Raw genomic sequence first — 72089 nt, 5'->3', positions numbered from 1 at the left:
GAAATGAAGCCTTAATGCAGGCTTTCCCTAGCGTCATCCCGAAGCAGCTCCTGCTCAGGGAAGTAATAGATAATAACGAGGACAGTTATTATATAGTAGTCTCAAGCACGGAAAAGGAAGATGACAGAAGACATAGTTCTAGAAATGGAGATTTGCAATGCACTGACAATATGGACGGAGAAAACTAAATATAGTAAAAGCACCAGAACTTGAATTTAGAGTGTTTCAGATTTGTGGTACATTTTTTATAGAAGGCCACTCACTGTGAGAAGTATACAAAGAACAAAGTATTGATTTCCAAAGTTTGGCCTCTTAACGTACATTTCCTGCTCACAGGACAGGTGCTACTCAGCTATTTCATTTTTTCTTTAACAGAGTGTTAAATCTCTTCTGTTCCCGTGTACAGGGTACAGGGAGATGCATGTAGACAGTTGGAACATTGCTAGGCATGTAGTAAAAAATGGTGAAATCTAGACTGATAAGTGGTTTCTCTGAATCCATGAATTTTCCCTAACACTTTAGAAAACACGTGGCACTTACAGAAAGAGGGACTCTATCACACATATGATAAAGGGACAGTTAAAACACTTTTGGAGTGATAGTGCCATGATTGGTGGATATTAAAAAAAAACTTTTAAATAAAATGTAACAACGTTAATACAGAAAGGTTTAAGATTTGTTAGGGTACAGCATGATGAATGATCATAAAGATAGCAGGCTCGCTTATCTTGAACCCAAATTATGAAATTGAACATTACCCAGAATTCCTTTTAGTTATTTCACCTCCAAAGGTAACAACCATTATCCTGACTTCTAACACCATACACTAGCTTTGCCTGTTTTCGAGCTTCATATACATACGTTCATACAAAATATATTCTTTGTGTCTGGCTTTTCTTTTACTTCCCGTTATATTTGTGAAGTTCATCATTATTGTACACAGTAGCTGTCTGTCCTCATTGCTATGTCCAGATGGGCATTGGAGTTGTGCCAGTTTAGGGCTAGTATTTACCAAAGTTCTAACACGGACTTTATCATACATGTCTTTTAGTGAGAATACACACACATTTCTATTGGGTGTAGAAATACGGGGCTGGAATTACTGAGCAGGCATATGATCGTCAGTAGATTCTACCAGCTTTCCAAAGTCCTTTTCTCAATTTCATTTTAAATAACACTGTATTAAGATTCCACTTGTTTCATATCCTTGATAAAACTTATTGCTCATCTTTTATGTTAGCTTTTTCCAGTGAGTTTTGTATTAGTATCACATTATAGTTTTATTTTTTATCATTCTGATAACTGATAAAGATGAACATCTTTTCATATCCCTCATGGTATTTGAAAATCCTTTTTTTGTCATGAGTTTTCAAACTCATTTTTATCCATTGGATTGTCTTTTTAAAATTTTTTTTAATGTTTGTTTATTCTTGAGAAACAGAGCATGAGCAGGGGAAGGGCAAAGAGAGAGGGAGACACAGAATCTGAAGTAGGCTCCAAGCTCTGAGCTGTCAGCACAGAGCCCAGTGTGGGGCTCGAACTCACCAGCAGTGAGATCATGACCTGACCCAAAATCGGAGGCTTAACTAACTGAGCCACCCAGGCGTCCCTGGATTGTCTTTTTTTGATACTATATGTACTCGTATATTCTGGATATAGTAATTTGTTGGAAATAAGAATTGCAAATCATTTTTTTAAGCCCATAGCTTGCTTTTGGACTCCATTAACAGTGTCTTTTTAAGGAACATTTAATTAATACCAAAAGTTTTTAACTCTATCAAATTTTCTGTTTATAGTTAGTGCATTTTATAAAATCTTTGCTCCAAGTTTATAAAGACATTCTCTTATATCTTCTAAAAGCTTTATTGTTATACCTTTTTCATTTAGATCTGTGTAAAGTAAGGCGTCAAGATTAATTTTTAAAAAATATGAATGCATTTGCTTTTTTAAAATCTTATGCAAGATAATTTATAAAAAGGCCATCATTTTCTCACTGCATTACACTTAACCAACATCTCTCTTATACTCTGATGTCATGCCATTTCTCAACCATTGTTTTATGTTCCCAGTGCTCATGTTTTTTAACTCACTTCGAAATTATTGAGTGCCATCTATGTATCAATATAGTCACTATTCTAGGTGCTGCTGGGAATAAAATATTTAACAACCGATAGTATCTCTGCCCTGGTAGAGTTTGTTTTCATGAATAAAGACAGAAAAATTAAATTACAATGTTATATAGTACTAAGTGTTAATAGGTGCTATGCAGAAAAAAATAAGAGGGAGCTTTCATTTCTACAGTGGATTGGGCAGGGGGGACAATATTACAATTCTAGATGTTCTGGGACATTTTCCTAGGGAAGGTAAAATGAAAGCAAAGACCTGCATGAGGTGAGGGAATGAGGTATTAAAATTCTTAGGAACAAAGTGTTCCAGGCAGAGGGAGCAGAATGAGCAATGTCCTCTGAGGTGAATCCATGTATATATAGAGGGTTAACTGGTGACCCCAGAAAAGATATGTCCATGTCTTAATCCTTAGAACCTGTGAATAGGACTTTGTTTGGAAAAAGGTACTTTGTAGATGTGACTAGGTTAAGGATCTTGAACTGAGATAATCCTAAATTATCCATTGAGGCCTAAGTCTAGTGACAATGTCCTTATAAGAGGAAAGCCAGGGGCCTCTGGGTGGCTCAGTCGGCTGAGTGTCCGACCATGGCTCAGGTCATGATCTCAGGGTTCGTGGGTTCAAGCCCCACATCAGGCTTGCTGCTGTCAGCATGGAGCCTGTTCGGATCTTCTGTCCCCCTCCCTGACCCTCCCCGTCTTGCTCCCTCCCTCTCTCTCATAAAATAATAAAATAAAATAAATAAAATAAATAAATAAAATAAAATAAAATAAAATAAAATAAAAAATAAAATGCCAGGGAGTAATTTGATGCAGAGACAGAAGAGAAGGTCGTGTGAAAATGGAAGCACAGATTAGAGTTACACAGGCATAAACCAAGGAATACCTGGAGCCACCTGAAGCTGGAAGGGGCAAGAAAAGAGTCTCCCCAAAACCTTTGGAAGAGCACCACCCTGCAACTTCATACTTCGGGTCTCCAGACCTGTGAGGAAATACATTTTTGTGTTTTCAGCCATCAGGCTTGTGGTAATTTGTCACAGCAGCCATAATGAACACATATGGGAGATTTGTATAAGATCATAAAGGCTGTGTGCCTACATGGGTGATATTTACAAGGGTGGTGGTAGTGATGTGGCCAGAAAAAGGAGGAGACAGACAGGTCGAGGCTAGTGAGCTGTTATGCACTTTGGATTTTATTGCAAGTGAGTTGCAAAGTCCCTCGGTTTTCATTTTTTAAACATTTTTTAACACTATCGTTGATGTATATTTATGCAGAGAACTGCACATATATAATGTGTACAATTAGTTTGGACAGATGTACATCCATTTTTTAATCAGGTTATCTGTTGGTTTTTACTATTGAGTTGTAGGAGTTCCTTATATATTTTGGAAAATGATCCCCAAAAAATACATGGTTTGCAAATATTTTCTTTCATTCCATAGGTTTCCTTTTTAACCTGTTGATTGTTTCTTTTGCTGTGCAGAAGCTTTTAAACAATATTTTTAAAATTTTTTTAAAATTTAAATCCAAGTTAGTTAACATAGAGTGTAGTGATGGTTTCAGGAACAGAATTTAGTGATTCGTCACTTACTTATAACAGTGCTCATCCCAACAAGTGCCCTGTTTAATGCCCATCACCCATTTAGCCCAACACCCACCCAGCACCTCTCCAGCAACCCTCGTTTGTTCTCTGTATTTAAGAGTCTCTTATAGTTTGCCTCCCTCTCTGTTTTTATCTTGTTTTTCCTTTCTTTCCCCTATATATTTATTTGGATGTAATTCCACTTGACTATTTTTTTGCTTTTTGCCTGTACCTTTGTTTTTTCACTTATTTGTACCCTGTAAGTCCTGTAAGCTTGCTTCACTTTTTTTCATTTTGCTTGAGTTCACGGAGTCTCTTTTTTGCTTGACCAAGTCTATTGTGGAAGCACTCTATTGAATTTTTTAGTTATTGTACTCTTCTCCAGAATTTTTGTTTGATTCTTCATGAATTCTTTCTGTTGATTCTCTCATTTGCTTATGTATCCTTTCTCGATTTTGTTGAGTTGTCTACCTCTTATAATGTTCTCTTTTAGCTTAGTGAGTTTTTCTAGATGATTGTTTTGAATTCTTTGTCAGACAATTCATAGATGTCAATTTCATTAGGGTTGTGTGCTAAATATTTATTTCACTTTTGGGGTAGGATCATATTTCTTGGATTCTTCATGATCCTCATGGTTTAGCATGGTTGGCACATTTCAAGAAGTCACCACCTCTTCAAGTCTTAGTGAACTGGTTTTGGCAGGGAAAGACCTTCCCAACAATGCAGCTAGACATTCTGGGACCTCTCAAATGTTTTCTGTGGACGTGCACACTCTACCTCCTTCATGAGAGAGAAGTTTTAAGGTTCTATGCTTTTTCCCAGTCTTGCGGAGCCATGGAGCCTGTCTTCAACCTCCCGCCCTGTTTCTTTAGAGCAGTGCACAGAAATGTGGGACACTGGGAGCAAGTTCCATTTCTTTTCTTTCCTCTGAAAGGAGAAGATTCTATGTTTGTACCTTCTCTGTATTCTACAAAGCTGTGTTAGCTTCTGAGAGCCACCTGCCCCCTTTCCTTGGGAGAATGCATTAAAATGCCAGGACATTGAATACAGACTCCACGTCTCTCCTTCCTTCCTGAATATAGGTCTCAGGAGTGTGCAGTTGGTTTTCATTTTGGAATACCCTTGTATCATAATGCTTGAAGGAGCCTGGTCCACTTCTTTCAAGAATCAAACCTACTACACATTTTTTTCCTTCCTTCCTTTTCTCTTCTCTTCTCTTCTTTTCTTTTCTTTTCTTTCCGTGTATTATTTCAATGTATTCTTCATTGGCCATTTCCAATTCTACATATTATTATTTCAATGTATTCTTCATTGGCCATTTCCATCCCCTAGAGGCCTACAAAATCCTACTAAGGACTTGCCACACATTCATTCATGCTCCATTTTTCTTAGCTTACCTCTGAAACTTTTGTGCCTAGGTGGTTATATCTATGGCTCTAGACTTCTGGCTCTACCCTTCCTTGTCCTGGCTGAATGAAGTTTGAAACCCTTTCTAACAACACAGAGGTAGTAAAAGTATCCCACTTCAGCCTCAGAAGTTTTCTGAAACATCCCTTATAAATTTTTGGATTTTATATCATAAGTGAACTAAATTGCAGTAGCAGCTCTGAACTTTAGTGCTGTTTCACAGTCTATAATAAGATCAACTCATTCTAATTTGAAATATAACACTAGATCCATGGTTTCCTAACAGCAAGATGGCACCATCTGGCACACTATTAGTGTAAGACACTGAGGTTTTATGCGACATGCATATCATTGGGATATATACAAGTTTTTATCCAAAAGCTGACATTTTACTATGATTAGTTTGTCAACTTACTACAGCTCATTATAATAATAGAAAAATATTATGGCTTTGCAAAAAGGCAAATAATATAACAAGATGAGTGTCATTTTCTTGATGAGAATTAGTTACACCACATGCAGACCTCACTGACATTCCCAGGGGACCTGTGAAAAAAATCAAGAGCAATGAGGAGGCTATTGTCTGTAAAATTAATATCACAGTCATATTGTCTAGCTGGAAGATCAGGAAAATGATAAGTTTTCTGTTGTTTCAAAGTTTTAAGAATTCCCTTCAAAACCAGGGAATGAGTGTGCCATTCTTTCTAGTTCAAATTATAATAGATTCATCAATTCTTCCTAATTTTCTCATGTTTCCTGTGCTTAATTTCTTCAGAGTCTGAGATGTGGCTATTTGGTAGTTGTTTTGTCTCAGATATTAGATCTTCAGTGCTTGATTTTTTTTCCCCTTAGAGTCCTAAAATATGTATGACTTAATGAAGTTTCTAGTTTCATCTTGATATATTTCATTTCAAATAATGAAGCTTGGAAAATGCTAAAAATCAAGAAAAAATATGTTAAACATAGAAAAGCCTAAAAGGAAAGTATTTGGTAAGTGGTTTTAAAAAAGTATAGTATATTTTTTGAACTTTTTGGAAGAAAGATAGCATTATTTTTCTGTACATAAATTACCTGAAAAATAGGATTACTGAAATAACCCACAGCCTGTTTTTTCCAGAATGCTATGAAGATAGCCAGAGGTAAAAGCTGGTATTTCCATTCTTCTGTGGAAGCTTTTTTCCACAGAAGTCTATAGAGATAGTATGAGGAAAATATTGATAATTTTGTTAGAATAGCAGATAAACTCAATTTATAAATCTTTACTCCTTTTTCCCTATAGTCATATCTAGAAGTAAAAGAATTAGAATTAAATAAAATATTATTGCAAATTTTAATTTGTTCTGATTTATGAAAAATAGTACATATTATTAAGATTTGTGTATTTAAATGGGCTACTTAGCTATCAGGATGATACAATAGCAAAAAATATTAGATTCATTTTTGAGATTACATCATGTCTTGACCTCATGTTTTCTTATGCTCTTGTGAGTTTATTTATTGGTAATTTCCCCCCAAGGATTTGTTGTAGGACTCAAGTTTAGAGAACAAAATTCTATTAAAAAGAATTAAATGCATTTATGAACAGAGAAAAGCTATAATGTATCCCTGACTCTTTAGATATCAGTATATCTTTAATCTTCAGTTTGGCATTCTTTTTCTGCTACATAAGATGAACATTTTAGCCCCAACTTTTATCATGGGGAAACAAAAGTATTACACTTTAAAATTCCTGAGGTGACTTGTATTTTTTCTTCATTAAAATGGTTTCCATATAAGAAGGGGAATAATGAAAACAAAACAACAGAAAACTTAACCATTGACCCGTAACATCTCAAAATTGAGAAGAAAAAAAAAATGCAATGGTAATTAACGTTTATCTTTCTTTATAAATATGTACATATTATGAATATCACATTATAAAACACCACATTTAAAGTTATAAGAAAAGTCCTAGAAAAATGCTATTTAAAAATTTTCAATACTATCTATAGAATGAAAAATATTATGAGTATTTTTTAAATGTTTCTTTATTTTGAGAGACAGAGAGAGACAGAGAGAGAGAGAGAGGGAATGAGTGGGGGTGGGGCAGAGAGAGGGAGAGAGGGAGAGAGAGAGAGAGAGAGAGAATCCCAAGCAGGCTCCAGGGTCAACATGGAGTGCAACATGGGGGCTTGATCTCACAACTGTGAGATCATGACCTGAGCCAAAATCAAGTTGGATGCTTAAGCAACTGAGCCACCCAGGTGCCCCAATATCATGAGTATTTTTAATGTAACATGGATATGACCCAAAATTTTAGGGAAGAGGAAGAACCAAATCGTAATACAGTTCATCCTAGGAAAGAAAAGAGAACAGTTTTCGTTTGCTCTTTCTCTTAAAATACCATAGTTTTACTCAATAGATTTTGTTAACACTCTTTTCTGTCCCAGCTAGTGTGAGGTACATGCTCTTTTCCCAAGAAGTTCATAGCTCTGCAATACCTTTCCTTTGAATTAAACGTTAAAGTCCTTGAGGAAATTAGAATCCATGTGTCTCCTTTCATTGTCTCCAATTTAGCAAACGCATTTCTAGAGTTGAATAGAGTTAAATATTTCCCTGCTCAGTTTGCTGCCCATAAGATGACTTATTCCAACCTCTGGGAGATTCTTCTGATGATAATATCAAAGTGAATGCAAACTTTTTGGAGCAGGCATTTGGTCTTTATGTCAAATGCACTTTAAAGTGACTGACATGTAGTGGTCATTGAATATGTGCTCATTAAAGAGATAGATTGCTGGATCAGCCATTGGGCAGCTGCAGTTGTTACAAATGTTTGTGTTCAGGATCACATATTGGATTGACAGTTTTCATAATTAATGCCATCTAAGTCCCTTTCTTGAAAGTTCTATGTCTCTTATCCTTCATTTCTTTTCAAAGGATTTCCAATTGATATGCTTTCAATCCTGTTCATCAGTAGAATTTCTGTAGGTAATTTTCATCCCAAATTCCCATGACTCTGAATAGGTTCTACATATTTTTTTGACATTTTGAGTGTTCCTCAAATTGTTCTATACCCTCTATGGGATCTCATCAAGGGAACATTTGCTTGCAATACCCTTTTCGACTTCTTCTACAGGAAAGTCTTTCTGTCAGAATCTGTGAGAGGAAATATATCACCTAATAAGGTAACGTCAACTACCCTAATGTAATATATAATAGACCACTGTAACCAAAACAAAGCTTACATGTCTGCACCTAGTCCTTCAGGAGTAAACACAGTGAAGCAGATTCAGGGGTTTTAGTAGGTGATTGAGGAAATTAGTCAAAGATTATTTCAAGGGACAGCGGCTGAATTTATGCAAAAAGGATTACCCAAATAGGAAATAAATGGAAACGTCCCCAGCCCCATCATTCGTAGACTTAGATGAGTCTTGCTTCTCTTCCCATATCCCACTTTCAGTTTTGAAAGCCAGTTCTGCTACTGCTATAATCCCTCGTTTGGCAATAAGAACTTTCATTTAATGTTTGACAAAACATTAATGCTCTGCTACTGACAAGACTAACAGCAGCATTGATTATAGGTGAAATTTATTAGGCAAGTAGTATATGTTCTGGGCACTGCTCTAAATTCTGTTCTATGTACTTCATCAGTAAATACAAAAAATCTTGTTCATGAAGTATAAATTATCATACACCTATTTAATAGATATTTTAAAGATAAGGAAACTGGAACATATTAACTATAATCATTCCTACATTTACTTATTTAGTGAGCAAACTTATTTAATAATTACACAAATATAATTGGGTTCTGGGAAATATAGCTCTAAAACCCGTGGTATACCCAACATAACATTGTTAATTCTGAGTACCACAATCATTGAGACTTCCAAAATTTAGAAGTGGAAGTTGAACCAGATTGGTATTGCTGTATAATTCCTGTGATAGTCCATATATTCTTAGGATTCTCTACCTGTTTTATAATAACAGTGACAGTTTTCCAAATGTGCTATTTTTGATCCTTTTTTCCATCTGTATTTGCTTCCTGTCGTCTTCTCTGTCTTCACGAATGTTGGAGATGTTGTGGTCTTAACTTCACCTTCACTCTCATTAACATGATTAAATCACTGCTCGGTTCTTGGGTCTCTACATTATTCCTGGGCAGTGACACTCTCATTTCTTTCAGAGAGTATTAAAACTATTCTGTTCCTCAATAGTCCTTACCCTATCCGAATTCCCCTCCCAGCAGATAAACACATGCATTCCACAAATATTTCAAAAGTTCTCAGGTATGAATGCTCTTGACTTTTCCTCCCTCTAATAATTTTTTTCATCACTCATACTTTATTTCTAATCTCCTAGGAAGTGACAATCTTCTTTCTTAACCAAGAATGTTTCACCCTGTCCCCTTGAACCTATTCACTTCCTCAAGATCTTAATTTTTTCAATTTCCCTCTCGAGTCATTCAAAATCTCCCTCCCTGCTATCTTTTTCTTTTCTATCAATATGCATATTAAATTATACAGAAAAAACTCCCACTCCATCCCACATCACCAACAGACTCTGTTCTCTTCTTGCCTTCTTAACCAAACATCTTGAAGTTGTAGACTACTCTCTTTACACTTCATTGCCTCTTATAAACCTTTTAATACATGCAGAATTTGGCTTCAGACTTCACCACTTTATGAGAACGGCTTTTACTAAGATTGATATTTTCTAATTGCTAAAGACATTGGTTGCTTTTTAGCTTTTGTATGTTTGACATCTTTTCTGAATTTGCCAGTTGAGAAATCTGTGTTCTTTAAATTCTTTTTTAATTATTTTATTTATTTGGTCAACATAAAAATAAATTTGAAACAGCTCATTAAATTATATCACTAGCTTTTCTCCCTTGGTCTACTCTTAAGACATAATATTTCTTGGGGCTCCTGGTTAGCTCAGTTGGTTAAGCGTCTGAGTTTGGCTTAGGTCATGACCTCACGTTCATGTGTTTGAGTCCCACGTAGGGCTCTCTGCTGTCAGCACAGGGCCAGCTTCAGATCCTTTGCCTTCTCCTCTCTTGTTCTGCCCTCCCCTGCTCATTTGCTTTCTCTCTCTCAAAAATAAACATTAAAAACAAAGACATAATATTTCTTTGTTTCCATCCCGAATTCTCTTCTTGAACAGTGTCATTGGGTAAGTTTATTGGCATTCATGATATCATGTAAATACATGTGCTGATCATTCCCAAATATATTCTTTGTGATAAAAATTCATCTACCCAACCTACTTTAGATATACTAAGTATAAAGATAGACTTTATATATACTAACCTGGATATACCAATGACTTTCAATGCTTCTAATACCTTTATATATTTCTTAAGTATTATACTATTCTACTTTCCACATAAAACAAACAACAACAGCAAAAATCTCTACCCAGTACTGTTTTTTTAGGCATTAGGAAAGTATTACCTGAAAGTTATTTTACTTATTACACCTATACCAGCATCTGTCTCCCATGTTTCTATCTGATTGCAATACCTGCAATTCCACATGAAAAACCATGCCTTTTAAGTTGCTTTATCTTCCTCCTTCATGGTAGAGTTTTACTTATTCCCCTTAAGACTATGTTTAACTTTCATTTGTTTCATTAGTTTTCTGTTACTGCCATAATAATTTACCACAAAGTTAATGGCTTAAGTAATACAAATTTATCATCCAAAAATTTGGTAGGTCAGAAATCTGACACTGGTTTCAGTGAGCTACCAACAAGGTTTGGTGGCTGTATTTCTTTCTCGATACTCTAGAGAAGATTTGCTTTCTTGCTCATTTGAGTTGTTGGTAGAATTAATTTCCATGCAATTGTGGAAGTGAGCTCCATTTTCTTGTTGGCAGTCATCTGAGAGGGGCTTGTAGCTCCCAGAGACCTCTTTCTGGTCTATGCACACAACCCCTACATCTCTGATACAACAATGGGGCTTTGAATCCTTCTCATATTATCATCTTCTAACTCAGCCCAGAAAGGGTCTTTCTGTTGAAAGACGCATGGTTAGATTGGGTTACCCTTGACAATCAAGGAAAATCTCGCGATCTTAAGGTCCTACCCTTAATCACACTTGCAAGATCTCTTTTCCTATGTAAGGTAACATATTCACAAATGCCAGCAGTTAGAACAAGGACATCTTTGGGAAGCCATAATTCTGCCTGCCATCAGAATTATGATCCCCAAAACTTTGCAACTACCCCAAATATATTTTTCATTCAAAAGTCACCTAACGTCTCAACCCATTATATCAATTCAAGGTGCAAAATCTCATCTAAATCTTATCAGCTCAAAAGTTCCAAAGCTCATCTTCTATATCACATAAATTAGGAATAGGTAAGGCACTGTTTATAATCTTATTATAATTGGGACATAAGCTCCACCTCTGCACCTATGAAACTAGATAAATTATCTATTCTCAAATGAGAAGATAGGCATAGAATAACTTTTATAGACATCCTGGCTCTAAAAGGGAGAAAATGAAACAAATAAAGGAGTTCTGGTCCTAAGCAATTCCCAGATACATTCAAGCAAACTCCATTGGGTATTGAGGCCTGGGAATAACTATCTATGGCTGCTGACTCTGCTGGGTTCACAGAAGCACCCTCTGAGCCATCCTTCTTTTATCACGAGAGGTACCTTGTAGTTTTACCTAATTACTTGTCAGCCTGTCTCTTGTGTGCAGAATTCTGGGGTTCTGACATTCTTGTCTTTAAATACTATCTCAGTCAGACAGTGCTTCTGCTAATGTAACATTCTCAACAAGTTGTGGGGTTCCTGTGTATATCACATGTATTTATTCTGTTAGCCAAGAGGCTAGTCCACAGATCTTTGGCTTTTTCTAAGATTGCCAAGAGACCGTACCTTTCAGCTTTCTAGATACTCTCTTGTTTAATTGAGGAAATCTGAGTCACACCCTCAATCTGTACAAAGAATCTTTTGTGTTATTGAATACTCCATTCTTTTGATCTTTCTGAGGTACTACAAAAGATTATATAGACAAACTCTCAAATTTTTCTTTAAGGCATACTTTCTGGGTAGTGAATCTCTTAATTTTAGAGCCACCTTCATTCTGGATAGGCTAAAAATTTCCTAAATCATTAAGTCTTGTTTTTATTTGATAGTTATTGCTTCAGTATATCTTTATCCTTTCTCATTTTATTTAAGCGTTAAGAAGAAACCAGGCCACATCTTTAATACTTTGCTTGGAAATTTCCCCACCTCCAGCACTTATTATATGTCATTATTATTTTATTTGTACATCAACATCTACCATTATACTGTGAGCTCCCTGTGAATAGACAATGAGTCTTGGGAATTCTTGGCACATATCATTGCTTAATAAACACTTTTGGTAGGATATTACTTAAGAAAAACTTGTTAATTGAATGAATGCAAATAATTCATTTAATAACCCCTTCTCTACTTCCATTCTCCATTGGCCATAATAATAGGAAAATATTTCAGGGTGCCTGGGTGGCTCAGTGAAGCATCCAACTCTTGGTATCGTCTCAGCTCATGATCCCCAGGTCATGGGATTGAGCCCCGGGTCAAGGTCCACACTCAGTATGGAGCCTGCTTGGGATTCTCTCTCTCCTTCTCTCACTGCCCCTCCCCCTTCTCTTTCTCAAAATAAATAAATAAACATTTAAAAAAGTAATAGCCAAATATTTTGACTGAGAATAGTGTAAAGGGTAATCTCTTTAGCTTGAGAGGTTATTATAAATATGCCACATTTGAAATCACAATCCAAAGAGTCTATATAATTGTTTTATTCAACTAATGTGTGTGTGAAAACTAACACCTCTTTCCTTAAAAATGCAGTTTAATCACTACAGGAAACCTTTAGATCAATACAACTGTATTGTGTTGTCCCCACAATAATGCTGGACTTCTAAATATATTTATTCTTTTTTTTTCTTAACACAATTTTAAGAAGGATTTTAATACTCAAAAGAAAATAGGGAAAGTATACAGTTGAGTAGCCTTTGCCAATTGAATCCTTTTATTCACTATAAAATAAAATTTTATAATTCCCTGAGACCTTCTCATTCCTCAAATGATATGTTCTATATTACATGTAGAATCGGAGATCATCTTGGGCTTTTGAGGGTGTGTAAGATAGTTTAACACTTGCCTACCCAAGAACAAATAATGCAATCAGGTTTTTATTCACAGTTTGAAACTTTTCCTTCATATTGACTCATTTGATAAATACAGCTGTTAGAGATGGAGTTATGGAACACAGTTTTCATTTAAAATAAATTTTCTTTACCTCAAGTAGAACAGAGAATCTTATTAAAATAAACTACCATAGAGATTTTATTTTCAGGAACAAAATATCTTTGAAATACATTAACATTAATTTCATGTGCCATCTAGAATTATTTTATATTTATTAGTAAGAGTATATTCATTTATTTGAAAATGTTATATATATGATCACATAAAAGAATGGTATGTTAGATAGTTCACATTTAGATATTTTAGATATATAAAGTAAATATATTTTAAGTAAAAATCATTTTTAAATTATTTATGAAAGTATCAGAATATAGCTTCATTCACTTGGTTCAGTGTAAAATACATTGTGTATACTTCATATCACAATCTTTCTGCTAATGAACTAAGTTGATGTTTGTTGAATGTACAGCTGTGGGCATGAATAATGGTGATTATTGATTTAAACGGATGTAATATAATCTCAATCCAGCAGTATGAAATAAATAAATAAAATGAACAAAAAAAATTATGGAGGACAAAAGGATTTAACCTTTCCTTAGAAACAGTTAAATGTGGAGAATTAAAAAAGAATACATTAAAAAGGACGTCTTTCCTGCTACTGAATCCGTTTCTCAGTTCAGAGGGGGTGGCATTCCAGCCTACATCCTAGCTCTACTGCAATCTGTTCCTGACAGGACCATCCATCTGTTTAGCCTGAACAACCCTGCCGTTGCTTATGTGCTTATTCACAGATGTAAGTAGGAGGTTGACTACAGGTTTTCTGACTTATACTTGAAGCCAAGCTAATGTGACACATTTGCAAGCAAAGCTGCACATGTTCTGGTTTAATTGGGAAATCTCTCCTTTGACTTTCAGAATAGCACAGAAGCAGAGCCTGAGTCTAAGCAGACCTAGATTCTGAACAGATATGAAGCTGCTTGAAGAATCTTGGAGGTGTGGTAAGAAAACAAAGGCTGCCAGGAAGCAGAGATGGCTCTAGAAGGGGTGAGCAGTTGGCCTCCTTCATAAATTCTCTGTTCGGAATTGATGGGAGGTGGGGACCTTGGGAAGAGTCTGTTGGTTTAAGATGGAGGTCAAATGATCCAAAATGTCCTAAAGGTATAACGTAATTAGGTCCCACTTTGCTCCCATAGCTGTGAGAGACACTCTTCTAAAATCCCTGTGATACTCTAGCTACTTTCATCTGATATTTTTAGATCCTAGAACTATTTACACGGTTGGAATAGTATTTTTTGGTTGGAAAATTTAAATGTCTGAGGCATAAATCAGACAGTGGACTTCATTCACACTTCTCCTCTAGATCTTAATCAAGACACTCTATAAGCAGTGTTGGACATTGCATAATGTTTACAAGTGCAAAATGTACCGAACATGTGTCAAGCATTAAGAAACAAATCTGCAACTGTGGAGCAGTACTTCAGTATGATTTATAATAGTGCATTCTGCCTCTAAAAGGTTTTGACTACTGGTGGTAATTGCTTTACAAGTGAAAGCTAGCCTCCTTGGTTCTCAGAATACTTGAAATCCAAACATATCATACCTTCACATCTTTTCTCATGCTCCTTTCTGTGTACCTTTTATCTTCTTAGGGTGTTTAAATAGTTTCAATTCCAGCTCAGACATCATCTACTCCATGAAGCCTCTCTTGATCCTCTCAGTCAGTATTAATTGCCACCTCTACTCTCATAGCACTGTGTTTTTATCTGTCATATTGGGCATCATCACAAGGTGAATTGGGTCATTGCTCTAAACTTGTTCGCATGTTCTAGCAGACGCTGAGATCTTATTTCTGTTTGTGTGACTCTTTCTCACTAAAGGATCTTAAACATTCTCTTCATAAATACCGATTGGGTTGAATCTTAGGTATTCTTGAAATGCAAGTCCCAGGAAAGCTTTTGTATAATTGTATCTGGATAGTTCTGTTTTCAAAGCAAGTAGAGTTCTTATAATTTTTTTAAAGTTTATTTATTATTATTTTTTTTTAGTAATCTCTACAACCAACGTGGGGCTGCAACTCATGACCTCAGGATCTAGAGTAGCATGATCTTCCAACTGAGCCAGCCAGGCACCCCGAGCTCTTATAATTCTTATAATACTTAAATTTGCTTACCCCTTTATAGTTTAAAAATATTTCTGTAATTAACATGTATATGCTAAAGCAAGAGTCCAGTAAAACAAACAAACAAACAGCTATTAATGCTAGACTGGGTGACATGCAGTGTGACTTGGGGAGGACAAAAAGTAGAGATCTTCTAAGAAATGGAGGACTATTGTTTCTCAGGGAGAATATAAGTTATTCTCTTCCTGACATATATTTGGAAAATCTGAGTGAGAACTGTAAAATGGCAAATAGTAGAGAGTATTTCCTCATTTCCATCAACTTTACCAACTCTTGCTGCTACTTTTACATTAGGGGACAATCACACCTCAGACGTCACTGCATTTTTACAGTGGCGTGAAATAACGGAATAATAGAAATAGAGCATTTACTTCCAAAACCTCCTCTGGGAAGTAAGCTTCTAAGAGTTCATAAGATGTACTTCAGTATTTCCCAAGGGAAAGGGAGTTGAAGGGGGGGGGGGATTCCAGATGTCTCTAACACACACACACACACACACACACACACACACACACACACCTGTACTTCAGTTTGGCAGCTCTAAGTATGTTGATCTCCTTAGAATATATTTGAAGAAATGATTTCTTGACTAAAAAGTACAATGTATTTGTACTTTTTTATTTTTATTTAATTTTTTTAGAGAGTGTGTGAGTGGAGGAGGGTGACGGAGAGAGAGAGGGAGAGGGAGAGGGGGAGAGAGACAGAGAGAGAGAGAGAGAGAGAGAGAGAGAGAGAGAGAGAGAGAGAGAGAGAGAGAATCTTAAGCAGCCTCCATGCTCAGTGAGGAGCCCAACATGGGACTTGATCCCATGAACTGTGAGATCATAACCTGAGCGGAAATCAAGATTCAGACACTCAACTGAGCCACCCAGGTGCCCCAATATATTTATACTCTTAAAATATATTTGAAGAAATGGTTTCTTGACTAAAAAGTATAATTTCGAAAACCACTGACCTAGGAGTAATGTAAATAAAATTAAAAATTCTTAAGTAATCTTAAGTATTATTGCAGATTTCTAGAGAGCAAAGCACAGGCAAAGATTAAGATGCTGAAGCTTCACCAGAGAGAATGTTGAGGGAAAGAAAATTGAAGTTTGGAAAGACCCAGAACAATGGGAAGCTTGACTCACTTCACAAGGAGCAGCAAAGAGACACGCAGATCACTCAGTGGGTGATCATTTTTGTTTACAGAAACTCCTGTAAGATTCTTTGGATAGCAAAAGGAAGGAATTACCTGGTGCCTGTCTCCCCTCACACACTTTCCATTGTGTGTTTCATTCCATAGCACACTTACTCGCTGCACCTCCAAGTTGAATCATCGGGTGCCTTGGGTAGTCACTCTCAAAGGCAGTTCCAATGTCCATGGTGGACATTTCTTCCAAGCCTAGAAGTAAAGAGGTGACTCAGAAAAAGTGGAGCTTCAACCAAGAGAAATAAAGAAGTCAGTGGAAGGAATTTGAGGAAGGGCACAGATCTGTGTCCAATGCAAGTATAGTTCTAAGAAACTTTGAATTGTAGAAGGAAATAGTTTTACTTGAATAAATGTCAATCAGTATGAAACTTAGACTGGCATTATACAGATAGATGTTGTGGAAGAAATACAGGTAAATGGAAATTGTGAGCAAAGGCGTAGAGGCACCAAAATAGCACATTAAATGGGAATGGGAAAACTTTGGCTTGTCTGAACTAAAGACTGTGTTATTCTTGGTTATATCTTCATTTGATTGGACATTATCTAAGAAAAAGGAAAACTCTGTTCTGGAATTGCTAAAGTTCATATAAGGGTAGCACAAAACCAGTGCCTTAACCATATCTGCCTGTGGGCTTACCTAAATGTCTTATTAAGAGAGAATGGTCTCTGGGGCTCCTGGGTGGCTTGGTGGGCTAAGCGTCTGACTCTTGATTTCAGCTCAGGTCATGATCTTACTGTCTTGAGATCAAGCCCTGAGTTGGGCTCTATGCTTGGTGTGGAGCCTGCTTAATATTTTCTCTCTCTCTCTGGCCCTCCCCTCCCTGTGCTCTCTAAAAACAAAAGAGAGAATGGTTTTTGATACTGAAAGAAGATTCAGTGATGTACTAAGCACTGGGCCAAATACTAGGGATTCAGGTATAATAGCTCATAATTCTTATCATTAGTTTTGAAGCTTTGTATGATATAGGATAGTTCACACAGACTTATGCCTGTCAGTTTTTATATACCCAGTCTTACACAGTGTCTCCTAATGGTTTAAAGATGGGTTGGTCTGAATTCAGTTCCCAACTCTTCTACTTTGTATTACTTTCAACTATAGTGGCTTTTTTTTTAAACAGTAAAATAGTGATTGGAATACCTCAAGCACAGTGTAACAGAAAATTCACAAAGAATCTGTAGTAGTGTTCTATCAGTGTTTAATGGATGATATTATTATTTAATGTTACCTAATACCATTCTTTGCTTATTTTTATAATTATTTTATACTTAGGTTAAACATGTGCTATTCTGTATGTAGTTAATTCCTAGAGGAAGTTATACTCAACTAATAACTTTATATTGTCCTTATGAAATGAGAAGAAATAAAAAGTACATTACCATGTATCGTTAAGGAGAAAATTTCTGAACTGGATGGATCCAAGCAACATTTATAGTCACAGTCCTTGTGTCCCTGGAACCAGCTGCTCAGGTGCTAACATAGACAGACTGCAAACTAAACAAAGTCTTTTCACATCTTGCATGGTTAATATTTACATATAGTATTTATTGTAATTTTTACAAGGTTCTATGAAGTGGGTGGGCTAGTTATTGTTGCTTCCTTTTAAAGGAGGCTATGACTTGAATTATATTTAACAGCTATTTCTTGGCAAACTCTGATTTCAGAATCAGTGTTTGGAGCTCACAGTACAGTGAACTTTACCACAAGCCTCAAATACAATAATTGCTTTAAATGTAAAGTATAATTAGTCAGCATTTTGAAGTTACTGGGAAGTTGCTGCTCTAGACAGAGAAAATGAAGTCACACTCATTTTGTGTTGAAGAACCAGAATTCTGTACTCTTAGGTATTATATAATGGGCCTATTGTGACCTGCCATTTTGTGGACCAGATGATATAGAAAGGTAATCGAAAATTAAGTTTTTTTTTTCTGTAAATAAACTCTTCCATAATCCGGGGAGACATCTTATAAATTAGCTCTTCAAATTCAGTACATTAAATTCTGGTGTAATGGCCTGTCTGCTTGCTTGTTCCTAAATCTATCAAATTAAGCCCTAACTGTAGGCACAGATAGATCTGGTGAAGTCTATGGATTCAATATCATTTCTTATACAAAGTAACAAAGGAAAACCCAGCAAATTCAGCAGTACAACCGTTTAGCACAATTATATCTGTATTTGTCTCTGACCTTCCACTCTAGTTAAATTACTGTGTTCCTATTTTTACTAATTCATTTCCATCAACATTTGTAGTGAACCTATTCCCTGACAAATTTTCTGCTAGGTTATGATACCTACCTGCAAATTCCAAAACTTCTTGCTAGACCTCCGTGGGCATAGGACTTCTTCCCCCGAATTTTAATTCCTAAAACTTTCTTTCAGAATTTAGATATCTGAATCTACCAAGCTGCTGAATCAACCAGTCAGCTAGCATGGATGCCCTTGACACTGATTATTGAATTTCCTTGATTTTAGTGATCTATATGAAGTATTAAATTATCTTCCACCATAGTTATCTGCTATTATGCAATATTTTTGAATACTGTTGTATTCTCTTTTACACACTTTAGTCAACAATTTGTAAGAGCTGAATTGTCTCGGCAAATTAGTAGTATATGTAGCTGGTTTTGCAACTGTACCAAGGTGGTGTTCTATGTAGATAACCTGAAGGGAAGAACAGCCTGGAAACATAGAAGGCATGTTTATCAAATGTGTGCTTAATTCAAAGTTAAAAGAAATAGTAGTTTTTATTAAATAATAACAGTAAGTCAAAAAAAAATCTTGTGTTATAATGGTGGGTATTACTAATGCTTTTTAAAAAGGGAAATCTATAGCCTTAAGTAATTATATAACTTAGAATGAAAATCATAGTAATCTTTTCAGTAGAAATGTTGAAGCACGTAGCAATGTGGTGGGAGTCTAGTAGAAAACCCTTATTTATTGGAAAGGAGACCAGCCGGGGTGACATCTCAGGTGCCTTCCACCAGTCAGGTCCCTCCAATTCTACAATTCTTGGGAGCCTTATACCAGCCATTTGTGGAATAGTATTGCAGTTTATTAGCCCAGTGGGACTAGAATATGTGCTCCTCTTATCATCCCATCTGTTCTTTTTATTACAATTGGTTTTATTTAACTAAATAAAGTTGAGTTATCTCTATGGAAGTACAGTCAACTCACTGCTACCCAAGATGGAAAATGCCAGATACTGTTCCCAACACACCACGGGAACTCACTTTAAATAGAAGACAGAACACACACACACACCACACACGACACACACGACACACACACACACACACACACACACACACACACACCACAATAAAAAAGACTGTACTGGGGCGCCTGGGTGGCGCAGTCGGTTAAGCGTCCGACTTCAGCCAGGTCACGATCTCGCGGTCCGTGAGTTCGAGCCCCGCGTCGGGCTCTGGGCTGATGGCTCAGAGCCTGGAGCCTGTTTCCGATTCTGTGTCTCCCTCTCTCTCTGCCCCTCCCCCGTTCATGCTCTGTCTCTCTCTGTCCCAAAAATAAATAAAAACGTTGAAAAAAAATTTAAAAAAGACTGTACTATGATCTTAGATGTTTTTCCAAACCATCATATTCTTACTTAAATGCACTTTCTTGGTTATTTTATTTCTAGCAAGATAAATGCATTTTTAGACTTGGGAGGTCTTGAATGAGAAAATGTTTAAATAAGAGGGTGTGTTGTATCAGATATTGTAAACGTAATCCAAAAAGCAACAAATTAAGTAATAGGAGATGACGGAATTAGTGATACATAGCATGGCGAGAAAATGAAATAAATTACCCTTAAGGATCAAATGCCATCTGCTGTCATTCTCTTGGCAGTAGACCTATTGGATAATTATCTGTTCTCTTCCAGTTGGCCTGGGAAGAATTCCAACTGAGGGCCATTTCTCCAGTGGCCACATAGCTTTTCCAGTAATGCTTTATCTTCACAGCCACGTAGAGAAACTATATCCATGAGCAAGTGAGGGTATTAGTATAGAAATCACCTGGGAAACTCTGATGGAAGGAGTTTTCTCTCAATCCACTACAGTTATCTTCATTTTCACCACCTTATGAAGGCTGGATTCTCCTAGGAACTTTAACTAACTTCATCCAGAGGGTGGGAACATTGGAATCTAAATCTTCGTAACGTTCTGGAGGAGAGGCCTTCAGAAATACAAGAAAAAAGTCTCGTCAATATACACTTTGAGCAAAAACCTTATCATGTCATCAGCATTTTTCACCTCTACCATCTTTGGTCCATGGTGAAAACGCAAGGTAATCTAATCAAATGTTCTTTCATTTGTATTTACCATTTGCTACCAGTATTTCTTCCATCTGATTGGATCTTTTCCCCATTATACTCCAGAACTTTGCTATTTTGATGTTTATCTTTATTTTTGAAAGAGAGAAAGACAAAGCATGAGTGGGGGGAGGGGCAGAGAGTGAGGGAGACACAGAATCTGAAGCAGGCTCCAGGTTCTAGGTTCTGAGCTGTCAGCACAGAGCCTGATGCGGGGCTCAAACTCAGAAACCATGAGATCATGACCTGAGCCTAAGTTGAATGCTTAACTGACTGAGCCACCCAGGCTTGCCCACAACTTTCCTATTTCTATCAAACTCTTCTATATCTTCAGCATCTAAATGAATTATTTTTCCTTCATCTTTTTCCTCAAAGAAGACCCAGTTCTCTCTCATGAGTGACATTAACTCTGTTACCTTCTAGAGTGGAAATGGCTCAGTCTCCCACTCTAACATACCACGGGGCCAGGGAGAATTACTGGTATTTCTGGTGTCAAATCAATATTATCTTTGTTCTTCATTTAAAGAGCTCCCGATTATTGAGATTTATGAAATGCAGCTTTTGTGAATTCTAAAACTTCCTTTACCATCATGTCTAGTCTTCCTATTTTGTTCTCCATGTATTAGAGAGGGAAGTGAATTTCCACATATAAACTTCTTGTTGCCTATTCCTACTGTGGTCAGGGAAATAGTCTAACATCCATGTGGGAAACAGACCCAATTTCACATACCTGTAAAGACTTACTTAATCTTAAGTTTATGTCCTAGACTCCATTTCAATAGCCTACTTCATGGGAATACCTTGGAACTTAGAGGCACTGGGGACTCTTCCATTTTTGCCTCTCAATCTCTAAAATCTAAAATAGATGTGTTTCCCCAACTGACTTCTTAAATCATGCCTTCAGCTGCATACCGCTTCAGGAAATTATAGTAGCTTATAAACTGGTGACAGCACAAATTAATCATCTCTAACCTAGTTTAGCCATCACTATCCCTAACTCTGGGTAATCAAACATTGTCTGAGATTTTGGCTAGCTTTCTCTCTCACTCCCCAAAGTATTTCAAATCTCAAATCTCTCATTACTCAATTCAACTGTCCTGTTTCTTTGTCTCGCTTTGCATGTCCTGACATAAACCTGTATGAAAAATATATCTTCAGGAGTAAAAATGACCAAATCTTCTAAAATGATAAGCTTTAGAAACAGGACTCCACCAGAATTCAAAGAATGCTTACCTGAGGAAATGCTGGTTCCAATATTTTGGAAGGATATGGTAGACAGGGAAATGACAAGAAGTCATGCCTGACTGGAATATATTTTATATAGTATTATCTGGCAGGAGAAGAGGCTAGAAGGGTAGGTTGAAAGCAAATAGAGCAAATTTCAACTTAATGTATTCACTACATATGCCTTTCACAAAGATAAATATTACCTTTTTGAACTTCTAGTTATCCTTATGAGTAAGGTAAATTTATACAGTTCCAAAGAGTATTGGATTAACAGCATGGGTGTTTTAGTATCAGGGAACATTGGGGATGTCAGAATAAAAATTATCAGTTTACAGACAGAAGGAGAAAGGCAAAAAGGTAGGTAATTTAACAGTTGTATTATTTGAGGCCATTTCAGAGTAGTTATTCATTAAAAGGTCAGTTTGCAGATTTACTTTGTAAATGGAACAAATTAAGAAAATGATAGGCTGAGAGGAGATTACACACTGAATGTTAGCCTAGTGTTCCTGCCAGTGGGGCATTGAGACTTTGAATAGAAGGGGATTAGAAAGTGATTTTTCAGCTGTTAAATGGTAGCAAAGCAGGTAAACAAGGTTGTGTGGTTTGGAACAAAGCTTTATGAATAGCTTGTTTTTATGCTTAATTATTTCTCCTTTTGTAAATGCTCTGCTACTAAAGCCTGCCGTGCTATTTAGTAATTTCTTTTAATAAGGCTTCTTAAAGCATCTTTTAAATTATATTCCATTGGAAATGAAAACAATTGACTGCATAAAAGAATTAGGAAACACCATATTAGAACCACATGTTTAAGTACAATCATTGTGTTCCTTTACTGCTTTCAATGTTACTTCTGGTAAATAAAACTGACAGAAAAGCAAAAATTAACTATTATTTTAATATATATTAACTAACAAAATTATTTTATAATGGTAAGATTAAAAAATAGTTCAATCGGGGCACCTGGTTGGCTCAGTTGGTTGACTGTGCGACTTCAGCTCAGGTCATGATATCATGGTTGCCTCCTGAGTTCAAGCCCCACGTGTTGGGCTATGCTCACAGCTCAAAGCCCAGAGCCTGCTTCAGATTCTGTGACTCCCTCTCTCTCTGCCTCTCCTCCCTACACACACTCTCTCTCTCTCTCTCAAAAAAAAAATTAAAAAAATAGTTCAATCAATTGAGGAAGTACATAGTACTGTGCGATATAACATGTGTCAGGAAATAAGGGTAATAAAGATGCGTTGCTGTTTTAGAGTATCTTAGTAGCTGATAAAGTAGCTGAAAAAGAATCTTAGTAGCTGATTCAGTCATGTGAATACATTTTTGACTAAAATGGCACTAAGCTGGATTTGCAATAGCATGTCTTGTCTCCCTCTTTCTACCAATGATAAAAAGGTATAATGTTTAAGAAAGTTTGGAATAAATTAGTGCACTTATTTTTTGTGTAGATTAGTAGACACCCATTTGTCCAGGATTCATTGATCTTTCTCCTACTACATGCACTCCAATTTTCCTTGAGGATCCAGACCTCATTAACTGTTAGTCTGTGAGGTCTAGGTGACATTGGTTCCACGAATGATCATAGGATATAGGGATGGCTAATTATAGCATTTCATATTTTTAGCTATAGTGATTAGATCAAACATGGGTGGGAGATACAACCATGTGATTCAGCGCCAATGGGATTCAATGTATGGACTGACATAATAAGAGCAGCAAGATCCAGCCATGTGTAAAGTAGGAAAATATAAACCAAATATTCCTTTGCTTAGGTCAATCTGAACTGAGTTGCTGTCTTTTCTAAAAATAAGTGACTGAACCACTATAGATGACTTCATGGGAAAAGATCCCTGATATACTGTGGTGTTTTAAATCTTATTCTGTTAGAAGGGAACAGGCTCTTTCCTCTCACTTCTTCCTACCATGACACTATGCCTTGGTTCTGCTTCTAGAAAAGAATATTTAGGGTAATGGCGATTTGCTTTTTATAACATATCATTGATGAGGTTAAATAATACTTATAAGTAAATAGATACCTCATCCAAAGTGTTGATTCTAAAACTAATCATTTGATGCAATTAATCTGTGTTTATTCTAATGTTAGTCTTTAAAAATTTTTTTTTAATGTTTATTCATTTTTGAGAGAGGGATAGAGTGTAAGTGGGGCAGGGGCAGTGAGAGAAGGAAGCACAGAATCGGAAGCAGGTTCCAGGCTCTGAGCTGTTAGCACAGAGCCTGATGTGGGGCCCAAACCCACAAATTGTGAGATCATGACCTGAACTGAAGTCAGGTGCTTAACCAATTGAGCCACCCAGGTGCTCCTCGAATGTTAGTATCTATCCTCTTCTCCCATTTTGAACTTTATTTTTACTCAAGATATAATCAAAGCTTTCAAGAACAATTACATCAGATGCATGTCATATCATATTGAAAAATCCATCAAATCATTCATAAGGTTACATTAAAAGAGGTATAGAAAGGCTTATTTTATTCAGCACCAAACTGTGGGAAAAATAGTCTTTGGATGAGATACAATATGGGAGAAACTACAGAATCAAACCACAGGTAACTTTCTAAGTACAGGCAAAGAAATTAAAGGAACAAAAGAATAAAAAATAAAACTGCAATATCTGTAAAATATTTGAAACAAGAATCTAATACCTTGACCTAAGTAAAGTCATTAGCTGGTTTCACCCTAATGAGATTCCTGAAATTGATCTTAAATATCCAATTATTACATTGAGTAATGACAAGGAGAAACAGATATAAGGCCCACAGTGAAACTAACCCAAAATACTTAAGCAATCTCTTAATCTACCCTTAAACATCTTTGATAACCTAAAAGAAATGGAAATTGATCTTTTCTTCTAACTGGTCTTCAGACCATGCTTGAATGATTTTCTACTACATATAATGTGGTAAAAAGAAACCTTTTAAAAAAGACTACTCAGTCCACACTTCAACTTTCTTCAAACAGTTGAAGAAAGAACACATGCTACATTTCCATTAAAACATAGTTGATAGACCATAAGCTTCCTGCTAAGTCCTTAAATTAACAATTGTAATTTGGAATTAGACCCAGAGTCGTCTTCTCATAATGATGTACATATCCTTTTTCTTCAACTTTATCACCACCATCATCATGCTATCATTAGTGATAGAATTTAATTTTATAATACTCATTATTATTAATTTAAGTTCTATTAAATATGATTTTCTCCTTATTAAATTCAATTAAATGGTACTGTAAACTTGTTAGCATGATATCTATTTCTATATAGATTTAAAATAAATATTGGTTACTGTTGTTATTTTTCTTTTTGGGTCTTTTAAAAAATAGTATACTAAAGTAAATATATATGCTGTAGTAGAAAGTGGGTTTTTGACTCCCAGGAATATGAATCCTGGTTGTAACTTTGGGCAACTATTTGATGTCCTTCATCTTATTTTTCTAAACAGAAAAATGGGAACAATAAATATTAGTATTTACTTGTTTTAATGACATAATCTATGCAAAGAATTTAGTGAAGTATCTGATCTTAGCATCAATAATCATGAAATTAATAATATTCTTTAGGCTCTTTTGTTTTAATGAATGTAAGATCTTACAAATGTTTTGAAAGATTGACCTTGGACTAACCCTTTCTTCAAGGTTTTGTTTTGTTTTCTTAAAAACAAAAAAACAAAATCTGTGGGATCTGAAACCTTCAGTCTTTAATTTCTTACCTTTTCTTCAGGAATCTAACTTTAGCAACAGGGGAAGGTCTACTCTTGACATAGACACAGGAATATAAGGTAGACGTTATTGTCTCTTTTGTTTATGGAAAGCTCTTTTGTGAAGAGAGGCAAACAAATATTCTCCATAGTCTCAGAAGGCTGTACAAACTTAGATTGAGTTAAAGTACTAGATGAGCAATTTACTGGATAGCGAAAGGAAGTACTTGAGATAAAAAGATTTACTGTATATTAAATTAGACCCTTGAATACTCTGCTTGAAGTTAGGGTGACAAGCAAGTATACATATTCTATTTGAGTATGTCATTAATGGGAGATTTTTTAGTTTGCTCTAATACATGTGAGCTGTTGACAACTAAATGTACCACAGATGTTATTGTCATATGTTTCTTCAAAATGTTGGCGTGTGATATTATGCTTCCCTAATGCTTGCAATAACAGTTTTAGAGCATGAAACATAATTATTTGTTTACTTGCCTACCCAGTCCACACTGGATCAAAGTATTTTCAAGGACAAGGAATTATGGTTTGTCTTAATGCCCTTTTGCCCTTAGGCATTTTTAGTTTACATCAACTTTAGTAAGATATAATTTGTATACCATTAAATCCAAACATTTAAATTGTAAATTTAGTATATTCACAATGTTATGCAACTCTCGTCGCTAATTCCGGGATATTTTCATCATCCCCCAAAGAGACTGAATCCCCCTGAGCAGTAACTCCCTCCTCCCACCCCCAAATCTAGCAACAACTAATCTACTTTTGGTATCTACCAATTTGTCTATTCTGGTCATCTCATATATTGGAATAATATAATGCAGTACTCTCCCTTATCCACAACTTCATATTCTTCAGTTTCAATTACAACATTAAACCACAGTTAAGAAGTTCAATTACAACATTAATGTTCAATTACACAGTAATGTTCAATTACAACATTAAACCACAGAAGGTAGGCCGTAACCTGCTATGTCACAATGCCTATGTCATTCTCCTCACTTTATCCCATCATATAGGCATTTCATCATCTCACGTCATCACAAGAGGAATAGCAAATATAATTATATTTTAAGAGATAGACCATATTCATATAACTTTTATAGTATAATGTTATAATTCTATTTATTATTAGCTATTATTAATCTCCTGTGCCTAATTTGTAAATTAAACTTTATCCTAGGAATGTATGTGTAGGAAAAAGCATGGTATATATAGGGTTCAGTACTAACTTATTTCTGGCATCTACTGGGGGTCTTGGAATGTATGCCCTGTGGGTGAGAGGGGCTACTGTATGCGTTTTTTTGTGACTTACTTCACTTACCATGTTTTCAAGGTTTACCTTATTATAGCATATATTAGTATGTCACTCCTTTTTATTGCTAAATAATATTCCACTGTGTGGATATACCATATTTGGCTTGTCCATTCATCAGTTGCTGGACATTTGGGTTGTTTCAACTTTTTGGCTCTTATGAATAATGCTAGTATGAATATTCATGTACAAGTTTTTGTATGGATTTATGTTTTGATTTATCTTGGACATATGTCTAGGAGTAGAATTTCTAAGTTATATAATAACTCTGTTTAACATTTTGAGGAACTGCCAGACTGGTTTCCAAAGTGACTGCACCATTTTACAATCTCCCCAGCAGTGTATGAGAATTCCAATTTCTCTGCATCCTCACCAACATTTACGATTTTCTGTGTTTTTGATTATAGCCATCCTAGTGTGTATGAAGTGGGATCACTTTGTGCTTTTTATTTCCATTTTCTTGATGACAAATATTATTAATTACCTTTTCATGTGTTTCTTGGCCATTTATATATCTTCTTTGAAGATTTTATTTTATTCAGTAGGCTGCACGCCTAGTGTGGGGCTCAAAATCACAACCCTGAGATCAAGAGTCAAATACTCTACTGACTAAGTCAGCTAGACACTCCCTATATGTCTTCTTTGGGGAAATGTCTATTCATAGTCTTTGCTCATTTTTAAATTGGGTTATTTTTCTTCTTGTTGAGCTGTAACAGTTATTTACATGTTTTGGATACAACTCCTTTATCCGGTATTTTATTTGCAAATATTTTCTCCACATTTGTAGATGCTGCTAAGCATTTCACAATAAGCACGTAGCAGATACATAATTATTTTTTGCATTGAAATTCAATACATTCCTTGTTCAGGAAGGAATTCACAAACTGGAATAAACTCCATGACGCCTGTGGCAGAGATGTTTAGTTATGTCCCAAGAGCCATTCAGTTTTCTTCTCTGAAATTCAGAAATCTACAATTTTCAGTGAGCACATTGCCTCCTTTCCATAAGGAAACTTTCCAACTTCCCTTTCAGCAGATAACCATTAGGTAAGTTATTGTCATGATAATATAAATGAAAGTACTGTGTAGAACTTCTGAGGGATTCTGAAAATGATATTGTAGACCTTCTTCTATCTTGCTGCCTGGAATGCACTTGAGATAGCTGGAACTCTAGCAGCTCTCTTATCTAATCAAAGATACTATGCAAAGCCATACCCTAGGGTCTATGGGGAGAAATTAGAAGGAAGCCTGGCCCACATATCTTCTTAGAAATACCAAAGTAGTCTGGAGAACGTACTTATATACTTCTTCCACCTGAGAAAGAAAGGAACTGCAGTAATATTTAAGCCACTGTTTTAGGGATCTGTATTACTTTTATTACTGTAATACCTGAGTCAGTCTCTGAGAAAGTGTATCCAATACTTTTCTCTTTTATTTCTAATGAGCTTTTGATTAACTAAAAGGTTAAGTAACAAAAGGGCAGGCTTCACTGATTTTACTCAAACTACAAGACTTTTCATATACTTCTTCATTTAGTCTCTGGTGGGTAGTACGCTGTATTTAGTTTTGTATTGATTCTTCTGTGCCTGAAGTGAAACCTTGTCTATTAAAGAGTAAAAGAGGTGGTAGAGAAGGAGTAGAATAAGTGAGAGAATGAGAAAGCTTTCATCAGATGAATTAAGATAAGATGAAGCCCAATTTTCTTATCTTAAAAGGTCTCCCAAAATAAAAAAAAATGGTCTCTGACAGTAAGTTTTAGTTTAACAAGGTGCAAAAATCAATACCACATCTAAGTTTGAAAACTGGGGCAACATGAGGGATTGGAGTCTCTTCCTTGGTGTTAATGTAATCAAGTTTTTCTTCTGCTGCTGCACTTACTTTATACAAATGAAATTCACTTTTGTGTCTTTGCCATATGTTGTACTTTGGTTACTCTAAGAAGTAAGAATTTAATGTATCCATTTATTAATGATTTGAAATCCATTTGCAGAACTGTAAGATACATTGACTGCATGTCCATTACAAGTTAGAAATGGGGAATATGTATGAACACCATCCTGAACCATTTAGACCTAGGTTAATTGTTAGAATGAATTTAAAGATAAATTGTCTGCTTTTAATGGTGATGCTTTTTTGTAATTTAAAAACTATTTCTTGAGTGCCTATGTATACTTAGCACAAATAATTAATTATAGTTTCACAGGAAGTTGCCAGGAAATGTACAAGCAGGTCCCATGCCTACGTCACTACCCTTCCCCAGCGTTAACATCTTGCATAACTATAGTATAGGATCAGAACCAGGAAATTGACATTGGTATGATTCGCAGTCCTTATTACTATTTTACCAGTTACATATACTGGTTAGTGTGAACGTGTGTATGCCATGCACTGAATGGTCGTGTCCCCGCAAAATCAACACGTTGAAACTGAATCTGTAATGCAATGGAATTTAGAGGTGGGGGCCTTTGGGAAGTGATTAGGACATGAGGGCCCTTCCCTCATGAGTGGAATCGGTAGAGACTCCAGAGAGCTCTCTCACCCCTTCTGCTGTGCGAGACGACAGTGAAAAGATAGTGTCTATGAACCAGGAAGCAGGCTCTTACCAGACACTGAATCTGCTGGCACCTCTAGAACTGTGACAAATAAATCTGTGTTGTTTAAGCCACCCAACCTGTAGTATTTTGGTTATAGCAGCCCAAATGGACTAAAAAAGTGTGTATATTTCTTTGAAATTTTATCACCTGTGTGGCTTAGTATAACTACTGCCAGAATCAAGACCTAGACTGTGCCATCACCACAAGGCTTCTTTGCTCTACCTAGTAATAGCTACCCCAGCTTACCCCCCAGCCTAACCTCTGGCAACCACCAACTTGTGTTTCTGTTTCTACAATTTTGTCATTTCAAGAATGCTATATAAATGGAATCATATACTGTGTAGCCACTCAAGACTGGCTTTTCCCACTCAGCATAATCGCCTTGAGGTTCATTCAAGTTGTCTTACATATCAATAATCTGTTCTTGTCGGGTGCGGGTCTCGGCCTATTGGTAACCAGTGGTGTGGCTGAATTGGCCTTGTGGTTCTCATTATGATTCCAAGACAACCTCACCAATAACCATCAGGAAACATTGAAAGAGACAAGGTTTATTGCTCACCCACCCTTGAATGCACACTACTCATCTGGGGCCACACAGCAAGGTTGCAGATAGAGAAAGAAAGTAAAAACATAGGCCTGGGGCTGTACTTTTATTGGAGTTGGGATGGGAGGCCGGGAGTTTCACAGCATCACTCTTTATTGGCGTGTTTAAAACATATGAGTGGGAATTTAAAATGCAGGAAGAGAAAAATGAGCAGTCCAAATGGTCATTAACTAAATCAAGATCTCTAAAACTAAGGAGCCTTCATGATGGTGGGGATGGATGGGGGTGGGGGTGGAGGAATGATTCCTGGCTCATGTAGCTCTGTGGATGGCAATGTGTTTTTGAGATAGTCTTTGAAGAGGATGCCTCAGCAATCCAAGCAGAAGTCAGGCACTTAGATTAAAAAAAAAGAAAAATCAACTGTCAGGGCTTATGCTATAATTATTTTCCTTGGTGAGTACTATTCCATAGTTTTGGTGACTGCAGTTTGTATAACCATTTACCTACAGAAGAATATCCTAATTGTTTCTAGTTTTTGACTCTTTCGTATCTGAACATTCATGTACAAGTTTCTGCGTGAACATAGATTTCATATTTTTGGGATAAATGTCTAAGAGTGCTATTGCTGAGTCTTATGTTAAGATCCTTTTTTATGTTTTAAAAGAAATTGACGAACTGATTTTCAGAGGGGCTGCTGTATTTTGCATTCTTGCCAGCAACGTATGAGTGATCCGCTTTCTCTGCTAGCATTTGGAGTTACCAAAAGCTTTTTACTTAGACATTCTGATAAGTATGCATTGGTGTCTCATTGTGTTTTTATTTTACATTTTCCTGATGGCTAATTATTATAGAACACTTCCCCTCCCCAATTTATTGAGGTATTACTGACATAGAACACGTAAGTTTGAGGTATTAGGCATGATGATTCATATATATTGGGAAATGATTACCGCAGTAAGGTTACTGAATACCTCCATCCCCTCATGTCATTACCTGTTTTTTTTTTTTGAGGGATAACATGTAAGATTTACTCTTTTAACAACTTTCAAGTATATCATACATCATTGTTAATGATAGTCACCATGCTGTACATTAGATCCCCAGAATTTATTCACCTGATAACTGGAAGTTTGTACCCTTTGACCAAATATTTGCCCATTTCCCTGTCAACTACCATTTTACTATCTCTAAAGGCTATGAATATAGCCTTTTTAAGATTCCACATATAAGTGAAAATATACAGTACTTGTCATTCTCTGTCCGACTTACTTTACTTAGCAGAATGCCCTCAGGGTCCATCCATGTTATTACAAACAGCGGAATTTCTTTCCTTTTTATGGAGGAATAATATTCCATTATACACACACACATATACATATATATGTGTCTATATATTCTATTACTAATATATGTGTGTGTGCATCACATTTTCTTTATCCATTCATTCATCAAAGGATACTTGGATTGTGTGTATATTTCTATAACTTGGCTATTGTAAATAATGTTGCAATGAACATGGGAGTGCAGATATCTCATTGAGATCCTGATTTCAATTATTTTGGATGCTTACCAAAGGGATTTCTGGATCATATAGTAGTTCTATTTTTAATTTTGTGAAAAAACCCCATACTGTTTTTATGTGGTGGCTGAATCAATTTATATTTCCACAAAAACAGTATACAAAGTTTCCAATTTCTTCACAATCTCTTTCAGACCTATCTTTTGTTTTTTGATAAGAGCAATCGTGTCAATGTGAGGGGATATAATTTTGATTTTAATTTTCCTGTTAACTAGTAATGTATTAATTTCATATACCTAAGGGCCATTTGAATGTTTTGGGGGAAAAGGCATGTTCAAGTCCTTTGCTCAATTTTTAAATGGGTTACTCGTTTATGTTTTGTTTTGCTGTTGCAAGAGTTCTTTACATATTTTGGAAATTAACCTTTTATCAGGTATATTGTCTCCCATTTCTTATGCTGCCTTTTCATTCTGTTGATTGTTCCTTTGATGTGCAGATGTTTTTTAGTTGAATATAGTCTCTACTTGTCTACTTGCCTGTGTTGCCTGTGCTTTTGGTGTCATATCCAAGACGGATGTTAAGATTTTCCTTATATTTTCTTAAAGGAGTTTTATAGTTTCAGGCCTTAGGTTTAAGTCTTTAACTTATTTTGAGTTGATTTTTGTGTGTGGTTGTAAAGGAGAAGTCCAATTTTATTTCATTTACTTATTTTTTTGTGCATGAGTATTCAGTTTCCCCAGCACATTTTCTTGAAGAGATGATGCTCCCTCTTTTGTATATTGTTGGCATCCTTGTTAATAATCAGTAGGCCATATATGCTTGGGTTTAATTATAGGCTTTCCATTCTCTTCCATTGATCTGTAGGTCTGTTTATATGCTCTTACCATACAATTGTAAATACTGTAGCTTCGTGAAATAGTTTGAAATTAGGAAATATGATCTTCCCAGCTTTGTTCTTTCTCAGATTGCTTTGGTTACTCTGGGTCTTTTGTGGTTCCCTATGAATTTTAGGATGTTTTTTCTATTTCTGTAAAAAAAAAATCATGATTTTGGTGGGGATTACATTGAATTGCAGATAACTGGGTAGCATGGGTATTTCAACAATATTAAGACTTCCAATCTTATGAGCACAGGGTTTCTTTCCATTGATTTATGTGTCTTTTAATTTCTTTCATCATTGTTTTATTGTTTTCAGGGAACAAGTCTTTGAAGACCTTTGTTTATTCTTAAGAATTTTATTCTTTTTGGTGCTACTGTAAATGAGACTATTTTCTTAATTTCTTTTTGAAATGGTTTTTGTTAATGTAAATAAACAATTGATTTTCTATGTTGATTTTATATCCTGCAAGCTTACCGAATTTGACATTCAGTTGTCATAGCAGGCAGAGTGGGTATCTTTGTCTTGTTTCTAATCTTTCAGGTTTTTACCACTCGATCCAATGTTAGCTGTGAGGTTGATATTTCTCGAGGCAAAGCTAATATTCTGTAGTTCGTCATATACTTCGTTTATTCAATAAATACATACTGAATGGCCACAACATGCCAGATACCATTAAGACCTCGTGAACATATTGGCATAAACTTTAAGATAATAGAAATACTTTCCAAAATATAATTTGAATCCTATCCTTAAATAAATTGAAGTGAAATATATCAATAGGTAGTAAGTTATGTCATTGGTTTGATCACTAAGTTATATGCATTTAGGGAAAATTTAAAGTTTCATATTTAATTACTTAGGTTATATTTCTATATCTCCATGTAGTCTCTCTCACTTTTTCAAGTATTTAGAGATTTTCTTTGTTTTCAGAGACTCAGCATTTTGTACTGAGTCATGATGTTTCTTCTAAAGGATTGATGACTCCTATATGCAGAGCAAGATGTATAATAACAAAAAACAAGCTACTAAATTTAGGAATACCCTTATGTGGCTGTAAAATCATCAGGGGAACTCAGAGGTAATATGACCACCTATACAAATCTTCACAATATTTGCAAATGATTTCTGGAAATCTGATATGTATCCTACTGCTCTTATTGAAAAAATACTACTTTATGGAAGGATAGCATAATGTCAAAAGTGATCATTCTGAACCCAAATACTCTCTTCTGATATTTTCCATCTTTCCTACTCAGAAAATAAAACTAAAACAACATGAATTTTAAGTTTTCTACATTTTGCTGACAGATCAATTTTTCTACACAGAAGTCAGTCATTGTTTCAAAAAATGTAACAAGATAGGGGCGCCTGGGTGGCTCAGTTGGTTAAGTGTTCGACTTTGGCTCAGGTCATGATCTCATGGTTCCTGGGTTCAAGCCCCGCATTAGGTTCCGTGCTGTCAGTGCAGAGCCTGCCTCAGATCCTCTCTCTCTCTCTCTCTGCCTCTCTCTCTCTCTCTGCCTCTCTCTCTCTCTCTCTCTCTGCCTCTCTCTCTCTCTGTCTCTCTCTTTCTCTGCCCCTCCCCATCTCATGCTCATGCATGCTCTTTCTCTTTCAAAAATAAACATAAAAAATACTTAAAAAATATGTAACAAGATAATGTCTTTACACTAAATATCTTCCCTTCTTCAACTTTACCAATAAACACTTCCTAAAGTAGGTTCCATCAAACCTTGGTGTGTTTCTTGCAATAAGCAAATGCCTTTGGCATATTCTTCCTATTCAGCCTATTAGTATATTAGAATCTCTGGGAAGGCTTTTAGCCAAGAAACTTACTTTACTAAAGTTGCTCCAACTAAATGGATCACTTAACTTTTCCTAAGAACAATTTTCTTCCCAGATTATGTTTTCATGCAGTGTATTATTTTTATAATACCTCAATCAATATGGCGAATGTTTAGATATATGTTCATTTTTCATAGAAAGTGTCATAATACCGGAATATAGATAGCTCTAATTTGCTGAGAAAACATGTGCCAGGGATGTTGCCAAGTACTTTTTAAAAATAATATCAATAAACTCATACCCACTTTATATCCTAAATACTCTTAAGATTCCATTCAAAAGCTGTTAGAACTGTGGCTCAGAAAGTTAGACTAGTTGACTAAGGTTGTACAGCCCATAGATGTAAACTCAAACCAAGGCAATCTGACTCTAGAGCAAGTACAATTAAGAGGATGTTGAAAAGGGAAGATTTTAGTTAATGACTGAAAAATATTTAATGTTGTAAGACTTAAAAAAACTTAAAAGGTTTCCCCAATATTGAAGTACTTTTTGTTTCTAAACAAAATCTGCCCAATGAGAATTGTCAAATTCATTTTCTGAATATAAAACATATTCCAGAATGAAACAAAAAATGGAAATTTTTCATAGAAAGTAGGAAAAAAATGTTTGAGAGAAAAATCAAACCTGCAATGAGAAAGGTAACATACATAACCTGCTGGGGAACTAAAGGAAAAGTTTAGAATTAAGGGGCAGGTATAATCATCCATGTATAGAATGTAAGGAGATGGCAAAAAAATTAGGAAGAATCCTTGTTAAAAAAATGAGCTATGTTCCTATATACCAGAAATTAACAAGTGAAATTTAAAATTAAAATTCTAATGCCATTTGCATTTACATTAGTACCCCCCAAAATGAAATACTTTCGTATAAATCAAACAAAATATGTGCAAGATCTATATGAGGAAAACCACATCAGTCAGATGCATGAAATCAAAGAACTAAATAAATGGAGAGATATTTCATGTTCGTGGGTAGAAATAATATTGCCAAGATGTCAAGTGTTTCCTAACTCGATCTACAGATTCAATGCAATCCCAGTTAAAACCCAGCAAGTTATTCTGTGAATATAGATAAACTGATTCTAAAGTTTATATGGACAGGCAAAGGATCCAGAATAGCTAAGAAATATTGAAGGAGGACAAAGTTAGAAAACTAAAACTACCTGACTTTAAGACTTCCTATAGGGGCGCCTGGGTGGCGCAGTCGGTTAAGCGTCCGACTTCAGCCAGGTCACGATCTCGCGGTCCATGAGTTCGAGCCCCGCATCAGGCTCTGGGCTGATGGCTCAGAGCCTGGAGCCTGTTTCCGATTCTGTGTCTCCCTCTCTCTCTGCCCCTCCCCTGTTCGTTCTCTGTCTCTCTCTGTCCCAAAAATAAATAAACGTTGAAAAAAAATTAAAAAAAAAAAGACTTCCTATAAACCTACAGTAATCATGACAGTGTGGTATTGGAGAAAGAACAAATAGATCATTGGAATAGAGTAGACAGCCCAGAAAAGACCCCAGAAAAGACCCACAGAAATATAGTCAACTGATCTTTGACAAAGGAATAAAGGAAATACAGGCGTAAAGATAGTGTTCATCCAATGGTGCTGGAACAACAGGACATCCACATACAATAAAATCTAGACACAAACTTTATACACTTTACAAAAATTAACTCAAAATGGATCACAGACCTAAATGTCAAATGCAAAATTATCAAACTCCTAGAAGATAACAAGAGTCAGCCTAGATGACCTTGGGTATGGCAGTGACTTTTTAGATACAACATCAAAGACAATGCATGAAAAAAAATATTGGTAAGTTGGACTTTATTAAAATTAAAAAAAAATTCTCTTTTTGTGAAAGACAATGTTAAAAGAAGAACACAAGCCACAGACTGGGAAAAAATATTTGTGAAAGACAATGTTCCAAAATACACAAAGAACTTTTAAAACTCAGCAAGAACTTTTAAAACTTTTAAAACCCTTGTCCTGGGTGGCTCAGTTGGTTGAGCATCAGACATTGGCTCAGGTCATGATCTTACAGTTCATGAGTTAGAGGCTAGTATTGGGCTCACTGTCATCAATGTGGATCTTGCTTCGGATCTTCTGTCCCCTTCTCTCTCTGCCCCTCCCCCACTGGTGCTCTCTCAAAAATAAATAAACATTAAAAAACAAAAAACTCAGCAAGACCAATAACCTGATAAAAGATAGACCGAATATCTTAACAGACACCTCACTGGAAAAGATATACAGATGGCAAATAAGCATATGAAAAGATATTTTACGTCATAGTTCATCAGAAAAATGAAAATTAAAGCAACAGAGAGATCCCACTATAGACCTATTAGAATAACCAGAACCTGGAACAGTGATGACACTAAATGTTAATAAGGGGAACAACAGGAACTCTCATTCATCGCTAATGGAAATACAGTATTGTACAGACACTTTGGCAGAAGTTTGGTGATTTCTTACAAAACTAAACATAATCTTGCCATAAAATCCAGCAATTGTTCTCCTTGGTATTTAGTCAAAGGAGTTGAAAATATTTTCCCCACATAAAAAACCTACCTACATTCAACATCTATAGTACCTTTATTCCTAATTGCCAAAACTTGGGAGCAATCCAGGTGTCCTTCAATAAGTGAATGAATAAATTGTGGAATATCCAAACAATGGAATATTATTCACTAAAAATAAATGAACTGTCAAGCCATGAAAAGACATGGAGGAGCCTTAAATATTTATTACTAAGTGAAAGAAAACAATCTCAAAGTGTCAAATACTATATAATTCCAACTATGTGACATTTTGGAAAAGGCAAAAAATTTTAAAGAGATTAGTGGTTGCCAGGGGTTAGAGAGAACGAGAGTGATGAATAGTGGAGTACAGAGGATTTTAGGGCAGTGAAAATATTCCGTATGATACCTAAATAGTAGATGCCTATCATTATATTTGTCCACATTGACACCACGTATGACACCAGTAGTGAATCATCACATAAACTATGAACTTTGGGCATTTATGTTATGCTTATGTATGCTCATCAATTGTAGCAAATATACTACTCTGGTAGGGATATTAATGAGAGAGGCAGTGCGTGTGAGGGAGCAGAGAGTATATGGGAAATCTCTGTCCCTTCAATTTTGCTATGAACCTAAGACTTCTTTAAAAAGTCTTTATATATATATATATATATGTACATATATATGTGTATATATATGTGTATATATGTATATACACATATACACACACACACATATATATACACATATACACACACATATATATACACATATATACACATATGTATACACACACATATATACACACATATACATAAATACACATATATACACACACATATATATACACATATATGTGTATATATATACATACATACATATGTATATATATTTAAATAATATATTTAATAATATATACTTAAATGGATGATATAAAACTGGAATACTTATAGAAAATGAAAAATAAGATTCAAATATAGTGTCTTCTAAAAGACAGTAAGAGAGGTCTCGGTGGAAAAACTTATGATCTCTGCACTGCCACTTGTATAACTCCTGTGGACCTTATTCCACCTAGAACTGTCTAATGTGGTTTGAACCACAAGCTTTTAGTACCTGAAAAAACAATGTTGAGGGTATAGGCTTTTATAATATACAGTTAATGTATTTAAAGAATATAATTAAATAATGCGTATAATTAAATATAATTAAATAATTATAAGAGAAAATTCTACTTATAAATAAAGTAACGAGAACATATAACGTCTAGAAAAGCAAGTTGTGCTTGCTGTCTGGCAAAAACATATACTAGTTTGGCATCTCAAAAAAGAATATAATAGAAATTATAGGTAGTGAAATATTGAAGAAAGATCCAAATGTTATTGTGGAGTTAAAATAAGAGATAATAATAATAACCATGGGAAAGATGAATATTGATAGAAGCATTGTTATATGCACTTAAGGTGGATGGTTCAAGAAATATTTGTCAAAAGCCTGAACAAAATCCAAGGTGAGATGATACAAGTGGACTATGGTCTGTTTAAATGCAGAGGATACATGAAGAATATTAGCTAATTTTGCCGATGCTCCCTTGTAGAAAATTAATGACATTTCAAACACAAAATATGTGAAGGCTTAAGAAAAATAATGGACCACAAAATTTCTCGGTCTAGGAGTTAAAGCACCAATTGTTGAATACAATGATTAAGGAGAAAGATTATTTTTTATTCTATGCAGCTGGATGATTATATGATGATGCACTTATGACCTGCAGCAGAAAATCAAAGCAAATCAATATGAAGTATTCTATCTTATGCGACTTCTCATATTTGGCCCAGGATCCTTTAATTTTTTCATTTACATTAAGTATTTACTCAAAGGCTCAGTTTTAATAAAGGGTTTGAGCTGGTTGGAACCATAAAGTTTTGCTGAATTCCTCTGACTTGGTATTTTAAAGAATCTATGTGGGAATAAATATTTGTAACTTATTCTGGGGGCTCACCTAGTGTTGGGCAGGGAACAGGATTGTAGCAATAGGGCTATGTTCATGTTACAACAAAATGTCATGAAAAGTCAGTAAGAGCAGGAGTGCCTGAGTGGCTCAGTTGGTTAAGCGTCTGACTTCGGCTCAGGTCATGATCTCACAGTTGGTGGATTCAAGCCCCTTGTCCTCTGTGCTGACAGCCTGGAGCCCGCTTCGGGTTCTGTGTCTCTCTCACCTGCTTGTGCATGCTCTCCGTCTCCCTCTCCTTCTCCCTCTCCCTCCCTCCCTCCCTCTCTCTCTCTTTCTCAAAAATAAATAAACACTAAAAAAAAAAAAAAAAAAGTTAAGACCAGATCTACTCTGATAGGTGACACAGCTTCCTGAGTCCCCTCCACCAGTCCTTTTAGACCTGGTCCTGTGTGTTTGCCATCATATTAGACTTATTTGAAATCACACCTGTTCCCTCAACTTGTTCAAAGGCCTCAAAGAAAGTAATCATTCTTTCTTTATCTCTATATACCCAAAGCCTATACAATGGCATTGGAAAAGTATTTGAGTTAAGCTGATTTAACTGGATGATTCTGAGGGACTTTGGAGTGTACATGTTCTGGGTAGAGGCTTTTCTCAGAAGATGACAACAGTTAAGCCAGGTCAGGCAATGAGATAGAAGATTCTATTCTGTTTCAGAAATGCTGTCATCCAGAGAGAGTCTTGTATGATTTGGGGCAAGAAATTGCTCTGCTGGAGTTGTTGTTCATCTGAGAACTTGTCTTCTTAAAGCTCTGGGCTTATTGTATAAGCTCATATCTTTTTCCTAAATACTTTAGTTTTATGAAAGTGACTTTCCATCTTTATCTTGGCAAAAGTGTGTCAGCAGTGAGGGAATTTTCACCCAGATGAGATTTCCATTGTTGTTTTGAAAGGGAAGACCACATCTTCTGCAATGCTGTTTGTTTGTTCGTTTAAAGGCAACTTTAAGGTTGTGGGAATTGACCAGAGGGGTCCTCTGGAAACTCTTGAGTTTCTGGAGAAAGAGATGAGTTTGACCCCAGCCTAGGACTTGATAATAAAATGAATCCTTTTGTTATTTTCATCACGTTAATTAGTCTGTGGAAAACTACATGTACTTTGTAAGCATGCAGTGCTGTTTACTACAATGGCATGAATTAAAGTTCACTTCCTGGATTTTTTTTCATTTTCTTAAAAAATTTTTTTTAATGCTTATTTATTTTTGAGAGAGAGAACGTGAGCAGGGGAGGAGAAGAGAGAAAGGGGGACACAGAACCGGAAGCAGGCTCCAGGCTCTGAACTGTCAGCCCAGAGCCCGACGCAGGGCTCTGACTCCTCAACCTTGAGATCATGACCTGAGCAGAAGAAGTTGGATGCTTAAACGACTGAGCCACCCAGCTGTCCCTTTCATTTTTATTTTTTTAGAGAGAGCACGAGCAGGAGGACATCTAAGCAGGCTCCATGCTCGCTGCAGAGCCTGAGACGGGGCTTGCTCCCATGACCTTGGGGTCATGGCCTGGACCAAAATCAAGTCAGATGTTCAATTGACTGAACTACCTGGGCACCCCACTTCCTGTATTTTTATTAGAAGTCACATTTTTCTGTAAATGCCTGCATCAAAAGACACATTTTAAAGTTTCTAAGTGGGCAGTTAGAGAATAAATATGTTATAAATGAGGTAAAATAGATATCCAATTGTTTTATTTGCTTCTTTGGAGAATAATATTGCTACTTGCTCACCCAGAGTTCTGAAACACCTAACATTTACACAGTGCAATCAAATTTCTCTTTAAAAATTTTTCATGAAACAGATAAACCACCTTGAATTGCTCGGAAGTAATTTTTGTTATCAAATCTTAATAAAGTCTAAGCATATTTTGTAAAAGTAAATATAAACCTATTTACAAATGCACTCTTTTAATAAACCCTTCATGTACAGGTTAAGCAAAAAAGTCTCTCTCAGATTTTCATAAGACTTACAAGTTTGTTTTAACAGATTTTCCACCATGTCATCTCGCTCTCAACTGATGCCAGACCTGCAACAGTCTACATATTCCACTTCACTGTGTTGTCTTTTCAACTCTAATGAGCAAGAATGATTTCTACAAGATCTTTCCTCTCTGTAAATTTCCTACAAACCACCACATTTTAATAGGACTAAGGGTAGGTACAAATCACACATATGCCAAAATTGTACACTATATATTGTTTTGAGTTCGTATTTATTTTATATATTTTTAGACTCCATATATAAGTGATATACAGTGTTTTGTCATCCTCTATCTCATTTATTTTACTTAGCATAATAATGCCTTTGTTCTTTTTTTTTTAAGTTATTTATTTTGAGAGAGAGGGAGAGAGAGAGCGTGTCCATGAGGGAGGGGGGGTGGCAGACAGAGAGAGAGGAAGAGAGAGAATCTCAAATAGATTCCGTTCATGGACAGCATGCACAGCCCAAAGCGGGGCTTAAACTCACAAAACCCTGAGATCATGACCTGAGCTGAAATCCAGCATGGATTGATTAGCCTCCTGAGCCATCCAGGAGCCCCAAGATTTTGTTCTTTTAATGGCTGAATAATATTCCATTGTATTATATTAATCTTTATCAATTCTTCCATTGACGAATACCTGAGTTGTTTCTATATCTTGGCTATTGTAAATAATGGTGCAATCTGTTTTCAAGTTAGTATTTTCATTTTCTTGGGATAAATACCCAGAAGTGAAATTGCTGGATCATATGGTAATTCTGTTTTAAATTGTTTCACAGTGGTCATACCTATTTACATTCTCACCAACAGTGTAGAAGGCTTCTCTTTTTTCTACATCCTTGTCAACTCTTGTTATTTCTAGTCTTTTTGATAATAGCCATTCTAACAGGTGCTTATAGTATAAAAAAATTGTATATTATAATTTGTTGTCAAAAGGTGAGGTAAGATACCAACATTGGATCAACTAACAAAACATGTGTGTTCTTTATAATATAAATTTGGGTAGATGAGAATTTCCTGTATTTTACAAGATACATTCCATTATAAAGCAATGATGGCCTGCTCAACACATCTATTTTGTGAATTTGCTTAAATTTGCTTTTTTTTCCTAAGCATTTCGGTTTCTTATAATGAAAAGAGCTCAGGCTTGGTCCTGAAATCTGCTAAGACTCTTTAATAAATCAGTTAGTTTCTTTGTAATCCACTTTTTATTTCTATACATCAGGGCTATGGGTGAGATGGATTCCAAATAACAGTTGAAATTCTTCTGTCATTCTGAGGTTATTACATATGGGATGCCACTTTCAACAGAATGGAAAGCATTTCTACGACACAGTCTCAGCCTGAAACAGTGGACGGATTGTCACTAGGTAATTCAGGAGGAAACAAGTTGTGCATCTGAATTTGTCACTGAAGGAAAAGAGGCTGTGGTGTTCATCCACCAACTCTGTTGCTTGTTGGTTGAGAATTTCCCTGGGCAGGTGGAAGTTAATTATTCCTACAATTCTATGTAGCACATGTATATGGGCTAAATGGTCTAGGCATTTGGAAAAAGACTTGAGGCAGGAAGACAGGAAGTCCTGGTAGTGCATGCTTGAGGAGGAATACAGGAAATAAGAGGGGGGCTGAAGAGATGCGATAAAGACATAAAAATGCCATTTACATCGCCTGATTAACCAGTCAATATCTTAGAATCTAGTGTGTGGGCCACCTGCACTCTATGCTGACAAGAGAAAGAATTGCTGTTATCTAGATGGCCCAAGTAGCTAGAAAATTTTAAAATCTCTTTATTACTTCAAGTCCACATGACCCCTCATGGAGATTAACTTTATCTGTAGACTCCCCTGTATGTATAGAGGGCTAGTCAGTTCTCATCACCCCACTGCTGCCATTAGCCTAACTGAATTGACTATCATGAGGAATGCAGTTATCAGCAACATAAATTCACTGTCCTTTGATGGCTTCAAGTCCATTGATCCTCTCCTCCATTCCACTTCAGCAAACCTCTCATGGACACACTAATAATCAATTGAAACTTCACCACTATAAACTCTAACATATGACTCTTTGCCCCATACTCTCTTGTTTATGGCTCACTTCCCAGTACCTCTAGTTATTTAATTCACTTAGAAATACGTTTTTGTGACTTCAGTATTTTCTCTCAAATTCTCATACCCCTTCCTAATACTCATTTTCCTCTCCATATAATTTGTATCATCAGTGATAGGTTATATAAATGAGCATGTTTAATTCTCTGACTCTATAATCATTCATTCATTGTTTGTTCATTCATTCCTTCAACATTCCAAGTCACAGTGCTAGGTACTGGGATATGAAGATGAATGAGAAATTATCCTTAAAGTGCTCGTAGTCTAGGAGAAACAACAGAAAGTGGGCTTCATGAACAATTAGTCAAAAAACAGTGTGGCAAATGAAATACAGAGAAATGAACAGTATGAATTGGAGCACTATGGGGCACTTAGCCTGGTGAGATCAAGGAAGAATTCCTAGAAGCTGTGTCCAGTGAGCTGGGTTGGAAATAGTAAATCAGAATTATCCAGCTAAGGAAAAGGGTGAGGGTACTCTGGTTGAAGAACAGAGCATCAATAAAAACAAAAGTAATATCAGAACATGTTGAGTGCAGAGAATTATAAGTAGGTCAATATTTCTGGTACATCAGGAGATGAGAAGAGGCTAGTAAGAGATAAGGAAATCATGATTTTATGGAATATTTTAATGTCCTGTTACAGGTCTAGGGCTTCAGCTTTTAGGTGATTTTTCTATAATCTCTCTTTTTCTATTTCCTAATGATTTCACTAAAACTTCTCTGTAAAATGTTTTCAAGTGTTGAACTGCCACCTCCAATGGAAATTTTTACTTAAAACATATCACACGAGGTACCTGGGCCTGCTTGGGATTCTCTCCCTGTTTCTCGGCCCCGTCCCCAACTGTGCTGTCTCTCTCAATAATTAAAAAAAAATAAAAATAAAAAGTATCCCCGTTGCTACTCCCTTTTCTTAATTTTTTCTCTTTTAGCTTTGTGCTCATAAAATCCTATCAGAGGGGGTAAGGTGAGGTAAACAGTCTGAGAGAATAGACCAAATTGATCTACTCGAACCTCACACGTGGAGGGGGTTGGCAGAGGAAACTGCCTCATCAAGATGGACAAGATCAGAGCTCAGAGAGCTCCCTGAGGAGAGAGAAGGGAGTTCATGAGTGAAACGGTAATTTGTGAGCATTTGCTTAGAACTTCCCTGGACACAGGTGTTTGATTCAGAAAACTAGAAGTGATCTTGGACTCTACTCTCTGCCTCCCTTACCTCAAGGTATCATTTCCCAAAACCCACCTTGTATTCTTCACCACTTCCATCCCAATGACCTCACTGAGTATCACAGAGCCTATGGAACAAAGCTTCTCACACAGTTGTTATCTGAAAAAAATAAGTGAATACATTGATGAGCGTTATAGAATTTTGGAATTACTGTCTTGAGGATAATATGGACAAATTTATATGAGACACAAAGTTGGTATCACATTTTGATATAGAGGCCATCATATATAGTGACTGTGGCCAAGGTGGCTGACACACTTTCCCCTTTATTAAAAATAAAATGGTTGATAATAAAAAGTTCATTAAGTATTAAACTCCACATTAACAAAGTAATAATCCAGACCCCTATGCTCCTTTAAGGACAATGTATAGTTGTTGTTTTTTCATTATGTTTCATCAGTAACTTTCACTGTTCATTGTAATGGTTGGCATTAAAACAAGGGTGAAGTAGAAAATTATAAATAATTTATGATGTAGATTTATAGCATGGTGCAAACGATGTGCAACAAACAGTTAGAGGGATAGTTAATCAGGTTACTACAGTCTGAGAACAGTTGTATTAGTTAGTTTAATTATTTATGTGAGCACAGCATAGAAAATGCTATTTAATTAATTCACATTTCTGTTTCCCTGCATTTCAAAATGCCCTACACAAATGAGGTTCAGTGACCTGCATGTCCTTAGGAAATCTTAGTTCATGTAGATGTTCTCTATTAAGGTTACATTTCCTATTATGGAAACTTATGTATTTTAAAGGTCACCTTTACTTAAAGCATGAGTTGAAAAGGGTGCATGAAATCAACCAAAGGGAAGTGTTATATATTTAGAAAAATATTAACATAAGAAAGTAATAGTAATTTTAAAAGACATACACAGGTGGAAGAAATCCATTGTAGTAAGAAAGCAATCTTGCTTACTATCGCACTGACATAAATTTAAAATATTTTAAAATGATTGTATGAGTTGCTGACAAGCATTTTGGATATAAACAACAAAAAAATATGTCAAAGAACTTTAAATTACATTCGAAGTAACAGGAAAATGGATTTAGAGCTTTTGTGCTTTTGCAGCATCAACTGGGGCTAATAATTTTAATATAAAATGAAGCTTCTTCATGGTATAGAAAAGCAAATATTTCCAAAATACAAATGTGCAGTTAAGTTATTGTATTTGTGTTTGGCAGATCACCAATCTTGCAAACCTCATAAAAATCAAAAACATTCTCAGTATGTTGTTTTCTATTAGCACCACTATTTGTGATCACCCAAATGATGTGAGCGAGCTTCACTAGAGGCCAGCAGGCTATATTAAAATCAATTAGGAAGCCAGGTAATAAAAAAAACAATAGAAAGTGTCAGCGCTCAAGGGTTTTCAGGGTTGTGTTTAGATGGCTTCCTATGTTCCCTAATAAAGAGTTAGGAACTTTGTTGCATTTACTTATTATATGCCATGCCCTTTGTTTGGCATTTTATTAGGGAAACCTAACATAATACTCATAACAACTTTATGGAGTAGGTACTATTATTATTACTGTTTCACAGATAAGAGAAATGAAGTTTAGTTTGAACTCAGGTCAGGCTGATCACACAGTTATGTTCTTAGCCATATCACTACACTAGTTAATAGCCCCATATCAGCTATCAAGTCTGACAAATAAATTATTGTCTGTAACACTACAAGCTTGACTTTTATTCAGACAAATAATCAAAACTTCTAGCTGTTAGGTGTTCCTTTTTAAAAAAAAATTTTTTTAACGTTTATTCATTTTTGAGAGACAGAGACAGAACATGAGCGGGGAAGGGACAGAGAGAGAGGGAGACACAGAATCCGAATCTGAAGCAGGCTTCAGGCTCTGAGCTGTCAGCACAGAGCCTGACATGGGGCTCAAACTCACGAACTGCAAGATCATGACCTGAGCTGAAGTCCGACACTCAACCGACTGAGCCACCCAGGTGCCCCTAGGTGTTCCTTACGTTAATCTGATATCTAAGCCATGGAAGTTTTGAAGCTTAGTATCTTTAGTGAGCTCATAAACATGAGTGACATATTAAAGCCTTGGGATGTTAGAGTTTACATGTGTCATTTTATGCCAGCCCATAAGGAAGGTACTATTATTATCCTAGTATTGAAGACAATTAAAATAGGGGCGCCTGGGTGGCTCAGTTGGTTAAGTGTCCATTTTCGGCTCAGGTCATGATCTTGCTAAATTCGAGTCCTGCGTGGGGCTTTGTGCTGACTGCTCAGAGCCTGGAGCCCGTTTCAGATTCTGTGTCATCCTCTCTCTGTGCCCCTCCCCTGCTCACACTGTCTCTCTCAAAAGTAAATAAGCATAAAAAAAAATACAACTGAGAGGTCAAATGATTTACCTAAGGTCACAAAGCAACAAAATTCAGGGCCAGCATTCATAAGCACTTTGTTATCATGGTGTCTATCTTAAACCACAGTTTTCTAGGATTTGGAAAATTTAGTAATGAAGCAAACTATATACAACACTAAATATAAGCTTAAATAAGCACTAAGCAATATTTTGACAATAATGCTTTTAATTTTCATATAGGTATAATTTTTCCAGTTGCCAGAGAACTTTGAGTACTCTAGGTAAATGGGACATAGATATCACACTGCTGGTTGTTCATATTTCTACATAGCTACCTATTTCTTTCTAAGGAGGTTTATAGCCTTTGGGGCCCAATAAAAACTTGTACCATAGACTCTTTGGCTGAAATTTAATTTCTTTGGATTTGCCCAGGACAAAAGTGTAGCTCTTTCTCCTATGTGTATTATAGTATATACATGCTCATTAGTATGTCCCTTTGAGAAGCTCCTGGGTGGCTCAGTCGGTTAAACATCTGACCTTGGCTCAGATCACGATCACACGGTTTGTGGGTTCAAGCCCTGTGCCAGGCTCTGTGCTGACAGTTTAGAGCCTGGAGCTTGCTTAGAATTCTGTGTTTCTCTCTCTCTCTGCCCCTACCCTGCTTGTGCTCGCTCTCTCTCAAAAATAAACAAACATTAAAAAAATAAAAAATAAATAAATAAATAAAAAATAAAAAAAATTAAAAAAAGTATGTCCCTTTGAGGGGTACCTTGGTGGTTCAGTTGGTTGGGCTACCAACTCTTGGATTTGGCTCAGGTCGTGATCTCACAATTTATGAGATCAAGCCCCAAGTTGGGTTCTGCGCTGACTGTGGGGAGCCTGCAGGAGATTCTCCCTCTCCTTCTCTGTGTCTCCCCCACTTGCTTGCTCAAGCGCTCTCTCTCTCTCTCTCTCTCTCTCTCTCTGTCTGTCTCTGTCTCTGTCTCAAAATAAATAAACTTAAAAAAATGCCCCTTTGAAAATTTGGGATAATGCCTTGGGATTATTTTGTGATTTAAGAGTTGCCCATCCTAATAAATATAACGATTTTGTTATTGTTTGTTTAAGGGACAAAATGAGGTAGTAATCCTTTAAAATGCACCAATTAACTTTTCTATAGTCCTTGCTGCCTCAAAAGAACTTTTTTTTTTTTGAATGAATAGAATTGGTTTTCAGTTTAGTCCATTAACTCTAGCCCTTGAAAACAAATCAGTCAATCTGGTAGTAGAGTATGCTATCTTTTCTCTCTTTGTGAATTCCTAAAGTGATTTTTTTTTTCTCTCCTAACAGTTTTATGTTACTGGCTTCTTTTGATGAAAAAAAAAATCAGTCATATGACACAAGGGAAAGGGAGGGTGGTATGCATTATTTTTCTATGTCTTATAATCTGTGGTCTGTAGGCCATATAATCCTAGAATACTTAATTGCAAGTAACAAGAACAATAATAAAAGATGATCCTCTGATTTTCAATTAAAATTGTTCTAGAGAATTCTGGAAAATCTGTAAGGTATTATATGTGCTTTCTGATGTAATTATTTTTCCAGTTTTATTTTATTAAGATAGTGACATCCCGGGGCGCCTGGGTGGCTGAGTCGGTTAAGTGTCTGACTTCAGCTCCATTCATGATCTTGGGGTTTGTGAGTTTGAGCCCTGCATCGGGCTCTGTGCTGATAGTTCAGAGCCTGGAGCCTAATTCAGATTCTGTGTCTCCCCTTCTCTGCCCCTCCCATGCTCATGCTCTGTCTCTCTCTGTCTCTCAGTAATAAATAAAAAAAAGTTAAAAAAATTAAAAAACAAAGTTAGTGACATCCAGCACTGTAGAAGTTAAAGTGTACAGCATAATGACTTGACCTACATATATTGTGCAATGATTACAATAAGTTTATTTAACATCCATCTTCTCAAATAGATAAAAAAAATTTTTTTTCTTGTGATGAGAACACCTTGGATTTGCTCTGATACCTATCTATCTATACATTACAGCAATGTTAACTATAGTCATCATATTGTACATTATTCCATTCCTCCCTTCCCCAACCCTCCACCTGTAGTAACTGTAAATCTTATATTCTATGAATCCTTTTTTAAGATTCCACATATAAATGAGATTATACAGAGTCTTCTCTGACTTATTTAACTTAGCATAATGTTCCCAAAGTTGATCCATGTTGTTTCAAGTGGTAGGACTTCATCTTTTATGGCTGAATGATGTCCCATTGGTTGGGTGGGCCGATGGCTGTTTTTGGCCATTGTGGGGCTATGAATTAATTTCTTTGTCCAGGTAGACCATGAGAACCAGCTCCAAGGCCAACAAGGCTTTGACTCAAGCCAATCCACACCCCTATTTTCTTAGCTAAAGAGGGCCACCGGCCTTGCTACGCAATCAGCTCTGTCATACTCTCTGCTCAAAAGTGTTGGGCTACACAGCTCCCAGGCATTCTGAACTTTTTTGTTTGTTTGTTTGTTTGTTTGTTTGTTTTGGTGGGACCAGGAGTCATACTCACCAGCAAGCCAGTTTATTACTCAGCTTTCCTGTATGAATGGGGGCAGGTCAGTTTGTAGGGCCAGCAAAGCTCTTTGTTTGAGGACCCAAGTCAGGCATACCTGTACCCTACTGAGTTTCTTGGTCAGACTGCACCACTGTCTTCATTCTGCTGGTGAACAAAAGTGCTGGTTGGGACTGCTACTTAGGTGCTGCAGGTAGGAACTCAGTCTGCCAGGATTGGAGTGCTGGTCATTTCAAGCCCCTCCTCCACTGCGCCATCAAAATCAGATTCTTAGTCCTTGAGCCCTATAGACTCCCCTACCATCCCCGTGGGGAGAGACTGGAGTGAAGGCTCCCCAAAATCAACCCACAACATTGGGGGGAGACGGACATCCACCCTGGGTTCTCTTTTCCCGCTGGAGGAACCATAAACCTATGGAGACCTCTTGGTGTGGTGCTGTGCTGGCCTGAGCGAGGGGCAACATGGTGAGCATGTAGCCCCTCCACTTTTGTAACGCTGTCTGTCTCCATCTCTGTGGTGCATGGGCTACTTCATCATCTCTTTCATGTTCTAGGATCCTTTCAGTGTTGTCTTGTCCATGAATAGTCGTCAGTTGTTCTCTTTGTGAGAGAGACTAAAATCAGGAATAACCTCCCTTGCAATCTTGGTGATGTCACTCTCCTCTCTGGATGTAATTCTAATGAATATCTCTTAGTTTTTATTTCCCATTGGGGTTTAAGAAGCATACCCAAATGGAATTGTGTTGAACTATAGTCACTAAGCTTAAAGGCCAAGAGAAACAGCTTTTATTAGCACATATTCCTCTTCCCTTTGTATCTTTGGAAGATCTGAAAGCTTAAGCTTTTAAAAAATTTTTGCATTTTATCATTAGTATATCTGATCCTCATCCAATGATTTTCTCATCCTGCATCCCATTTTGTCATTGAATGCTAATTTTTTAAAGTTTTTTTTTTAATGTTCATTTTTGAGAGAGAGAGTAAGTGAGAGAGAGAGAGAGAGAGAGAATGAATGAGCATGGGAGGAGCAGAGAGAGGGAGACACAGAATCTGAAGGAGGCTCCAAGGCTCTGAGCTGTCAACACAGAACCTACTGTGGGGCTCAAACTCACGAACCGTGAGATCATGACCTGCACCGAAGTTGGATGCTCAACCGACTGAGCCACCCAGGCGCCCCCAATGGAATATTTACACATGATTTTCAACACTGAGATTTTACTATTTGATATATAATAACTGTATAATTTTTCAGTTTTCCTTATTTGTGCATGTTGTTCCTAAGATACATACCTTATATACATACCAAAAGCTTTTCCAAGGGTAGGTGTTTTGTGTCATGAGATCGTAAAGGTCTGCAAGAAAATGATACTACCAACTAAGACTATATAAGCATCCAACATTTCTGTGCTGGAGGTAACTTTTGCACTTGTCTGCTTATTTTTCTGGTCTCTAATAATCTACTTATAAAATGTGGTTTGTTGTAGAGATTAGAAAGAGGAAGTTGAATGTTTAAAGCATAGGGCAAATGGAAATATATCGTCCCCATAAAATGTTATCAAAATTTACCCTTTTGCATTGGATTTAAGACATTTTGTCTGTTCCTCCTTATTTGGTCCGTAAATTTTCCTCATGATCTGCGAGCCATAGCAGTCTCTGTATTCGCCTCATGAGCTCAGGATTCTAGGGAGTTTAGGTCTCCAAAGTACATGAGGTGATAGGAATAAGTGTGCTGAGTGGAAATAATCCTAGTAATGGCACCATTTTTTTCTTCCACTTCTGTGGCTCTCTTTAGTGACGTCTTCTCCCCACCAGTGCACACATGCACATATGGCTTTTGATACCATACTTTCTGAAAATGCTACTGGTACTCTTCAAAACTAATACATCTTCTAGTGGAATTTGAGGGGGCCCCTATTATGTTATTAATGGCCAGAAACAGTGACCAGGAAACAAATGCTCACCTATGTCAGTGAGAAGTTTTGCCAAGGCATCGTGCGAAAACTCTTAGGTTTACACCAAGAAAGAGTGTTGTTGACTTATGCCATTACTAGAATCATGAAAAACTCGCTTTTTTTAGATGACGAAATTGAAGCTTAGAAAATTTAAATAGTTTGCTACTGATTACATGTCTATTAGTGTCAAAAGCAGGTCTTTGTAGTTCTACTTGGGACTAAACCTCGGATCCCAAATGCCATCTATGTAGTCTGTTACCTTCTGTATTTTTAAGAATCCTCTCTCGCTTGCTGTTGCCTCACTTTCCTAATCTTCCTCCCCCACACACCTCAATTGCAATTGAGTTGCAGACGGAACTAGATCAATAGCTCCTAGAAACTATAACCTCCACCTACCCATGTTAACAAGTTCTTTTCCTCTCATCCACAACTGCAGGCAGTGATGAATGTGTAGTTCAACTGACTCTTTTTGTATCCTGGGCTTAAATTCATTCATAATAGAACTGTCAGTCAATAAGACAGTATTTGGTGGTCACATTCTAAGTGAAAATTTCTTTCATGACTGCCTGTCAGTATGTCCCCAAAGATAAAGTTTTAAACTCCTGAATGCTTGGTATATGCCTTTAATTGCATAATTAGCAACCTAACTCATGGATTTCCTTAGTTATATCTTCCCCTGAAATAGCCTGATAAATATTTTTTATAACAAGAATGCTGATTCAAAATAGCCAGGCTGTATAGGAAATCACTTTCAAGAATTAGGACAGATGCTCCATTAAAACACAGTTTCTCAGCATGTAAGTTAGCCTTGCTGGGCACAGAGAAGAGGTTTTTAAGACTAAGCCCAATAAAATAGCATTTCTGAGTAACATTTACAATTTTAGGAATAAATGAAATTGTACTGTAGAGGATGTTAACTTCCCACATTCTCAAGTGTAATAGGAAGACAGATAGCTCTCTCCAAAGTTACATGAAAGAATTATGTCAGATTTGCTTTGCCCACTAGTACATTGCACATTTTATATTTCAATTAAAAAATTTAATTAAGAAATTTCAACTGTTGTAAGCATACTTTACAACTAACATATTCTTATGACCTCTAAATAAAGCAAGTCTTTAGTACAAAGTAATGAACTTGAATATTAACAAGATTCTGATCAAAGATATGGAAATATATTTAAATTAAAATTATGTTGACATAATGTTAATGTAAAATGGTAACTCTCATCTAGTTTGAGGCTGTTTTAATCAGTATATTAAAATGCATTTTAACATTTCACTACTCTAAATCCATGTAAATATGAGAAATTCTGAACTTTAATTTGATACTCTTAAAAATTTTAATACATGGAATGTTAAAAATAAATTGTGATTTTTTTTTGTCATTTGTAGTACCTGGATCAAGGAGTCCCTGGATGTAATATATGTGTTTTAATGTTACATATGAATGCATTTTTAGAAATTTCATCTATAATACAGCATCCTGACCTATCTCTGACCAAGATATGTCATATCTTTCCGGTGGGCTGAACTTTCTACCTGGTACTTTATTCCATCTCCTGTCTCCTTCGTTCATTCCATCATCAATCATTAATAACCACCACTTAAAGAACTAACAGTCTGGTTCAGGAAGTGGACAATTTGATAAATAAAATTCCAGTTATCTTCCAGTTATCTACCTTGCCCTTCCCATGACTTCCTTCTCTGAACTGACCACCACTTGCACAAGTGGTGGGCCTGACCCCTGAAGACAGGCTTTGTTAGATGAACTACCCATTACTATATAATCCTGTGGACAAGCTCCTCCCAATGTTCCAAAAGATATGCTTCATCATTTTATTGGTATGACAACATAAATAGCATCTTGATTTTATTTTCAGGTTATTAGTTTGTGGTAATTTTTATTGCAAAAACAAAAATTCAAATTATATCCTGGTATTAACATATTCATCAGCTGTGTGAAGTTTACTGATACTCTATTTCAGAAACAAAATTTGCTGTTTGAATAATTTTTTAAACCACATGTTTCCCTCCTCTGACTTGGCGCTTACCTTAAATACTATTCCTCTTGAAGGCATCTGAATGGTTCAGTCAGTTGAGCATCAAGTCATGATCTCACAGTGAGTTTGAACCCCACATTCAGATCTTCTGTCCCCCTCTCTGTCTGCACCTTCCCTGCTTGTGCTCTCTCTCAAAAAAATACTATTCTTCTTATTTACCAGTTTAACCCAAAATATTAGAGAAGGCCAGTTTTTTGACATAGAGATTTCTTTTTTAATAGAAGTTATACTCTTTTTCAGATAGTATTTCTTCCTAAAACACTGTTAAAAGTATTATAAAAAAAAGTATAACTCCAAATTGCTGTGGCATGTATTCCCAAAGCATGCTATTAGAATTCAGACAGAAGTGAGTTTAGGTTTCAGACATAACATTTAACTACTAGTCGATTCTGAACCCTAGATTCCTCACCAGTAAACATGATACGCTTTCCTTACTACTTTGCTGTGAGGAATGAACCAGGTTACATGTAAAACTGTACCTACCCAGTGCCCAACCTATGTGAAAATTTCAGTAAATGAAAATGTCTTTTCTTTTTGCCTTCACAAGTGAGAGAAGAAAAGACATTTTAATTTACTGACATTTTCTTTTCTTCTTTCACCTGGGAGTTTACTTCTAATCTGTAAATTTCTGGCACCTTATTGTCTGTGTCCTCTTGGATGCATTAGCTGACCTCTTTGCCCTCTGTTTTCTTACCTACTAAGTGCGAAGTTGAATCAGTTATATTCTCAGTATCTTTATTCCATAAAAACTCCTATTAAAACAGGGATATAAAGAATATTGACATTAGAGAAAAAGTGTAACTAATATCCTAGAATAAAAAAGTTCTGGATTTGAATATAAAAATCTGTCACAACTATGAAACTTTGGATCAGTGGTTAATTTTACGAAGCATCATGTCTTCTCCTTAATGAAACAGGGGTAATAGTATTGTCTATCTTATAAGTTTCACTTAAATATTAAATGGTATATTGTCAGGAATTAAGGGCTTTTCAATTAATACTAATTATAGTATTACACTAATACTTTAATCAGTATCGTTAACCATTACCATATCACCATTACTGTTTATTACAGTATCTCCATTTTAGAAAAGAGGCTTGAGAAATAATTAAGTTTATTGTAAGTTTAGTAAAATGATTATATGATATGTGTATTCATATTCTTAGGAACTGTGAGCCATTAAGGAAACGCATGTTCCCTCCTTATATTTAATCTAGGGAAGTATTTATCTAAAAAAATTTTAACATCTGTGTTAAAAACATTTAACATTTTGTGGTATTCAAAAAGAAGTTATTGAAAATCAAAAATTTCCATCCACTGGGGCGACAGCAGGGGGGAAAAGCAAACAAACAAACAACTGTTCACATAGAGCTTATAGTCTAGCATTAGGATTGGGTGATGTAATCTGTGTCAGTTAGATTTTGCCACGTAAAAAAACACTCCACAGCTAGTATTTTAAGGCAATAAACAAGTATTATTTCTCATTGATTCTGTGGGTTGGCTAGGAAACTCTTCTTAGATCACCTACCACTGGCCCAGCTCGTGGTAGGTCATCTAAGATGGACTCACACGTCTAGAATTTGGATGTACGTGGCCAATAAGGATGATTTGACCAAGGGTCTTTTGTTATACGACATACTTGTCTTAGGCTCCTACTACTAGTGGGTGCAGGGTTCCCATAAAAAGCGAGAGAGAGTGAGTCCCTTGTGTAAGAAAAACCGTTAAGACTGCTTGCATCATGTTTGCAGTTGTCCTATTGGCTAAAGCAAAGAATCAAGGCAAACCCAGAGCCACTGTGGGGGTAGACTACCAATCTACTACATTATCTGTTAAAATGAGATTCAAAACATGGGGTTCTTAGGAGGACTAGGAAAATGGACTAAGAGAGACAATATGAGCACAGGGGACACCTAAAGGCCCTCAGCCCAGTGATCTGAGGTTGTATGAGAAAAACAGCTACCTTCTAAGGGAATTTAGCCATACAGAATCATCTGGGAAGAGTCAGGTTTTAGTTTGAGCAACAAGGAAAAGAAAAATTTCTAACCTGGTGAATAAGGAAAAGTTGAGGGAATAGGGAATTTTGATAAGAACTGACCATGATTTCCTGAGGGCTTTGGGACCTGAGAATGAGATCAAATTAAGAGATTAAAAGCCAAGTGATAAGGAGTAACCTGAGAGTTTGGGATTTATTCTGGAGATCGATATAAGAGGAATAAATGTGTAAAATAAGTTTTCACATACAGGAACCTTGCTGAGGAGATATCAAAATGGGATATTGTGTTTGCCGTAACCGGGTAAAATTATTAAAGGAATAGACAAATAGAGTGATTTCAAGTTTGCCAGGCTCTTAGTGGATCTAAACAAAGACTGGTTTTTTTTAAAGCTTATTTATTTATTTTGGGAAATAGAACATGAACCCAGAAGGCACCAACAGCATGGAGCCTGATGAGGGGCTCAATCTCACGAACTGTGATATCATGACCTGGGCCGAAACTAAGAGTTGGGACAACTAACTGACTGAGCCACTTAGGTGACCTTAGCTGAAGACTTTTCATGACCAATAACAAATGTTGAAACTACTGTGTGTAGCCCTTTAACACTGTTTTCAATCCAGAATGCTATTTTTTACTCCTTAATAAGCACAGCCACCAGAGACTCCCTGCCATTCTAGAACTTCAAAGGCTACATTTTCCCCCCTTAGTGAACTATTGAGAGTATTTCTTCTTCTAGCACGTGTTCACCTGACTGATAAGTAAGAATGGCTTTGTCTTTTTATTTATTTTTTTGAGACTCTTGTTTATTTTTGATAAGAGCGTTATAAGATGGTCACACAGCAAGTGCAAGTGGTGACTTGGTGAGTGTTCCAGTTGGGGGTGGGGAAGTTATTATGGGAGTGAGGGTGGGGAGGGCATCTTTTCGGAACATGCAGATTTCCACTGAGGATGTGTAACAGTCGGAAGGGAAAGTTTAAAGCATTCAGACCTCCGGGCCTCATGCTTAACATCCAGAACACAAACTTTTTAATAAAAGATACATTTTATAGTGCTTGCTTTGACAGCAGATATACTAACATTGGAACAATATTTAATTGGAACACTTGAAGATTGTCATGGCCCCTGTGTCAGGGTGACATGCAAATCCATGAAGATATTGCTTATAAAATATATGCTACTAAGGGCTATCAAAGTACTCTACAGAGGTAGTTATTTTAAGTATAGACCAAGTACAAATCCGCCCAATTTATTGATATCTACATTTAGATATATATTTCTAAACATTCTTATTTTATCATCCTAGTAATATATAGATTAATCATCTATGTATATCTAAAATAATGAATTTCTTTATTTGCAGGAGCTATTTATTTTTCCATATAAATAGATGATTTCCAATTTAACAGTTTTAATGTTATTTATAAGTAACTCTATAGAAGTGCCCCTGATTTTAGCAGACTAAAATTTTGGGAATAAGTTCATGTCTACCCTATCCATAAACTTCATGATTTTAAAAGTCTTTATCTTACTGCTCAGCCTTTATCTTTCCAGTTAAAGGAATACTCATTTGTAGTCTGTCATTATCCAGAAGTTTCCCCATACCCTTGATCAACAGTAGAAAGGTTAAGCTTCACTTTCTAAATCAGGACCTGAAGGAACTTGATAAGAGACAGCCAAAGTCAGGGATCATTAATCACTATCATGCAAGAAAAATTGAGAAAAGTATCAAGAAATACAGCATTGTAATTTGGGACTTTTCTTCCTTTTTTTCATTGAAAATTTCAGCCACATAGTTTAAGAGAATAAAATTTAAAATTTTTGAGTTACTAAGTAAGGCTTATAATAGTCTTTCAAAATAGCACAGATTTGGTATAACATTTTTTTAGTAAACTTGAGGTTAAATTAATTCTCTTCGTGCATAATAGACTCACACAAAGACTTGAAAACCTGGAATTTTCTTACATTCTTGTCTCTCCATATCCCTTTATATTTCTTCTTATCTCTATCTCCCTACTGCCAAAAAGGATGTCCTTAACTATCAAACTATATCTAATATCTGTGTGATATTTCCATACCTGTTGAGGATCTGAAAGAAAGACTCTTACAAATTTACTTTCATAATATTTTGCTTGAAGTAAATGATGGGTTTAATGAGTTCTGCAACCATACTGGGATGGGATTGTGATTGGAGAAAAAGAAGAAAGGAAAGAGTGTGTGTATATGTGCATGCATATGTATGTGTTTATGTTAGAGAAAGAGCAAGAGTGAGAGCAAAAGATATTAAATATTTTTGAAGGATATAGCACCTATGTTGGATATATGATTTTGGAGAATTTAGACAATTGGGAGATGGTGCACGGGAGACTGCTGATGCTATGGGTGTGGATGAGCTCATTCAAAGAAGGTGTGTGGAATGAGAATCAGAAAAATCCTGGAACAATTTTTGTTCAAATATATCAAAACAAGCTTTAAGTAGTAAGAGCTTAATTTGGACTGATACACAGAAAATTGCTATTTGATAAATAGGAAGCCCTACGTGTTGATAGCCATTTTGTATATTTGCTTATAAGTACACACAATTTTATTAAAGGGATATTTTGAGGGACGCCTGGGTGGCACAGTCAGTTGAGCAGCCAAGTCTTGGTTTTGGCTCAGGTCATGGTCCCAGGGTTGTGGGATCTAGCTTTGACTACTCTGTACTGAGCATGGAGCCTGCTTAGGGTTCTCTTTCTCTTCCCCTCCGCCCCTCTGCCCTGCTGCTGCTGCGCGCGCTCTCTCTCTCTCTCTCCGTCTGTCTCAAAACAAAATAATATAAAAGAAAAGATACATTTTTATAGCTGGTAAAGAGTCAAAGAGGATCATCAACTCTTTGCAAAGGAACATCTTCTACTCTTTCTTCAACTTACTTATGGAAAAGGTCTGAAATATCCCTCATAATCTTTGCTTGTATTCCAATTGTCAATTTTAGTTTTATGTTACTTTTGAACCAATGGGATATGATTCAAATGCTTCAGACCAAGTAGGGAGTGTTCAATAATTGCTTTTTAATATTTGCCTCTCCTAGTACTCTTCCTGACTACCATTGAAGCCTAAAGAAAACCTTTGTTTTTAAATTCATACATCTTAATGGCAACTGTCATCAAGTTATGTTGTATTATATAGTTAGCTGCATTATATTGTGAATATAATAAAAATTATTTTTGTAAAAATTCTGAACTTATGTAAATAAATGGAAACTGAACACAGACTTAAACTGCCACACGATTACCCTGACTCTTTACAAAATACCTTCTCTTAAGTGTAGAACAATAACCTTGAGGCCTAAAGTTGGGGAGAAACTTCTAAAACAAGGTTTTAAAAGTATAAGTTGGTAAAGCTAGAAATATGGATTTGACTACATCAAAATTAATGATACCTATTAACAAAGAATGCCATAGACAAATATGGACAGACTATGACAGAAAGGAAAAGGACATTTTCAGTGTCTAAAACTCACAAGGTATTAATATGTACTCTATAAAAAGATCTTTTGCACATCATCAGAAAGCATGAGATTTATAAAAAATGGACAAAGTAGATGAATTAAGAGTTTAGAGGGACACCTGGGTGGCTCAGTTGGTAAGTGTTCAACTCTCCATTTTGGCTCATGTCATGATGTCCCAGCTTGTGGAATCTAGGCCCCATTGGGCTCCACTCTGACACTGCAGAGCCTGCTTGGGATTCCCTCTCTCCCTCTATCTCTGCCCTTCCCCTGCTTATGTGTGCGTGCTCTCTCTCTCTCTTTCTGTCTCTCAAAATAAATAAATATTAAAAAAAAAAGTTCAGAGACAAAGAAGACTCAATGGCTAACAAGTATATCAAGAATTGCTTTTTCTTATTAGAGAAATGTAAGGTAAAATTAGAGAAATGCAAAATAAAAAAAGGTAAATAATATGACAAAATTACAATATGATAAACACTGGAAAGATTAATAGTAAGTACTCTTGAGGTTGTGGAGAGATGGGAATTCATAAAGGGGAAATGTAAACTGGTGAGACTCTGCTGAGTCAGTCTGACCGAATTTAATTAAGTCATGTATTTGTATCCCCTAAAGCCCAATAGTCCACTCCTGGATATTTAGCTCAGAAATGTTCTTACATAGGTCTATAAAATGGCATATATAAGATTGTTCACTGTAGGGTTATCTGTGGCAGCTGGGAGTTCGGGCATCAGTCACTACAATAGTATATTAAGCTCTGAGAATCTGCATTATTGAATACTTAGCAGCAAGGAAGCAAAAATCTATTCACAGAGCAACATAAATCTCAAAAATGTGGTTGAGTGACAGGAGCTGATAAACAGATTTATGAAACATTAACATTTATATCAGTTTATAACAATATTTCCTCTTCACCCAAACACAATATAAATTGTAGGATATACCTATATATAATTATGTATTTATATGTATAATTGATTTATAGTTGACTTATATATTTAATCTATGTGGATTCTATTGATATATGGTTGATACACAATGTTACATTAGTTTCAGATGTACAACATAGTGATTTGACAACTCTATACATTATGCTATGCTCACCACAAGTATACCTATCATCTGTCACCTTATGATACTATTTTAACACATTGGGTATATTCCCTATGTTGTATGTTTTACAACAATCTTCTTATTTTGGTGCAGTCCCAATAATTTAATTTTGCTTTTGTTTCTCTTGCCTCTGAGGAGACATATCTAGAAAAATATTTCTATAGCTAGTATCAAAGAAATTAATGACTATATTTCCTTCCAGAACTTTTATGGTTTCAGGTCTCACATTTAGGTCTTTCATCCATTTTGAGTTTATTTTTGTATATGGTGTTAGAAAGTGGTCTAGTTTCATTGTTTTGCATGTAGTTGCTCAGTTTTTCCAACACCATTTGAAGAGACAGTCTATGTCCCATTGCATATTCTTGCCTCCTCTGTCATAGATTAACTGATCATATAATCATGGCTTTACTTCTGGGCTTTCTATTTTGTTCCACTGATCTATGTGCATGTTTTGCCAGTACCATACTGTTTTGATTACTACAGCTTTGTAATATAACTTGAAATCTGGAATTGTGATACCTGCAGTTTTGTTTTTCTTCTTCAGAATTGCTTTTGCTGTTCTGGGTCTTTTGTGGTTTCATACAGATTTTAGGATTATTTATTCTAGTTCTGTGAAAAATGCTGTTGGTATTTTGAAAGGAATTGCATTAAGTCTGTAGATTGCTTTGGGTAGTATGGACATTTTACCAATATTCCTTTTTCCAGTCCATGAGCATACATTTCCATTTATCTGTGTTGTCTTCAGTTTCTTTCATCAATGTTTTATAGTTTTCACAGTGTAGGTCTTTTACCTCCTTGATTAAGTTTAGTCCTAGGTAGTTTACTATTTTTGGTGTAGTTGCAAATGGGATTGCTTTCTTGATTTCTCTTTTTGTTGCTTCTTTATTAGTGCATAGAAATGCAATGGATTTCTGTACATTGATTTTGTATTCTGTGACCTTACTGAATTCATTTATCAGTTCTAGTAGTTTTTTGGTGGTCTTTAAGGTGTTCTATATATTATGTCATCTCCAAATAGTGAAAGTTTTACTTCTTCCTTACCAATTTGGATGCCCTTTATTTCTTTTCATTGTGTGATTGCTGTGGCTAGTACTTCCAGCAATATGTTGCATAAAAGTAGTGGGAGTGGACATTCTTGTGCTGTTCCTGACCTTAGGAGAAATCTCTGTTTTTTACTTTTGAGTATATTGTTAGCTGTGGACTTTGTGTTTATGACCTTTATTATCTTCAGGTATGTTCTCTCTAAACCTACTTTATTGAAGGTTTTTATCATGAGTGGATATTGGACTTCATTAAGTGTATTTTCTGCATCTATTGAAATGATTATGTTTTCATTCTTATTGGTGTGATCTATCACATTGATTGATTTGAGAATATTGAACCACTCTTACATCTCAGTAATAAATTCCACCTGATTGTGGTGAATGATTTTTTAAATGTATTGTTGTATTTGGTTTGCTGATATTTTGTAGAAGATTTTTGAATCTATATTCACTAGAGATATTGGCCTGTAGTTTTCTCTCTTTTTTACTGTGACTTTATCAGTTTTTGGTATCGGGGTAATGCATTGTTTGTAAATTGAATTTGGAAATTTCCCTTCCTTTTATATTTTTTGGAATAATTTGAGAAGAATAGGTCTTAACTCTTCACTAAATGCTTGGTAGAATTCCCCTGTGAAGCCATTTGGTTCTGGACTTCTGTGTGTTGTGAACTTTTCTTTTCTTTTCTTTTCTTTTCTTTTCTTTTCTTTTCTTTTCTTTTCTTTTCTCTTCTTTTCTTTTCTTATTACTGATTCAATTTTATTGCTAGTAATGAGTCTGTTCAAATTTAATAGTTCTTCTTGAGTAAATTTTGGAGACTATATATTTCTAGAAATTTATCCATTTCTTCTAGCTTGTCAAATTTGTTGGCATATAATTTTTAAAATCCTTTGTATTTCTGTGGTGTGATTTGTTATTTTTTCTTTCATTTCTGATTTTGAGTCCTCTTCCACTCGTTTTTTGATGAGTCTGGCTAAAGGTGTATCAATTTTGTTGATTTCTTTGAAGAACCAGCTCCTCGTTTCATTGATTTGTTCTTTTGTGAGTTTGTGTGTGTGTGTGTGTGTGTGTGTGTGTGTGTGTGTGTGTGTGTGTATTGTTTTTGTATAGTTTCTATTCCATTTATTTCTATTCCAATTTTTATTATTTCCTTCCTTCTACTGATTTGAGGTTTTATTTATTTATTTTTAGCTCCTTTAGGTATAAGGTTGGGTTGTTTATTTGAGATTTTTCTTGCTTCTTGAGGTAGGCCTGTATTACTATAAACCTCCCTCTTAGAACCGTTTTTGCTGCATCCCAAAGATTTTGGGCCATTGTATTTTAATTTTCATTTGTTTCCATATTTTTTTATTTCCTCCTTGATTTCTTCAATGACCCATTAAATGTTTAGCAGCATGTTATTGAGCTTCCATGTATTTCTACTATACATATTTTCTTTGGTTGGTTTCTAGTTTCATAATGTTGTGGTCAGAAAAGATTTATGGAATGACTTTCATCTCTTTGAGTTTGTTGAGACTTGTTTTGTGGCCATATATGTGATCTTTTGGAGAATGTTCCATGTGCACTTGAAAAGAATCTGAATTCTGCTGTTTTAGGATGGACTGTTCTGAATCTATCTGTTAAATTCATCTGGTCCAATATGTCATTCAAAGCCACTGTTTCCCTGTTGATTTTCTGTTTGGACGATCTGCCCATCAGTCTAAGTGTGGTGTTAAAGTCACCTATTATCATTGTATTACTATTTATTACTTCCTTTATGTTTGCTAATAACTGCTTTAAGTATCTGAATGCTTCCATATTGGGTGCTTATATATTTACAGTTGTTATATTTTCTTGTTGGGTTGTCCCCTTCATTATTATATAGTGTCCTTCTTTGTCTCTTTCCTTTGTTTTAAAGTCTCTTTTGTCCAATATAAGTATGCAACCCTTCTTTCTTTTCCCATCCATTTGTATGATAAATGCTGCTCTATCCTTTCACTTTTAATCTGCATGTGTGTTAAGGTCTGAATTGAGTCTCTTGTAGGCAGCATATAGATGGCTCTTGTTTTTTTATACACTTTATCACCCTGTGTCTTTTGAATGGTGCATTTAGTCCATTTACATTCAAAGTAATTATTGATAGGTATGTATTGCCATTTTGTTACTTGTTTTATGGTTGTTTTTGTAATTTTTCTCCATTCCTTCTCCTGCTTTCTTCACTAATGATTAGTTGGCTTTCTTTAGTGATATACTTGGATTTTTTCCTTTTTTTGTATATTACTTGTTTTTGTTTTGTGATTTTCATTTGGTTTATATGGAATATCTTCAGTATATAGCAGTCTATATTAAGTTGATATTTGCTTAAGTTTGAACCCATTCTTTACTCCTCTCCCCCCCTCACGTTTTAGGTAGAGTATATGGTATCATACTTTACATCTTTTTATTTTGTGATTGTTTGACTGAATTTTACAGATATACTTATTTTTACTGCTTTTGTGCTTCCTGTGTTCCTTAATGTTGCTTATGGCCTTTCCTTTCCACACAGAGTCCCCTTTAATATTTCTTGTAGGGCTGCTTTAGTTGTCATAAATTCCTTTAACTTTTGCTTGTCTGGAAAACTCTTTATTTCTTCTATTCTGAATTATAGACTTGTTGGATAGAGTTTTCTTGGCTGCAGATTTTTTTCCTTTCAGCACTTTGAAAATATAATGCTACTTCCTTCTGGCCTGAAATGTTTCTGTTGAAAAATCAGCTGATAGCCTTATGGAATTTCCTTTGTATGTAACTTCTTTCTTTTCTCTTGCTGCTTTTAAAATTCTCTCTTTATCACTACTTTTTGTCATCTTAATTATTATGTGTCTTGGTGTGGACCTCTACGGATTGACTTGGTTTTGGGATCTCTGTGCCTCTTGGGTCAGGATTTTGGTTTCCTTTCCCAGATTGGGGAAGTTTTCAGCTATTATTTCTTCAAATAAATTTTCTGCCCCTTTTTATTTCTTTTCTCTTTCTGGGATATCTATGATGTGAATGTTATTATGCCTGATCGTGTTGCTGAGTTCTCTAGTTGTATTCTCATTTTGCATATTTTTTTTTTCTCTCAGCTGATCAGATTGATTACTTTTCATTACTCTGTCCTCCAGGTAGCTGATTTGTTCTTCTGCTTAGTCTAGTCTACTATTTATTCCATCTAGTGCATTAAAAATTTTTTTTAATGTTTATTTATTTTTGAGAGAGAGGGAGAGCTCAAGAGGGGGAGGGGCAGAGAGAGGGAGACACAGAATCTGAAGCAGGCTCCAGGCCCTGAGCAGTCAGCTCAGAGCCCTATGCGGGGCTTGAACCCACGATCCATGAGATTATGACCTGAGCTGAAGTTGGATGCTTAACTGACTGAGCCACCCAGTTGCCCCTCCATCTAGTTTATTTTTAATTTCACTTGATTGGGTTCTTCATCTCTGATGGGTTATTTTTAATCTCATTGCTAAGGGTCTCACTGATGTCTTCCATTCTTTTCTCAAATCCAGTGAGTATCTTTATGATCATTACTTTCAATTCGTTGTCAGGCATATTACTTATCTTCATTTTGTTTAGGTGTCTTGCTGTGTTTTTGTCCTGTTCGTTCATTTGGGACATATTCCTTTGTCTCCTCATGTGTCTAACTGTGCCTGTTTCTCTGTGTTAGGAAATATAGCTATGTCTCCTGCTCTTGAAAGTAACGGCCTTATGAAGAAGAGATCCTATAGATCCCTGTGTTCCCTGTTTGCTAGAACCTGGTGCTTCAGAGATGTGTCTTGTGTGTTATGTGTGTGCTTTGCTGTTGTGGCTCAGCCACTTTTTATCTTTACTGCATCCGGTCATCATCAATGCCTCTCTTTTCCTGTTGTGTGCAGTACTTGGTTCCTGTGATATTATTGGGTCAGTCTGGGGCCACCTTAGGCTTGAGTTGAGTCAGACCAGGCATTTACCAGAGATGCAGTAGCACCAAACTGTCACGTACTTTCCTTGTGTTGTCCTCTGTGACTCTTTCATTGGTGGGCAGGGCCTGTAGTCTAACTGCTTGTGTTCCTCTAGCCTTCTACTGGGGCCCCAGTCTGACTTGTGTGTGTGATTATCTCTCCCTCCCTCTGGGGCAGTGGTCATTTTGGAGTGGTGCCAGCCACTGTGGGGGCTGGTTGCACACTTCCAGGCCTGTAGCACTGCTCTGAATATTCTCTGGTCAAGAGATTTTTGGAGAGGATGGATCCATTGATACACAGTGTGGGAGGCTGGGCAGTGCTACTAGCAACCTTTGCATGCCTGGTCCTGTACAGTAGAGGCCCTGTAGCACTGGGATTGTGGTGGGCTGTCTGGAGGGGTGGATCCCTGGAAGCACGTGGCAGGTGAAGGTGGGACACTGTGGCAGTGCTAGAAAACTTTGCATGCCCTTGTCCTCTGTGGGAGGGGCACTGCAGTGTCTGGACTGAGGCAGGCTGTCCAGAAGGGTGGATTAGCAGAAGCACAGTGCAATGAGTCATGTAGTGTGCTCAGACGTTAGGTAGGTACCTTTCAAACTGCTGCTTTTGTGTCGTATCTCCATTGCCTGTTTGTTGTGCTGTCTCTTTAACGGAGGGGAGTCCATTTCTTCTCACCCTCTCAGCTCTCCCAGGGCTGAGACTGCTGATTTTTAAAAATTCCATATTTTAAGTCCTACTGGTTGTAAGAGCTCATGAAATTTGGCCCCTCTTGTGCACAAAGTCAACGTTATGGGTAAGTATCTTTCCTGTGTGTTAAGCCTGGTGTGATCATCTATTTCTCCCCCCTTGCCTTGCCAGAGGTGTTGCTCCCTCCCGTATACATTCCCACAATCTGTTTGGTTCCTGACTCTGTTTCTGCCCTTTCTACCCTCTGCCATGTGGCCTCTTTACATTTCATTGTGGACTTTATTCTGTCAGTTTTTGGATAATTTTCTCAGGTATTTACACTTATGGGAGTGTTATCTAGTTGTATCCATGGAAGGAAGTGAGCCTAGGTTGCCCCTACTGTTACATCTTCCCTGGATGTCCTGTTCATATGATTTTCATCCTTTGTTTTGTTGATGTGGTGTATCATATTAACTGATTTGCAAATATTGAACCATCCTCGTATCCCAGAATAAAACCTACTTGATCATGTTAAATGATTCTTTTAAAGAACTGTTAAATGTCATTTGCTAATATTTTGTTGAGGATTTTTGCATCTGTGTACAACAGGAATATTGTCCTGTAGTTTTTCTTTTTGTGGTGCCTTTGTTTGGCTTTGATTTCAAGGTAATGCTGGTATAAGGATATATACTAAACATATTATTGTGGGTGCCTGTGGGGGAGTAGCATGGGAGTGAGGTTTGGGCAAGAAAGACAAAATTACTGTGAACAAAATAAGACAAAATAGGAGAGGTATCTTTAATGGGACTATAATATGTAATATCCTGCAAATAGAGGGATATGATGAACCCAGCATGCTTTTCAAGATCAACCAAGTGATTAATTTTAAAAAGTTAATCATGAAAAACCTAATTACAAAATTTATTTTGGGGGCACCTGGTAGGCTCAGTTAAGCGTCTGACTCTTGATTTCAGCTCAGGCTATGATCTCATAGTTGTTGAGATTGAGTCCAACATTGGGCTCTGTACTGACGGTGTGGAGCCTGCTTGGGATTCAGTCTCTCTCCCACTGTCTCTCTCTGCCTTTCCCCCCTTCAAAAAACTCACAATTTATTTTTAAGTGTATCATAGTTTCTAAAGGATTTAATGAAAAGGTATAAGATTATGTATTCTAATGCTATCATTTGAATGTACTTTGTTTTGAATGTGTGATCTTTCTCAAGCTTGAACAATTCATGCAGAGAAAAGTGGTTTAAATCATAGTCCATTTAAGGGAATGGATATTCAGTTTTAGCAAATGTAATTCCTAACAAAAGATGAATAAAAATGACTGACCTTTAGACACGTATTAAAATTTGAGTTAGCACTAAATGAACAATATAAACAAAAATGTAATAACACTCCAATCAAAAGCCAAATGAAAAACACTAACACCTGTATAATTTCTGTTGAACCTATCAGAGTATATGATCTCTCTTTCTTTTTTTATAAAGCAATGAATTCCATACACATTCACTTAGGACTACAATCAATATTTATTGGTAATGCTCCTATTTTGTTTCTAAAACTTCCAAGTATTCACCATAATGAGATTTTAAGTAACTGCCTAAGGCAATACAGATTTTGTCATAAATAAGAAATTAGCTACGGCAAAAAGAGCAGCATAGTAACATGTGTTGGGCAACTGTTCCAGTTTTTCTTAGCCTGAGCAGAGTGTTAGTCTCTGCCATTATCACACATTTTGCAGGCAACTTGCGAAGTTTTGTTATGATTGTGTTTTCTCTTTCTTGTAAATAAGTCTTCATATTTTCAAGTAGTTATTTTTACTTTTCTCCCTCCAAACCATCCTAATAGAGTCTCTGTAGTAGAGTATACTTTACTAAAGCCCTAAATTAACTGTTTTCCAGTATAAGTATTAGAGCTAGCTTTTCACAAGTTTTGCTAAACCCAATTTCAAGATAGTAAAGATAAATCTGCAATCTTATTGGCTGGTTCCTTATTTCATTTTTGTTCTTCACTCAAGTAGAGTATAAAGTGAAAGATGTAAGAGAGTAATTTATATAGCCTCCAAATCCATAGTTTTTGGACCCCACATTGAACACCCATTTGCTAGTTTTTCCTATTTTCTGCTAATAGAAATATCTTCTCAAGATTTCTCATGACTCTTCCCTTTACGAAATTTTCAAACTTTATTATTGTCCAAGCCCACAGTCCTCTTCTGGTACTCATGACCTTATATAATTGAATCCCTGTTGCTGTGACAGAATGTTAGGTGGAACTTTCTCTGGTTTCAGAGATACTATAGTGATCCCAGGAGCCAAGGAGGAGTATAGATGCAGATCAGCTCAGCAGGCCAGGGAAATGAATTGCAGCACGGATTCTGCCATCCTCTCACGTTCATGCCAAAGCTATATGAAGGGAGGCTGCTTCTGATGGAAACAACCAAACTCAATACTATGTGCATTTCCTCTCTTCTCCCTCTCAGTGCTCCTCCTACCCTAAGCAATCTGAGAATTGCTTAAAAGAACACAGATGGAGAGCTTCAATACGTGGATTTGAAGAGTACCAGGAAATAGCCCCGTATGCCTAACAGGCATGGTTGGAGTGTGGAGAGAGAGGCACTGTGGTATAAGCTTCACTTCCACCCATTGGAGGCAGAGTGCATTTCTCATTTTCTAGAGTTGGACTCCCAGCAAGAAAGTGGTGTTTAGATGATAAAAGAAAATCATGAGTCCCAATGGAGAGAGTCTTTGTGGAGATGATCCCACTGAAATCCAGGGGCTAAGAAGTGGCTGTAGTCTAACACAAAAAACAAGAGCCAAAAAGGTAAAGTCAGCATTTGAGCACATGTTACAGAGTAGGAGTACTGAAGCCAGTACAACTGTATCAATCTAGTAGGATCTTTTCTACCCTTTCCTTTTTTCCTGACTCCAGCCTTGCCGTAACCAGACACGACGGAGTAAATTCAGGGGAAGCCAAGGACAAAAGGGGAAGGAAAGAAACCAAACACACTTAGAGTCTCCGACTGTAGATTCCAAAACTAAATTAGATGAAAACTGGCATAAAGAAGGCAGGCTTTTGTTTACAATGTAATGTTGAAGATTTAATATCAGACACGATTAGACTTTTTTAATTGTTTTTTAATTGTTTTTAATGTTTACTTTTTAGAGAGAGGCAGAATGTGAGTGGGGGAAGGGCAGAGAGAGAGAGGGAGACACAGAATAGGAAACAGGCACAGAGCCTGACACGGGGCCTGAACCCATGAACCATGAGATCATGACCTGAGCCAAAGTTGAACGGCGAACAGACTGAGCCACCTGGGTGGCTCGATTAAACTTTTATAACCTGTAAATATTTCTGTGTTAGATCGGAGATTGACTAGAACAGGTACGGAGTTTGCTTGCCCTCTCCTCAAGAGCGAAGGAGGAACTAGGTGACACGTAAAGTTCTGTAAACCTATGCCCTCTTCTGTACCTCCCCCATGTGAGTGATCAGTAAGGGTACAGTGTTTTCTTTTTCACCCACCTTTGTCTACTGCCCCTTACTGTTTTATAAATACTTATGTGTATTATGCATATTTATGGAAAAGAGTTTGCGCACTGAGTCAAGGCTGAGGTTTCAAAATTTAAAAATTATGCTTATGTATTTTCTCCTACTTTGGGCATTATCTTTTCTCTAAGACAGTGATTGCCACATACTAAATTGGGGGCAAAGTTCACAGAGAGCAAATGGTACAAGAAAGTGGGCGAAAAAATTACCATTGGCTAATATCTTAAAATTCTGTCAGATTTTGGCAGAGATTGTTGGCTGTCTTCCTTGAGTCCCTATACTCGTTCTCCCTTACTTAGATATTGTAAATAGAATTTTAACCTGGGAACATGGCTGCTTAGCTAACTAATATATTTTTCAGCCAAGTTGGCCATAGAATTAAGTTCTGTCAGTTGGAGGTATGTAAAATGATGAATTCTTCCATCAGGTCAAGTACTTAAAGAATGCTCTTCCTGTCTCTCCTTCCATTTTGTGGTTTGCAAAACAGACATGGTGGCAATCCACCTTGTGCCTTGCGGATGAAGGTGGTGAGTGTGCTTTGCCTGCAAAAGGAGGTACAGGATCAGCCCTGCAGTGCTTAAACCCAGAGTGCCACATAACAGAGCTGTGAACTTACATATTTAAGTGACTGTTATTTTGAGTATCCTGGCTAACACAGCCACCAAAAAGATGATGACTTTCCTATTAATCTTGCAAGTTGGAATATTTGGATCAATGCTTACACACTTAATTCAATTTTCAAATGATTAATATCGTATTAATCTTATACATGACTATTAATTTGATATAGATAATAGACACAATTTCAGAAAGTAACATCTTGATTCTATTATTATGTAAAGGTAGAAACAGGACAAAGTGACTATTACCACCATAATTATTTCATATTGTTCTAGAAGTATTAGTTAATGCAGTAGGACAAGTAATATTTATATGAATTAAAACCTTTGGTAACAAGAAAATAATCATCTTTCAGGACGTTATGATGACCTAAATAGAAAACTCAAAGAACTAAAATGAAACTCCATTTGAAGTTAAAAAAAAAAAAAAAAAAAAGAGTTCACAAAGATGTTTACCATATGAATAAAAAAGTCAATAGCTTTCTATATACCAGCAGTAATCCATTTGGGAATCTGATGGAAGCAAGACTTCTTTCATGAAAGTAATAAAACTATCTAGAAGAAAATTTTAAACTATATTAAGAAATAGAAGGTGAAAATAATATGAGATAGGTGATTTTGTTGAATGGGAAGACTAAGTCTTGTCTACACATCATTTCCCCCAGTTTTTAGCTATGCTTTGATTTAATTCCTCTAAAATTCCTAATGATATATTCTGGAACTTGAAAAGTGATTCTAAATTCTCTGTGTGAATAAATGAGTTTTTTTCTTTTTTCCATTTGGTAAAATATTTGTGTTTCAGATTCCAATTTAATTAACTATCTTTTCAGAATTTTGAGATGATTATTGGATCACCTATTCAAAGCAATTAGCTTATCAGTTACTCATAACAGGTTGGATTGGCAAGGTACAAAGAGCATGCATAGGTAGAGATCCTGTCCCAGAGCCAAGTGGAGAAGAGTTAACACTAATAATCCAAATTAATACTGGTGTTTATTCTTACTAATGAATTAAGGGTACACTTAAACATATCTTGGAATATGTAGCATTTTATTTTAATAACGATTATATTTTATGATGTTATTAATATGTTGAAATCTGTGCTGTGTAGTCACTTATAGAGTATATCAACATATTTTGTATGAATTTTATCTTGATAAGCCTGGTTAGAAGAATGGTTAGGATGAGAGAAGTTAAAATAATTGTTTTAAGTGAAACAGCTAGTAGTAATTCTTTTGAGTACTAGTCCAGTGCTCATTCTATTATCCCATGTTTTGCATTTCCACCTTTATCTCTGAGCAATGATGTGGTCAGGGAAATACTAAAGAACATGAATTGAGCATAAAGCATCTCTTCCCATCTTTGTTTTGAATCTAACCTGTAAGTCAGAGCTATTGATCTTTCCTTATCTTCCATTCCTTCAGTCTATAGTGATTGTCTATTGATTTCTCTTGCCTCTCTTTATTATTCTATGCTAGCTGCTTTTTTCTTTTTATCAATCCCGCAAGTGTTGGTATTAATTGAGTTATTGGTTTTCTTCTCTTTTTATTATAGTGTTCTCCTAGAATCTTTTTACTATTATTTACCCGTGTCTTCTAAGTCAATGTATTTACCTTCAGATCCTCTTTTGGAATCCATTGAGATCATTGTCTTCTCAAAATACAGGCTTCCTCATTGCCCCTTATTTTATATATGAAAAACTTTAGCCTCAGAAAGCCTAAGCTACTTGCTCAAGATACTTAAAATAGAATGTGGCTGAATCAGCTTTTAGATCCAGACTTGTCTTTAAAGTATATTTTATTTACACTATAATATTACAGAGTACCTATAACCTCCTTCCTTTTTTTTCTCTCTCTCTCATTGTTCTGCAGACTTTTCTCAGTCAGAAATTATGTCTTGGTTCTTCTTTTCTTTCTTTCTTTCTTTTTTTTTTTTTTTTTTTTTTTTTTTTTTGCATTCTAACATCTAGCAAAGTATCTGGCACATAGAAGATGTCCTCTAAAAGTTTGGACAATAAATAATCATAATAATTCCAGGGCCCATATTTTATGTCGGTAATTAAATAGTATGATTATAAAATGTAGAAGACCAATTTACTCCTTTTATATCCCACTCACTGATAACATTATTTTGTTCCACCTGTTTTGTCCAGCCTATTCCAGCAACACACAATATTTATTTCTTTCTGGAATAAAATGAAATACAACCAGAGCTTTGGCTGCTCCAAATTACAGAAGGTAATTGATCATGGACACGTTCACTAAGCTGAAGCTAGGAAATGACCTTACTGCTTAACTTGGGAGCTTTCCGTAATAACAGCTGCATACAGTCACTGCAAATTAGTCGGCTACAGAAGCAACATAGCTCATGCTA

This window comes from Acinonyx jubatus, chromosome F2, assembly GCF_027475565.1.
Source record: "Acinonyx jubatus isolate Ajub_Pintada_27869175 chromosome F2, VMU_Ajub_asm_v1.0, whole genome shotgun sequence".
NCBI classification, from domain to species: Eukaryota; Metazoa; Chordata; class Mammalia; order Carnivora; family Felidae; genus Acinonyx; species Acinonyx jubatus.
This window is presented reverse-complemented; position numbering follows the sequence as displayed.